We start from the raw sequence: 72,089 nt of genomic DNA, 5'->3' as shown, positions 1-72,089 counted from the left end.
AAGCAAAAAAAAGGACTCTGTCTATATTGGATTTAGATTATAGAGGAATGAAACCGTAGCTTAATAGCGAGAAAATTTTTCTGTAACAAGTGAGAGGTTGAGTTTAAACATTTTTTTTTTTATTTAAATTTTTGAAAAGGGGTTGGGCTCACCCCGATCCAAGGGCAGGGCGAAATCTCCCTTCCTCCTAGGTCATACTAATGTTGGGCAGGGCGAGCCGTCAATTACCCTCAGGCGTTTACCTAGACATCCAGGAGCTAGGATGCCTCCCCAAGCGTTGGGACTGGAACCACAACAAAGTGATACTCCCCAGGAATCGAACACATGCCAACTGGTCATATGTCTCACCCCTTTGCCAGCTGAACCCACGGACGATGGGTTATGGTTTAAACATGTTTGTTACTTCAAGTTATTAACACTTGTCCTTAATTAAAAAAAGACAAATTACATCAATAGGTGATGTTTTTCCTTTTTTCTCAAAAAATTTAATTAAAGATAAAATATCTTTTATAATTATATTACTCCTCCGGTCTTTAATATAAGACCTACTTAACCAATTTGATTATATTAAAAAAGTTAGGTAAGTTAGTTAATTATAAAAAATATGACATATTTTTCCTAAAACACCATAATCATCTTCCTTAATATTCCATTTCCCTTTTCTACTTGATTAGGGTTGAGGGAGTATCTATAAGGGTAATTAAACAAAAATTGATTAATGTGAGAAATAAGTCTTATATTTAGAACTAAAATCAACTCAATAATTAGATTTTATATTAGAAACGAAGGATTATTATATAATTATATATCATAAACGTGCATACATGAATGAATAAAAATATACATCCAGCAGCCTGCTTGTAAATTTTTTGAGTGGTTTAAATTAATATTGAAAAAGGGCGTAGGAGAATAAAAATGAAATGATGAAATCACGCACCCACACCACACATAGTGATATTGATGACTTAGGATGCCATAGTCATTGTTTTGCTGCATAATAAAGGACGTATCATTTGATTGATGCTCTCTTCCAAAAACGCTGTGACCTTTGATTAGTTTATTGTCGTACCAAAAAGAAACAAATAAAAAAAATTAGAAAAAAAAAGGGAACAAAAATGGAATATGCGCTAAAAGAAAAGCCACCGACATCAAAATCTTAGATCACAGTGAAATGGCTTCTGACAAATTCGCCTAAGATTTAACATCAGCATCAGTATCGGGTAGAATATTATACATATTTGCTTTGGGAGCATCCAAACATAATGAAAACAACGTAAAAAGAATGGATTCGTCGTTTTATTTGGTGCTCTTTTGATTTCAACATATTTTCGAGGTTGAAACGACAAGCCCCTGTATACCAATGGCACATAATTAAATATACCTAAATTTATTCCGTCAAGATCAAGGAACAAGGAGCCAGCTACCCAAACATTCATGTAGAACAGATTAGGAAGGTGGGGGGGGGGGGAACAATACTTAAAGTCAAGCTTTTTTATAATCATTATGTGAAGTTTCCTGATCATAATTTCTCATATGTCCTATTTTTTTTTCCTCACATGAGTAATTAAATGATGATGTCAAAAAAACAGGACAATATTGAGAAATTTAACATGATGGCTGTAAAAGATGGTGGTTGTAAGAAACTAGAGGTAAATTTTGTCCTAAAAAATATTAAATATAAAAGAAATCCATTCCATTTTTAACTTATCAAGGTTACGTATACAAAATCTCTATGATTCTAGGACTAAACTCATCAAAAATTAAAAATATGTCCTACAAAGTTTTTTTTTTTTTTCTTTTTTCTTTTTTCTCTCTTTCTTCGGTGAGAATGTCCTATATAAAGCTTTTTTTCCCCCCTCTTATGCAAGTTGCATTAAAGATAAACATGAATAAAGCCAAACTAGGATGATGAGTCCCAATCAGGGATGTTAGCAGTAGCCTCGTTCACCATCTTTACCAGAGTCACCTGCAAACATCATTATCATATAACATAGATTAGCACTGCTTCGTCACCACTAAGGGGAAAAGCATTTTAGATATTCCAACATACATATCATTCATGACCATTTCAAATTACACGTCTAAGCTGTCAAATAAGTGCCTAAAAATAATGTTATTACATTCTAACCTAGTGACACCTGGTTAGAAAAATCTCTTTTGGATAGAAATGTGATCCGAGTAAAGGCCTTTGCACTTAAAAGACATATCCCCCCTCCCCCATCTTGTGATGTTTACACTCGGCTCTCATATGTTCAGAATCACGTTAAGGTTAAAACTACATTAGGATAGGGTTAAAATGGTAAAAGTAACTCTAAACAAGCTGTATTAGATTAGCTTAAAATAAAACACTTTTGTACTTTACAAGACAAAACTTCTCTCCATATATTTATTTTGTGTAGCATAAAATCACTTCTCCAGCAAATCCGAATGGGTAAACCCAACGGTTGCTCTTGCCAAAGCCCAAGTTTTGACCCCTGTCACCTTTGCCACATGACAACCTATTGTGTTTCTTATAGTGAGACCTTCTGACCTACATATTTAGTTCTCATTCAACAGTCCCTCCCATCTCAGTTCTTTTCTTTTTCCTTTTTTCGCCCCCCTGATCCATCAACACATTTGATTTCTAATTCTTATACACACTCCGCCTACCATTAAAATTTAAGGCGTAACTATAGGTTCTTGGTCAAAAAAAAGGCGTAACTATAGGGCAACTTGTCTTATACGTGCCTTGCAGGCAGGGCGAACTTCAAGGCCAAGCAAGCAACTGAGCGCCATGGAAACGAGGGCACGAACCTTGGTGTCGATGGACATTATTATATTATGCATGTTGGGAGTGTAGTGGTACTTGCTGGTGCTCTTGCCCCACTAGCTAATGAGGCTAATATTCATAATGGGCTCCCTACATTTGTTCAAACCAACACCTTAATCTACGGAGGAATGCTTGACCTTACACAATTTTGAATCTCTGTTTTTCTTCTTCTGATTTATTTGTCATTCTCAAAGGAAATAGGCACAAAATGTTTAGAGCCCATCACTCAAGCTGGCCCACAGATTGAAATGAGATTCACCATTTCGGTGAGTCTAACATGTTATGCACTTATCTCTCTTTGATTGAACTGGATGCTAGGGCATGCATATCAGGACACTAATGAGTGCGCTAATTTGATCGCTAGAGTCGCATATGGTATTAAAGGCCGATCTAATGTTTTCAATTGATCCTTCGATAAGCTGTAAGAGAGACTACTGTGTTGACTTAGATAAACAGAGTTCTCAAATTACCCTGTTTTGCTTCTTTTCTTTCTATGGCTTTGCCATAACCTTTCATTTAACAAAACAGAAAACTCAAGTCCCTAGTATCAGAAAACTCAAGAAATATACTCTCCTCTTTATATAATTCCATCAATTCACTAGAGAATGGAGAGGTGGAGAGGGCAAGCAAGAAGGATGAAAGAACATTTCATGCACCATAGAATCCATTAGCAGGGTCCATCTGTCTCCTCCTTCTCCCCACCCGTTCAATAAAGATCTCCTTTCCTTCTCACCAAAGGAACAGCTTGATTTGTACAGAGAACCCTCAATCCCAATGTTTCTAAGGCTCAAAACAAGGGACATCAGATAACTACATGCAGCACTACATGTGCAAGACAAGCAAATGTTCTAACGCGGACAACACTTGCTCGCTTCACAAGCTAGCTCATACATTGGCTGACAATCTTCATCATTGTCTAATAATGTCAGGCAGCATTAAAAAATGGATATTTTTACGGTATTGGTGCTAGTGGCCTATATAGATCAAACCAAGTCTCTAACATATTTATAGTTCTGCCTCTATGCTGCAGTGAAATAATGTCACATGTCAAATCATTCCCTATAGAAACTTCATTTCATACACAATCTTAAAATATGGATCACCAATAGGATAAATAATGTGTTTCTCTACTTTAAAGCAATTAGACATTCAAAGAACTCGACAAAATCATTTGAGATGAATAAGAAGCCAACACTCTGAAGGCTGGAAACTGTGAGGAAGAAAATAACTTCTACAAAATGGAATTCTTTAGTTCCTGATTCAAAATTTTAGATATTTGGGCCTATGCATAAAAATTTTACTGATTTTCTTCTCAGATTCTGTGCAGGAAAGACGAAAATATGCATGTATAGCATAAAGACTCTAATCCGTGACCATGGGTTAAAAATTTAAGAGTATAAAACACTGCAAGTACAGTAAGCACTTCATGCTGGATAAAGTAATTCTTCTAAATAAGGTGCATTGCTTAAAACAATTGGCTTAGGACAGGCATACCACGCTTTCAGGAACCCCAGGTGGGGGTAAAGGCAGATTTTTTGGTATAGGTCCTTGCAAGTATGACCTTTTGTCGAATCTCCACTCACCAATTTTTCCATAGGTCAACTCACCCTGAGAATCATGGAACACGATACAGTACTTAAACTCTTAAAGAAGCAAGAAAATTAAAATGAAAGAAGAGTGCTTTTCCTTCGTGGGGAAAAAAAGTTGATGTCTACTCAAGCAGTATTCCGCAATGTAATATAATGCAAGTCTCAATACCCTGGAGCCGTGCTGATTTAGGAATGATAATCATAATATATTCAAAGATTGAAACTTTTCCATAATACAAGGACAGGGAAAGATTTAAAACACGTTACCTTTAAATTGTAGTCACATCCATAAGTATAATGAAGAATATACTTGTTCTTAGTTTCAAGATCCCATGGAGGCTGAAAAGTTGCATAGAGAAAAACGTGATTACAGAAATAGGAATGACTGCTAAACAAAACCCACTTAAAGCTGATAATGATATAAAATTAAGCCCACGTCCAGAATGATATGATTATGCCAAACCTGCAGCATAAAGTCTTTGCGCAAAATATGCCTCACGCCATGAAGGGCAGATGCTATAGCATAAGCATACCTAAATTCAACAATAACATCAGGAAATATTCCTTCACGAACTAAAATGTAACATACTGCAACATCAATTGTCTATATTTCGGACATACATACATTTCTAGCACCCATCCAAAGGCGTTATCAGTCTCTGGGTCCTCTTTCATCATCAAAGAAACATTCATCCATGTGGGAGCAATCTCTGCAAGCAAATCCTGTAGACAAACAACCAGAAGCAATATCAAAGGCTATCCCAGCCAATCATCATCCAAGACAATGACGATGAACTACAAACAAGCAGGAGCACCAGCAGCAGCAGCAGCAATTGTTATTTAATTAAAAGAATTACTACAATGATGAGAGCATGGCAAATTATGCAATCATGAACAATAATATGGACTCCGTCTACCTTTTTAATAATTACAGGAGAATTTCCAATTGGATCAATATTTGTGACTGGTCCAAACTCTTCAGGATAATACTTCCTTACAATTTTCTCATTCTGATCAGGCTGATGTAAAAAAATGGAAAAGCAGCAGGATGTCCTCCATAAGCCAAATTAGGCAGAGGATTTATAAAAATGTGATCAGGTTCTGCCATCAATACGTACCTGCATCGAAAGTGGAGGTAGTCAAGTTTGTGCGTTATTAACATAAAAGATGGGTCAATCTCAATAAAGATCATACTCTTCCTCTATAGTGGCCTGTTGCAACCACTGAACAAATGCCCATGGTCTATTCAAAACAATATATCCCTACAATTTACAGAAGTAATATGTCAGAAACCCTCGTAAATATTAATTGACAAAAAAAAAAAAGAAAAAAAAAAAACAGAACAGAAGTTCATTCTTCTGCTATAAATTAAGCACAAGCAACTTCCATGCAAGCCATTCAAAACTGAATATTTATGATAACGATGAACGAAAACTGAAACACAGAAATGAAAACTAGTAGATAGGAAAACAAATTTGAAATATGTCAGGTCAATATCATTTTGCTTCAGAGATAAATATATTTCATGGATTATGTAGGCAAATTCTAAATCGTAGGAAAAAATATTACCCAGTAAACATTTGGAGGCTGAAATCTGAATCTTTTGAATATTATTTCTCAAAAGGCAGAAAAGGGGGGAAAAATCCCTTAATATTAATTTCCTAGAATCAGTTTACCACTGAAGAAAGTTAAGACTCTGAACCAGTTCCAAACTGAAATTCTGTAATGATCTTTACTGGTTGATACATATTTCCGGACCCCTACTTTATTCTAAGTCATAAAAGAGATGATATAATCAATCAACTTAGGAAATGAACATACGAAAATTTGCAGCAAGGCTATATACCAAGAACTTCAAAGATGATTAAATTTTTCCACCAGAAGTAATGTCTTTTAATCAGTCAGATAAAATAACAGAGAACAGCTAGTAAAGATAGAAAACCGCTAACAAATAGATTTGAAAACAGTAAGCTCACCCGGTCCAGACCTGGTGGAAGAGGATCAACTACAACAGTTGGAATTTCATCCATCAAGTTGTCAGCCGTTCCTGAATGTAGAACTCGAGTGAATCCTCCCATCTCTGAGCCAGGCAAATTCTTTTTCTGTTTATACCAGTAATACATGATCCGGGACTGCCATTTGCTGTATGGAGCATCAGTTGATGTTAAGGCAACATGAAAGGGTGCTCTAGTTGTCCTCCGATTTTTCATCTTCCTAGGCATCTCAATAATGGGGTCAAACAACAACCCATCATCCATGGAATGAATCGCCAAATTTTGTGAAGAACTGTAGCGCATTATCATAGTTACCACATTATACGTTGCAAAGGAAGAGCCAAGAACCAAAAGAAGCAGAAATAAGAGTGAAGCCCGTCCCATGGTCTCCCTATTATAGAAAGATGTCAAAATATCATGGGTCTGAACTTTCCTCAGTTCTTCCTAGAGCAAGTTCTCTACCCTGTGATCCTCACAATCAAATAGCTCTCAATACAATGTTCATTTCTCAGCTCATCAGCAGAGGACCTTGATTAATTCTCCTCAAGAATGCCCAGTAACCAAACTGCAAGAAGTTGAAGAACAAATTCAAAAGTAGTTTGGAAAAATATATCGAAGTGTTCTTCAGTGACTTCGAAATAAATCCATCAGTTCAAATAACTTTCAAGCACTGTTTTGTTTGGTAGTACTATCAATAATTTGATTCTTTATAAAAATAATTCGCACGCTAAAACTCTCTCCGGTCTCGATATTTTCAACGGTTTCTAACAGTTGATGAAAAGATTATGAACAATATCGATCATAGAGGGGAAGATGATCAAATTTGTAATGTGGGAAGGAAACAAACCGAATCTTTCGAATGGAAACATAAACACAAGAAGTTCGCAATCTTCGCCTCTCGAAAAAATTTTAACAGAGTAAAATTCAGACTCATGTCAAGAAAACACGTGACAAAAATGGAAGGCACATATCTTAAACATCGAAAGGATAATTCGAAACTTGGAAAACACGCAAAAGGTAGAAACCTCCCTATTCAATCAACGTTACATACATTCACACATTGACGTTACAATAGAAAATAGGTGGAAAAACAATATTCCTTTTAAAGCAACAAATCTTGCACCTTCCAATTTTCATTTGAAACGATAACAAAACAAGCATGTCACAATAGAATAATCACTTACTATCATCTAGAGACTCAAATTATCACGTTTCATGAATGTATAATTTCCAGAAATTAGATTAATCACATGTATAACCACACTTAATAACATCAACGATCAATTCACATTTGACTTTGGCACTAATAGCTTGAAATCCCGCGCGAAAATCCAACGACATAACCAGATAAACAGCGTAAATCAACAGAAACAAGAGAGGAGGGGCAGAATGTGCCAAAAAATGTTAAGAAGACAGTCGAACACAGATGACGCAGAGAAAGAAAACGTGATTGCCGATTCAAAAGAGTCGTGTCTATGAATAAAGCTGTGAGCATACGTAGGAAAATAAAAGTGAAAAACGAGAATGGCATTTAAGAGAAGAAAGGGAGAGAGATTCGCACCTTTGCTTGTGATTCGAGAAAAAGGAAGAAAGGCAAAGAGAATCGAGAATGAACGAATTTTGGATCAAAGAGTTCAGGAAAACGATTGAAAAGTGAAGTTGTACTTTGTAGTCTCTTCAACGAAGGCGTCACCACGGTGATGAAGGGCGGACTATATATAAAAGCTAATCACTGTACGTTCGTCTCAATTTTTCTTTCGGCTTTTTATAAATATAGAATTCAATTAATTCTCCTGATTTTTTTTTTAATTTTTTCACCTCATTCACATGCTTTGTCCTAATTAATTATTCTGGATATGCAAGCTAATTTTAAAAGGAAATTAGTAATTCCCATGCATTCTCGTTGGTGTATTTTTGGTTGGCATAATGATATACTAGTACAATAGTCTAACATAGTTTAGTTCGAATTTTGGGAAGCGTATTTACTGAAAGAATCAAAAACTCTTTAGGCTCTACGTTTCAAAAGGAAAAATTCATAATTAAATAAAAAAATAATCTAGCATAATTTTTTTATACACTGATCTAACTTAATTCTAATTACAACATATTATAACAAAATTAGCTAAATCTCATTACATAATTTTGACTATGTAATTCGGATTACAGCCTACTTGAATTAGCGTATGGACATCTATACCTACTATGAATTTACTTATAGACATTTGTATCTTTTATTTTTAATAGTTATTACATAGTTTTTGAGATAAAATATAAATTTCATGATTCTTTGATGACATACCAGACAAAGGTTCTATCATCGTTATTATATACTATTTACATTACATTTCCTATAATTATATTCCCTTATGTTGCCAATAATTCCATGAATTTAACGAGCTATTGTATGCAATGTTTATGAGATGAATCAGGAAAGTTTGATTTCTTTCCTTTTAACTATTTTTTTAATAAGTCATATAAATCAATAATAAATATTTCTAAAATTTATTTATTTATTTGTCACTTTAAACATGTTTCGTTAAAATTAATGAGGACCTTAAACCTTATTATTAAGTATATCTTGAAATTTAACAACTTTTTAATTTTATATTAATTAAATATATTAAATACAATTTTCAAAAAATAACAATTTACACAATAATAAATGAAAAATATATTGCCTTTAGATTAAAAATTTAATAATATAACTTATAATAGGGCTAAAATATTCTCTCCCAAACTTATAAATATGATGAGAGGAAAAGTTCTAAGAAAAAGATAGAGATAATTTGTCATTCATTTTATTAATTTGTTGCTTTTCTTGTTTCTTTATACTACCTCATATCTTTAATATAAAAGGTAGTTGATTAATTTGAGTGGATTAAAAAAATTATTTAAGTTAGTCATTATTTGTAATAAATAGGTGTTATTTTTCTTAAAATATTTTTATTAATCAAGTGTATTAGTTAAAACTATCATTATTACAAGAATTTTATTGGGACTGGATGTAGTATCTAATAAATCTTTTATCAAACAAGACTTCATAAGATGCATTTGGCCTTTGTGATTGGAGAATAGATTATCAAGAAATTAAAATTTAGATTGCATTTTAAAGATAGTAAAAAAAAAAAAACTTGGACTATAGTCGTTTAAAGTTTTAATAAATTGTGCTATGCATATATCATGGCTAATATCTCGATAATGCGGTCCTTTTGTAAACCTTTAAACAATGTATAATTCATGACCTAAAATCAAATAAAAATGAGTGATCCTTTTATTTATTACTCCTGATGATCTTTTTTATTAGAACTTAATATTCGAATTACGTGATTTTAAAAATAATTAAAATTAGTTAAAAATAATAAATATGTAAGAAATGAATTTTTTTTCCAAACATACTTTTATTTATAAAGGGCAAGTATAATAGAAAGAATATGAAAGAAAATGTTACATATCAAGTTGTAAACTTTTTAATTAATGTAATATATAAAATTAGTTAATGCAAAAATTGTTAAAACACATTAAATGTTTAAATTTTTAGACAACCACACTTAGGATTTCATAAAAAGGATCGAGGCAATTTAAATTTTAGGTTTTATAAAAAGGATTAGAGGAGTACTTATTTCTATATTATGTAATTAAATGTTATTATCCATAATGTTGTATGTATACCTTTAATTACTACCTATATTTATCCTTTCAATTAATATACAGAGATCCAATATCATAGAATAATATCCAAAACTCCAGGCACATTCAACTACTCATTATCTTTTCTTTTTATTTTGAAATGTCCTTTGATTGTGATTTTCTCCTCCTCCTTTTTTTTTTCTCTTTTTCAACTTCGGAAAATTTGGACTACCCTTTTTGTTTTTTGTTTCTTTTTTTTTCCTAAAAAAAATTCTATTCCTTAAGATCTTCACTATTGCCATGTGGCATGCATGAAGCTTCGCCCTTTTTTTTTTGTTTTTGTTACTCCTTGAGGATATTGTTCTTAAAATCGCTAACTTTCTTCCCTTCCCACATCCTAATGCTACAGCTATTGATGTAACTACGCTTATGTTGAGTTCGCTGTATAGTGCATCCTCAACTAGTCAACTTATAAGGCTTTAAATGTACAATTTTTTTTTTCACTAAAGATATTATCAAGTACCAAATACAGACATCTCTTTGACGGGGATTAAACTTCAATTCGTCATATTATGAAAAATTAGCTCTTTTTACTAAATCAACCTTATTAAATATACGAAATTGAAATCCGGAATATAATCAATGAAACGTTATTTTTCATTGCCCTGGGCCTCGATGGCTTTAGAGTTTAGACTTTCCTTTAGCTAAATCTGAGAAAGAAACCTCTTACCAATGTGGAACGCATGACGCATCATGTGGCCATGGATGTATCTTGTGGATCAGACATCACAGGCCATATAGTTATGGTTCTGGTCCAAGTAGTTTTAAATCGTGATTTTTTTCTTACCAACAAATATTGATCCAAGTAGAAGAGATTTGTACACCTTAATTTCTCATGTCCTGGGTTTGATCCTTGGGAAGAGGTTCTCGTTACAATGTTTGACATTGTCCTAAGAGATTAGTCTTTTATTGTTTGAGTTGGAGGATACTTTGAGAAACCAAGAAAAAATTATGATTTTTAGTCTTTATAATTTTATAAGAATTTGATCTAAATCAACACTATTAAGTATAGAGACCAAAATCCAAATTCATTATTAAAAGTACAAAACTTGAATGAGTTTTGATTTTGATCCTTATACTTAAAGGTGTTAGCTAAAAAGCCAACATCATTGAATTCGTATCAAGTCCTTTTTAAACTCTTTAAAACCATAGGAATTAAAGTTCAAATTCGATCTCACTATAATGACCACCAACAATGAGAATAAATCTACTCCTTTCTATCCAAAAGACCATAGTCACCACCATCGTGGATCACCAATATCATTGAATGTCATCACTAGTGTCACTAAAAAATTAAAACTACACAACGCGGTTCTTTCAACTTTTAAATTTGCATATATGAACAAGTTTCCTACTTTCCTTTTATGCTTGGTTTTGTATGTGTGCGTATATGTATATCGTCATGGTATGTGGAAAATATAATCAGAATTTGATAATTCCGTATAATTTTTATTTGATAAAAAATGAGAAATTATTTTTATGTTAGTCTGTACTCAATTGAAATAAAAATATTAGAAAGTAAAATTCCTGAAACTAATAAAACATAATAATAGGGGCAAAATTTAGACCATTCAATGCCGTAATAAGAAAGGAGAATCGAAAAAAAAATCTTTTAATTTTAAAATTTCTGTTTGTTATATTTTAATAACAATAGACAATATTTAAAAGATGAATAACAACATATTTTTGTAGTCCTTCTTGATTTCAAATTTTAAAATTTTAAAAATATTCTTTTTGAGATTTTTCCTAATATGAATGGTCCAAATTACTGCTCAAATTTGGCAAAAAATGGATTTTGGAAGTTTGGTCTCAGTCCCCGGCAATGAAAATTTAAATTACAATAAATCAAATTAAGAATTAAATGAAATCATGAATGTCAAATCTATGTAAATAATAAAATATCATCTCCCTTTATTTATAATTTATAAATAAACTCTGATCCGTCACTGTTTAGTGTTTACATATCCGGGATCCCAGGTCCCTACCAACCTGGCTTTATACATGCCCATGCGTTTCACGTGATAGCTCTTATTTCTTTTTTGCTCTTGATAACTATAGCTCTCCTTATTTCTTCGTACTAAATAATATAAATTTTTTTTTTGTTAACGTTTCATTGTATATTACTCCTCAAGTTCTTAATATAATACCTATTTAACTAATTTGATTAGATTAAGAAAGTTAAATAAATTAGTTAATTATAAGAAATATGACTTTTTTTCTTAAAATATCATAATTATCTTTCTTAATATCCTCCTTCTCTCACTTATTTGATTATAATTAAGGGAGTATCTATAGGGATAATTTAAAAAAATTGATAAATATGATAAATAGATCTTATATTTAGAACTAAAATTAACTTAATAATTAGATTCTATATTAAAGATTAGAGGAGCATCATATTATGAATACCTAATGATTTTTATTGGCGTACAATTTATACCTTCTTGTTATTGTGCTATCTCAAAACCTTATTATAAGAGTTGTTTGATTAATTTGAATTATTAAAAATGCCTAATAAATTAATTAAGGTTAATATAATTTTTTATCTCTGAAATTTGAGTCCATTTTGATTTTGGTTCGTCAAATTTCAAACTTGTGGTTTTAGTCCTAGAAATTTTGCTTGTCTTAAAATATTAGTCCTTAACGATGCAACAGTATTAAAATCTGCTGAACTGTCATCGATGATATTAAAAGGGTTGATGTAGACTTACTAGATAATACTTAACTAGATCTTATATGGATAATAGAGTGCAATATAGTGAATAACTTTTGAAAACAAATAGCAATAAAGAAAAAACAAGAGGCTAAAAAGCTACATTTTTAGGATTTGTTCTTTTTTTCCTCTCTCCTGTTATCCATACAAGATCCAGCTAGGTGTCATAAGATGAGTTTACACTATCACTTTAATGCTGTTTATAACATTTTAGTAGATTTTGACATTGTCACACCTCAGGAACTAATGTTTTAACACGGACTAAACTCTAACGACTAAAACCATGAGCTTGAAATTTAAGAAACTAAAACCAAAATAAACCTAAATTTTAGGGACAAAAAATTATATTAACCCAATCTCTATGTATACTGTTAGATCATATATCATTTTATAAGATATGTAAATTAATTTGAGAAAAATAATAAATATGAGAGACAAAAAATTTAAAGTCTTATATTAAAAATCAAATCCAACCCTATAACTGACTTCTACGTTAATCACAAAGTACAACTCATTTTTTTTAACTATGCATAGGTATTTTCAATTGGAGACAGTCTTATCGGCATTAAATATGAGCATTTTTTCTAGCATGGATTTGAACTTTGATTCGTCATGTTGTGAGGGACTAATCATTTTCACTAAATCCAACCCTTATTAGTAGAGTACAATTAATTTAGAAATACATAATTTATAATATATACAAAAATTAGTTGTAATAATTATTGTAATTTATAATTTATGATAAAACTTAGTTACAATTTATAATATATACAAAATATATATATATATATATATATATATATATATATAAAGACACAGTCTTATTTGAGGTAGTGTACCCCCTCTTCTCTAATATAGCCTATAATAATTATTGGGGGTTGGATTTATTTTTAAATATAAAATTTCAATTATTTTTTTATATTTATAATTTTTTTCTAAATATTTTACACTGTTTATAATTAACTAATTTATTTTAATTTTTTAAATCTATCAAAGTTGTTTACGTCAAGAAAGACGGAGTATTCTTTTTTTTTTTTAATATATATTTTGGGTAATGTTAGACCCAAATAGAGGTCAAACACAGTCTTGAAAATTTTTAAGGAATTACTTAAATAACAAGGATATTTTAGGAATGACAACACTTATTTATTATAAATAACCAACTTAACTTACTTCCTTAATTTCTCCAAATAAGTCAATTGGGTCTTATAATTAGGACCGGAGGAGTAGTATACTATGTTCACCTAAAAATTTTAAATTTAATTCAATAGCAGCCAACCTGTCATGAGCACTAATAATCAATTTTAAGAACAAAAACAATATTATTAACAGTGCCAAGGCAGCCGCAGCCCCCGTTTGTTAGTATAAAACTTTGGTGCGTCCCTGGCTCTGACCTCATATGCCAGTCCCTTTCTACGTTCCTTGTTTTTGTAGTCTCGAGTTATTTACTTTTTTTTTTTTCTTCGATCTGGTTATACTATGTAGTAATTTTACGGAAAAAAAAATGAACTAAAAAGATAAGCATGTGAGAAATTAGAAATTAGAATGGTGGCCGGCTGGAGGATAAGAAACGACTAGTTTCATGTGAATTAGAGTTATTTTTTAATGAGAACTATTTACAAGCGATAAAGATATTTTAAGAAAAAAATTATAAATTTACAAAGCAAAGTAAATTAGAACATTATATTTAAAATTAAAATAAACTTTTTAATTATATTTAGAGTTGGAAGAGGTATTTTTAAATTTGCTTAGGTTTAGTCGCATAATTAGTTATTCATTTGCAAAAATAATAATAAACATATAAAATAGATTTTATATTTAAAATTAATATTAATTTTTTTGTGTATCTTTTTCCAGATCTGTACAAAAATGAAATAAACCCTGAACCGTCACTGCTTACGCAACCACGAGCCCAGGTCCCCACCCACTTCCACTTACCCCTATATGGGCTAGCTGGATGCTCGTACTATAAATAATATACTCCGTCCTGTTTTAAATATAAAAATAAAATAGTTCTTCTATTTAGATATATTTGTAATCTTTCTTCTTCTTCTTTTTTTCTGGTGAATTTTTTACATAGGAATATCGGCTAGATCCAATCACTTATCACATCCCATTTACTGCCTGAAGGATCGTATTATTTGTAATCTTTTCATTGCATATTAATATACCCCCGAGTAGAGAGAAATTTTTTTCGTATAATTTTAATTCTTATTTATTATTTTATTGATTTTATTTTAGAGGATATAATATATATTAAACAGGAATGAAGTTAGAAAATTATTAAATTTTAATAAAGAATTAATAAAGTAAAGATTTTCTTTTAATTTGTTTGAAATATATTATAAATGACTTATAAAAAGTACGAATTAAAAAATATATTATGATTTTCATTGATATACAATTTATGCTTTCATGTTAATTTAACAAATCTATAATACAACCTAATAATGGGCAAGGGATGATATATGCAAAATACCATGATTTAATTAATAATCCACATCCTACGCAACATAATGTATTACTATCTCCGGTTTTTACTATAAAATCTAGTTTCCTATTTACAAACTTTTTTTTACCAGCGTTGTTTATTTAGAAAATAAATCTTATATTAAGAATGTGAAATAGTTTTTTTTTTTTTAAATTTTTTTGGTCAAGTTGAATACTAAAGTAAAAGTCTAATCTAATCTTGTTTGACCTAAGGAATATATATTATTCCTTTCGCTTCAAAATATAAGTATAAATTTTTTAAAGGAATTTGTTCTTTATAGGCTATAATGTGAATTAATCTAATTATTTAATATATTTTTTATTTTTATTCTCCCACTTACTACCTCTTCATAAATAAGAGTGTTTTAGAAAAATAAGTTATATTTTTACATACTATTATTTTTAATCAATTTTAACTACCTTCATGAGTTCCATAATTTAATCATTGGATACTTATATTTTGAATCGAGGGATTATTATAAATTTTTTCAGAGCATTAATTGATTTTATGAGAATACTTTTATTGGTACATCTTAATGGATAAAATTTTTATTATTATGAAAATTTTAAGAAATTAATATTTTATTTTTAATTAAGATGTTAAATTGATTTCTTAACTTGAGACTATATAATAATAAGGCTTAATTATTGAGTTTTATAATTTTAAAGAATGTTATATTTTTATCTTGATATTATTTTTAAGGGAATACTATATCTTAGACGGAAGTTATTATATATTTGTTACTACCTCTTGTCCTATGTATAAGAGCCAGTTGACTAATTTGAAGAGATTAAGAAAATAATTTAAGTTAGTTATTTGTAATAGATATATATTATTTTTTAAAAAAAATATCTTTACTAATCAAATGTATTAGCTAGAGTTATCATTGTTAGAAAGATTATCTTGAAAAAAATATAAATATGATAGACAAAGTGAATTGAGGTCTTATATTTAGGATACAAATAAAAGCTAAATAATGTCTTATATTAAAAATCAGAAGTAGTAATAAATAAGCTAGTTTTTATTGTTTATAATTTTTTAATAATTTGTTTGGAAATAAGGCAAAAACCTTAGTCTTACATGATCATGCGAAGTTTTGGTTCAAATGCATGAAGATTGAGCAACCCGTTTGTGGTCAACTCAATCATTGTTTGGTCTTTGTACGTTCCTATATTAAAAAAAACACAACGTATGAACATAACTTAAGTTTAGAAAACCAGCCGTTTCGTCCCACATAATAGGCAACTTAAACTTTTTTTTTTTTTTTTTTGTGGGGGAGGGGCGGGGGATTAAACAAAGTTAGTACATTGAGCCAGGTAAGGCGAGTTTGGTTTGAGTGATCAGCGTGGCGATCAACGTCAAGATATTTCTTCTTGTAGTGAGATATACATAGTTTTTAATATAAGACTTTTTTAGATGAAACAAAAGTATTTTTAAATCATACTCCTCCGATCCTTAATATCTGACCCAATTGTTAAGTTGATTTTAGTCTTAAATATAAGACTCATTTATCATATTTATCAGTTTTCTCTAAATTATTTCTGTGAATACTCCCTCAACCATAATCAAGTAGAAGAAGGAGAGGGGGTATTAAGAAAGATGATTATGATGTTTAGAAAAAATATGTCACATTTCTTATAATTAACTAATTTATCTAACTTTCTTAATTTAATCAAATTTAGTTAAATAAGTTTTATATTAAGGATCGGATAAGTATTAGACTTGAAACTAATTTTTTTGAGCTAGGAGCGGTTAAAAAATAACCCTCTCAACAAATATGTTGTCTAAAATTTAAACTTATGTTCTCTTTTTCAAGTGAGACGGCTACTGTTTTAATTACAAATTGCATTATAAAATTGCAAAGGAGAGCGCCCGCCTAATATTATATCCTTCTGGGGAGGCCATCACTAAACCATGCACCATCATCCTTTTGCTATTTAAGTGTCTATTGATTTCTTCATTCTCTTCATTCTTCATACCGTCGTTGACTCAAGAGGCTCATCACGCTTTAGAAGAAAGCATGGCACTCACGGCGGCGGCTCCGGTGAAGGTGGTGGCTATCTGTGGTTCACTGCGTAAAGACTCATACAACAGAGGCCTCATTCGAGCTGGTTAATCCGTCAACTACTGCTCTCATCGTTCTCTCTATCTCTCTCTGTTCTGTTTGATTTTGATTGTTAGGTTAATATATGGTTCTGATTTGGGGATTTGGATCTGTGATGCAGCGATCGAGTTAAGCAAAGGAGACATTGAAGGTCTCCAGATTGAGGACGTTGACATTGCTGCTCTGCCGATGCTGAATACGGATCTTGAAGAAGATGGGAGGTTTCCGGTGGAAGTGGAAGCGTTTCGCCGGAAGATTCTGGAAGCCGATTGTGTTCTCTTCGCTTCTCCTGAGTATAATTATTCCGTCACTGGTAATTTGCTTTAGTCTGTTTCTCAGAAAACATTTTTCCAAAAATTTGTCTGCAGTTTTTTTTTTTTTTAAAAAGAAGCAACTTCGTTTTCATTTCAATTTTTTTTAAAAAAAAGTCCTGTGAATGATTTTGCTGATATTGTCCTTTCTATTTTGTCACTCACGTTTGCTTTTTCTTTTTAAAAAAACTTTTTTCCTTTTATTAATCGTTTTGTTAAAATGCTGCATTACTAATTTTGAATTTTTGATATCATTTAAATTATTTGATTATTTAACTTGGTATTTTTATTTAAATGATATTACAATCCTTTTATCATTTATTAAATGGGAAAAACTTAGCTCAATTATCTTAAGTTTTTCAATCACACATATAGTCATGTATCCTTTTTTGTTTAATATGAATTTATAATTAAATATTATTAAATTTTAATATTTTAAAAATAAGACACATGTATATGTACGATTGAAAAACTTGATATAATAGATATAAAAAACTTGATATAATTAAGTATGCCCTTATTAACTTATAGTTACCGATTAATTAAATGAAATAATAAAAGCAAAGTGGAAATTTCAACAAAAAATGTAAACCGGAGAGAGTAATAAAAGTTAGGGATAATTAATATATAAGTCCTTATAGTTTCAATTGGTTTTTAATCAGGTTCCTATAATTTTTTTTCTTTTTATCAGGTCCTTATACTTTCATATATTTTTAATCAAGTCCTTATAATTTTTTTTCTTTTTATCAGGTCCTTATTGTTTTACTTTGTTTTTAATTAGGTCCTTGTAGTTTTTATTCCTTATTTTACAAATAATAACATTTTAAAAATAATAAATTATTGTAACAATCTTATGTTAATATTCTTTTAAATTTTTAGTTAAACAAATATATTATTTATTTTCAATTCGAATTTTTATAATTATAAAATTCAAATTATAATAATAAATTTTTCTAAAATTAAAATATGATTATAAATAATTTATACTTAAGTATAATTATTATTCTGATTATTAATTAATTACTAAATGATTATATTAATTAGTTTGTCCAATTATATAATTATTAATTTAAAATGAAATTAATTTTAAAGAATAAAGTTAATAAATAATTTTTCAAAAACTACAAAGCACCTAATTAAAAAATAAGTGAAACTATAAGGACCTGATAAAAAGAAAAAAAAAATAGAAGGACCTAATTAAAAACAAACGAAAGTAAAAGGATCTGATAAAAAGAAAAAATTTTATAAGGACCCAATTAAAAATCAGATGAAACTATAAGGACCTGGAGATTAATTATCCCTAAAAGTTATATACTCTTTGTTGGCAAAAGGGAAAAAGTTACACTCTTTGTAGTAATTACTAATAATTACTTATTAGAAGAGAGAATTACAATAATATCCGAGATAAAAAAAAATTACTTGAAGTTCTAATAATAAGAGAACAATTGTTGTTTATAATCTTAAAACTTGTTATTGCAGGTTGCTTTATGATTTTTAGGACTTTTTAGTAATCATATTTTTTATTTGGGGCTTCATTGTCATGCTCCCCGATTAAAAAGTGATCTTCATAAACAACATTGAAAAAAATCAATGAAATTCTTTTAAAAATCATTTTTAAGGGGGGAAAAAGTCCCCACACAAAAATTACTTACAAAACTCATTTTCGTCAAAATCAATATTGAAAAGTCATGTTACTCAGAATCTCGATTGTCCACAACCCCCACTAAAATTCTTATTTAATCAATCCAATTATAATTAAAATAATATAAATCTAACAAAAATAAACAAAAATATTTATGCATAATCTAGAAAACAGTAATATTTTAAAGTACCAATTAATAAGTAAGTAGAACATTCATGTGTATAATTCAACAAAACAAAGCTACCAAAGCAGCAATTTGAAGGGCTGCTATTTTTTTAAATAAAATTTGTAAACTCAAAATGGTGTCATTTTAAATTTAGCAAGAAAAGGAAACAAATATAAAATCCCACTTGATCGACCCCATCAAAAACTCTTAATCAGATCGGTTGGTGAAATAGTTCATCGGTTGACTAGTCAGATCAAGCAACCTGACTTGAATTTTAATACTTGATGAGATGCACAACTCGTCTTATTTTTGTAAATTAGAGTATGTTAATTCATGTTGCATAATTAACAGCACCAATGAAGAATGCACTAGACTGGGCATCTAGGCCTCCCAACATGTGGGGAGGCAAAGCTGCGGCCATTGTAAGTGCAGCAGGGCTGTTTGGTGGTGCAAAAGGCCAATCCCATCTTCGAGACATTGGAGTCTTTCTTGATCTTCATTTCGTCAACAAACCTGAGTTCGTCCTCGACATCATCCACCCGCCTCCAAAGCTTGATGCTCATGGCCACTTTCCTGATGAACATACTTTGCTTAGGTTGAAGCAAATCCTTCTCTCTTTGAAAGCTTTCTCCCTCCAGCTCCGATCTAACAATAACAACTGATTATTATTGATGCTTAATCCACTTCAGTTTCCAGAATAATTTCTGTTATGTGTGTTTAGAAATCTGTTGGTTTTTGACCAAAATTATAATCGGAGGGTAACTTTGATTAGTTTTGGGAATCTGGTTTTGTCATGTATGGATGGATGACTGTAGTTGGCAGCATTCAGTTATGTTGGGGTTTAAAATTGAAATGGATAAATGTATTTGAGCATTCAGTTTTTCTTCATGTAGTATATATTGTGAGCTGTGTGCATGTTTCTATAAAAGAGTTTCAAAAAATAATATACTACTTTTGATCCTAATTATAAAATCTTATTTTTTATAATTAAGATCGGAGGTAGTATTATCCAAATTTATCAGCACAATGTTAATCAAGGCGCTAAAACTCAAAACCAGCCCATAATAAACTAATTGAGATGTTGAGTTAATAGTCAATGGATCATATTGAAGTTAACCTGAAGTTAGACTGCTTATATAAAAATAATACTCCTTCGGTCCTTAATATAAGACCCAATTCTTGAGTTGGTTTTGGTCCTAAATATAAGACCCATTTTTCATATTTATCAATTTTCTCTAAATTACCCCTATAGATACTCTCTCACCTATAATCAAGTAGAAGAGGGAGAGGGGGTATTAAGAAAGATGATTATGGTATTTTGGGAAAAATGTGTCACTTTTCTTATAATTAACTAACTTACCTAACTTCCTTAATCTAATTAAATTAGTTAAATGGGTCTTATATTAAGGACCGGAAGAGTATAACTTAACTGATAATAGCAAACTACAACAATATTGATAATCACCAATAATAAATATAAAAAAAATATAATAATAGTTTAATTGTAACAATAACAAAATATATTAATATTGATAATATTCTTTTATAATCCTTTAATAACTAAAATTAAGAACAAAATGATGTCATTTGCTTCTTTTGTACCCAAATACCAGCCAATCTACCGAACTTGCGCGGGTTGATCATGTTATGACTAGTTCAGTTTAGGTCATATTAGGTTGAACTTCCATCAGTTCATGCACTAAATCATATCAGACCAATGATCCATTCAGCGGCTTTTTTTTTTTTTTTAATATATGAATTAACTGGTTCAGTTTGATTTTTTTAAACCATGATCTTAATTGAGACTTGAGATGACTTAATTAGGCGGTTTATACTTTTATTTTTGAAATTAGACAGCTTATTTATCATCATAAACCATTGCTCAACTTGAATCTGAAATTACTCGTTGCTTGAAAGTGCGTTTAGCATTTTGAAATGTTTTTTTCAAGTGCATCTAACATTTTAAAATATTTTATAATGTATTAAGTACCTGAAGTATTTTTTTCATGCGCATTTTGTCACACCTCAGTTTATTACCCAATTTTATATTAAGTAGGAGTAGTTGGAACCATTTTACAAGTATTAAGTTAGAAAAATTTGAATTTTTAAATTTAATTTCTTGGGTTACTATTCATGGTAACTCTAACTTTTGTCAAACTTTGAAAAGTCATAATTAATTCTAAAAAAATCAAAATAATATGGTTCTAAATCCTACTTGAAGCTTGAAAGGAGCTCTTTAAAAGAAAAATGTATCCAGAGTATGAACTTAGCTTATGTGTGCTCAGTTTCAATGACAAAGTGCATTGTTTATTTAGTAACTTTTTCAATTTTTCAGAATTTGCGCCTAACTTTAGAGAGATATAACTTTTTGTACAAGTTTTAAATTTCATAAAATACTACTCATTTTAAAGCTAAAAATAATGAACTATTAAAATGTTGAGTTTCAAATCCAAACTCTTTCAATTGCTCAAAATTTTCCACGGTCAAATTTTGCCCCTAATTAGGTCATCTTTCATCTCTTTTATGCATAACTTGTCAAATTAAAACCATAAGCACTCAAACATGATTCACCCACATATCATATTATATAACAAGTAATTTCACATAATTTGTAATCTCTAAAAGTCATCCAAGTATCAATCCACAAATATTACAAAACTTATACATAAAGTTTATTATAATTTCAATAACATTTTTTTCATAGAGACACCACTTGCTTGCCCTTGGCCACACCACTTGTCTGCCCTATTGGTGGTATTTAAACATAGAAAGCAATGAGATTTCATAGAAATTTCAGTAGCAAAGGATTTACAACAATAATATTAAACATGCAAAATATATTACAATCAATTCTACAAAGCATCTCTTTACTCTATGCCATGTAAAAATCATATCAATTCATTCTAAATTAGTACATCGATGCATCTTGCCAAGGCATACCATACAAACAAATCAAGTACATTACCATCAACAATTTCAAGTATCACATGGCATAAATTCAAAGTAGTATATAATGTACTCCCTTCGTTCCTTATTATAAGAGACATTTGATGCTTATGGCATGTTCCCATATATAAGAGACACTTAAAAGTTGTCTCTATTTTTTTGTATTGATTTCCTATTTTACCCCTATTTATTTTGTCTCCAACTCATACTCTCTCTCCTTCTCACTTCTCTTTCTTTTAATAATTTAATTATTCTCTCTCATACTCTCTCTCCTTATTAATGGGGGTATTGTTGAAAAAAATATTATACTTTTTACACATTAATTGTCCTCAACTAATTTTAACTGATTTTTTTATCAACGTAATTTGGTTATTTGTCTCTTATAATAAGGAACGGAGGGAGTAATAATCAAACAAGTTAATATTAAAATTATAAATTCCATGTTACCTCTTCGAGTTTAATCACACGACTACCTTCCTTAGTTCTTGGGCCTCCAATTACTCACTAAAATAACCTAACAAACAATAAGAATAATAGCATTCCAAATCAATTATATCATTCATTACATAAATTCTTCCTAAAACTTGACCCCTTTTTCCATTAATTTAGGGTTTTAGTATCACCAATATTTCCATAACTCCTATAGGTGTTTCCTACACAATTTTTCGTGTAGAATCTATTTTTGAACCTTAAATTCATCAATCCAATTCTCCTATCACTTCTTCTTTTGGCCGAATGGGGTACCTTAGAGTTTAAAATTTTATTTTCAATTTTAATGCTTTGAAATGCATGTTCTCCTTATATCTCTATAAAAAATCACCTTCTAAATCTATTGGAAGCATCAAAACAAAAAAAATCAAACCCTAGAATATCCATCTTTACTTTGCTGAACAGTCCCCTCTTTATACATAATTTGATATCTCTCAAATAACAAGGTTTAACAACTACCTAACAATCATTTCCAATCCTTTAAACCATATAACAACTTAATATCAATCATAATCTATCAAAATAATTTCATGCAGCACCTCTCTCTTAGGGTTTCAATCACCAAACTCCATCAAAACTAAGTCTAAAACCATCAAACCATATAGAATCAAGTACTAGATAGGACAGTAAAGCTTTTACCTTGATTAAACACTTGATTCACTTTGGTTTTGGCTTGTTCTTTCTCTCCTCTTCTTCCTCCTCAAATGACAAATGCTCTCTCCCTGTAAAGTTCCAAATAGGCCAAAAGAAAGGTGAAAGAAATGGAGAGGAAGTGATATATATATATATATATATATATATATAGACCTTGAATTAGCTTACCATGTGTTACAATCTTACCCTTGATTTTTATCGCATAACACATGACAATTCTCCTTCATCCTCCCTTGATTTTCCACCACATGTGAGCTGAAGTTTCGTCCACATTTAATGCAGACTACCACCTCATAAGATACCTAATCATCCACATGTGAAAATTTGACATGTTTTATTTAAAAATCTATTCTTCCAACTCTAACCTTAAACAAACTATATGATTCTATTTAGGTCCCCAATCCTCATAGATGGCACCATTCAAGGCAGAAAAATGGAAAAAAATTTGGCCCCACCAAGCTTAACGTTACCACACTGTGTAATTTTACATAATTGGTTGAATTTTTCTCGGATCCTATTAAATTCAATGCCTCCTAAAATTTTTTTACTTACACCAACAGCAACCTTTTAATGAAAAATGATTCTCCAAATTTTCTCATATTTTGTTTTGGTCTACAACTCCTCCAATTGAATTTTCTCTGAAATCAACCCTTTACCGATAAAATTTTCAGCTTTAAATAATTTAAAACTAACCTTTATATCTCTAGAGGTTGAAAATAATTTTAAAATTCACAATAATATTTAAAATAATTTTTCTAATTTTTTCATGAATTATTGAGGCCCCTATATATTTTAAATAATTCAATTTAGCCAATATTTCTTTAATTAGCCAAAATTCTAGAAACATATAGAAAATTCTAAAATAAATTATTTTCATCCCATTTTTATCTTCCAGACCTCAAATACTATGTTTTACCTTCTATTATATTTTTCATAGTTTTTGAGAAATTTTTTAGAATTTTCAATCCATATTCTTATTCTGTTCAATATTGACTGGATATTCCAAAAATAATATTTTGGTCCCGATCTGGTCTTCCATCTCTCTGTTAACTACCCTACTTAACCCATGACCTAATTTATATTCATCATTTTTAGGGTTAAAATTAATAGAATATGACATATTCAATATCTGAAAGAATACTTCAACGAATGCATCAAAATATACTTCAGGATGTTAAACGCATTAAAAAATATTTTAAATAAAATAAATTAAAATTTTATATTTAAAATTAAATAAAATTCCCCGATTAATTTTCACATTAAATTAAAAGTAGTATTTCCTAATATCACGGTAGGCAGGATTATTCACATGCTGGAAACAATGTGTCTGTCCATTGGGGCGGCCGCAGCCCCCTTTTAATATAAACTTTGGTCTGTCCCCCTGTCCTTAGTACCCGAATTCAAAGAACCCAACCCAAAGCTAACCATTTCGTGTTTGTATATACACATATGTATGTACGTGCGTGTATAATATATATACATATAAGTCCCGTTTGCTATAAAATATTAAAAATGAGAGATATAGACTGTAATTATAATTAAAAAAATAATTAAAGAAACATTTAGCATAAATAATTGTTTGTTTTATAGAATTAAGCAAACCTATAAAGGTGATATTAGGAAATACTACTTTTTCTCATGATACTTCCTAATATCACATGCTCCTTTGGTTCTTAATATATGACTCAATTTTTAAGTTAGTTTTAGTTCTAAATATAAGACTTATTTCTCATATTTATAAATTTTCTCTAAATTACCCCTATGGGTACTTTTTTAACCATAATCAAGTAAAAGAGGGAAATGGGGTATGAAAAAAAGATGATTATGGTGTTTTAGAAAAAATGTGTTACTTTTTTTATAATTAAATAACTTACCTAACTTAATATAATCAAATTAGTTAAATAGGTCTTATATTAAGGACCGGAGGAGTATATAGATTTATCTGATCCCATGTAACAATCAATCTTTCATACTAAATACCTTTGTAATAGATTTTTTTAATATTAATTTTTATCTTTCATTTTCAATGCTCTCTATCTGCGGGGGTATTTGGATAAAATCAAACCATGGTTAGGAGAATAACTTATAGGGAAAATTTATTTTTGAGAATAGATTTTGAAAAAATAGATTTTGTGAAAAAGTGATTCTGATAAAGTGAGAGTATTTAGATAGTTGTTGTCAAAAGCACTTTTTATATATACAAATTACTAAAAAAGATATAAGTTAATATAATAATTACATAAGAGATAGATTTTAGAAATATTTTTATTTGACGTAATAAATTTGTTAATAATATATTTTTTGCCAACATAATAAATAATATAAAAAAATGTAATTAATAAATAATTAATATATGTATATGTATTTATAAAATATAAGATTAAATATGTTTTTAGAAAAATGATTTTTTTTGCCAACAAAAAATTATTTTGCTTTAAAGATTTTAAACATGAAATCCTATGGCATTTCTTCACAACTAAATTTTTTAATAACATACGATCTTTGATTTTTAATACAAGAGCTATTTTGATATTCAATTTGGTTTTAAATACAAAACTTCAATATATTTTGTTTCTCATATTTATCTATTTTTTAAAATAGTCTTTGTAGTAGTTGTACATATTAAATTTTCCATCAAATAATACTTCTAACTAATATACATGATTAGAAGAGTATTTTAGGAAAGATAAAACTTATTTATTACATATAATTAATTTAATTAATTTTCTTAATATATTTAAATTAATTAATTAGTTCTTATATTAAAAACCAAAGATAATATTACAATGTAGAAAAAAGGATCACATTTTTTTAAAAACAACATTCCTTTTGTTTTTCATGAAATTATAATTTAGATAGGTCAAATCATAATTTTAGAACTAAATTATGATTTTATAGAACTGTGAGGTGTTTGAGAATTTTTTATGCCAAATCATAGTTTGGTTTCCCAAAGTTATTTTGGCAAGAGTGCCAAAATAAAGCAATAGCACTCACTAACCCCACATGCTGTCTTGGGAAAAATAATAAACAACCAAAAGGAATGCACACTCATTATACAACCTCACTCCTTTTCCGCTCTATTTATTCTGTCAATTTTTCGATCTCTTTAGTCCTGAAAGTGTTCATTGATCTCATCACACTTTGAAGGAAGCATGGCACTCGCAGGGTCTGTCGGTGCGGCGGTGCCGGTGAAGGTTGCGGCTGTCTGCGGTTCACTTCGTAAAGCCTCATACAACAGAGGCCTCCTTCGAGCTGGTTAATTACTCCATTATTACCGTTTTCCATTTGCGTTATTAGGATTCTTTCCAGAACTTGGCGCATTATATATCTCATGCTGTTCTGTCTGTTATAATCAAAATACTCTCTGAAGAATGAATCAAATGCTTCTTCTGATCTGTTTGCACACACTGTCTCTGTTTCTTTGCTTGTTCGGTTGTACGGATCTGATTTGTGGAATTTGGATCAATGTTAGCGATCGAGCTAAGCAAGGGAGCCATTGAACGTCTCCAGATTGAGCACGTCGAGATCGCTGCTCTGCCGATGCTGAATACCGATCTTGAAGAAGAAGGGAGGTTTCCGGCGGAAGTTGAAGCATTTCGCCAGAAGATTCTAGAAGCCGATTGTTTTCTTTTCGCTTCTCCTGAGTATAATTTCTCAGTGTCTGGTAAATCCTCCCTTCTGTTTCTTTCCAGAAGCTGCTTTTCTCTGCCATGGACGGTTCTGTTGACACTTCATTTTGGTTCCTCGTAACCCTCTTCGCCCCTTACAAAATTACTTGAAGTATTTATTCTAATTTTTATATATTACTTTTTTTACACTATAAAATAGGTCTTATACTACCTCTGGTTCTTAATATAAGACCCTGTTTGACTTTTATTTTGGTCCTAAATATAAGACTCCAATCTACTTTATCTCTTATATTTATACATTTTTTTCAAAGTAGCCCTTCTAAGAATGATAGTTCTAGTTAATACACTTGATTGGCAAGGATATTTTAGGAAAGACAAACATCTATTTAGGACAAATAACTAACTCAACTTACTTCCTTGATTTCATCAAATTAGTCAACTGGCTCTTATAATTAGAACCGGAGGTAGTATTTAGGACTGAAAAAATATTTTTTTTTAATAAATTCGTGTTATTAGTTGATTGATTTGAGTAGATTAAAAAAGTTTGTTAAAGTTAATTATTTGTATCAAGCATGAGTTGGATTCTTTATAATCCTCTTGATAATCATGTATATTAATTAGAAATACTAATCGATAGAATATTTAATATGTGTAACTATTACAAGAATTACTTAAAAAAATAGATAAATATAATAAATAAAATGGATTGTAATCTTGTATTTAGAACAAACTGAAAGTTAAACTAGCTCTTATATTAAAGATTGGTGATGGTATTATTAACACTTATTGATTTTTTTGCTTTAATTAATTGGACGGGAGTGTATTAAGGTTATCCTAATATTATCCCCCCAAACAATTTGTTTTGTTTTAGAAATATCTTTTATAATTAGATTAATATGAAAAAATATTCAGACATCAAATTATAAGAAGTTATCTTTTAACAATTTAAATCAATGACTATTTAAATTAAAAGTTGTAATCATGGAGGACAACCTAGCTGCTTAAAATGCACAGTTATTGGTTTTGCTTTTTTGGCCATTACCATTATTTATATTTAGGAGATAGTTGGATCCGACGGATGTGAGGATTATTTGTTAATGAACTAAGGTTATGTTTGGTATGCAGCAATGAATTTGAGGGTTTGGGATTGGTAATAAGACAGGGAATGGGACTGGGAATGTGATTGGAAATGATGCTATAGGCTTACGTTTGGTACAAGGTAATATTTGAAGGGATTGGCTTGATTAATTTTTATTTTAAAATCATATCCAAGCTATGGAAACACAATAATGCCCCTTCCAATAAGTGAGAGAGTGAGGAGAGGGAAAGCGAGCTGCAAGTTCAGAACAATAAAAGGAGAAGATAAACTAGGACGAAAGTGAGAAGGTTAAACTTGTCTGAAAATTATTATAAATGAGGATGTTTTTGTCCTAAAAATATTCAATCCCAAGATTGAAAATGCAATACCAGGGGGAGCGCAGGCTTGTCCAATCCCACCCATGTGGCACTGTGCAATCCCAGGCCTTGCTCAATGCCACTTACCAAACACCATAAATTGTCTCATTCCCTGATCCAGTCCCTGTCCCTCGCTCCCAATGCCGCGTACCAAACGTGGCCTAAATGAACACATCCGTTCCCACAAAAATTAAAAAAGACATATAATTTACTTTTGGTAGTTATACTCCATATATAGAACCAGTTTATGATTATTTGGTTACATGATTAAACCCTTAATTACTACTTATACCTTATTCCACCTTTGCAATAACGTGATGTAGTTTGCTTTAATTTAAAAGAAATTTGTGTAAATTCCAAAATAATTTGTCACCCTTTGAATAAAATTCAAAATAGTGATCTACATGAATCATCAATATTTTATAATAAAATTGTAGATTTGATTTTTAACTTCATGCAAAATTTCATTTTTTCCCTTAATTTTATAAAGTAGTTTTTTTTTAGTCATCTAATTCTGACACTATCAGTTTCATTAACAAAAAAAAAAAGTCACTACTGAAATTTTAGCCGCTAACAAAACATTCTGAAATGTTAGGTTTAATTTTTTAAAATAATAATTATTAGCATATTCAACCTAAAAAATATTAGGGTTAAGATCCAAATGACACCTTATAAAATTAAATTGAAGGACTAAGCTGAAATTTTATCTAATATTAGAGGATCAAAAATAAAACTTTTATCTTTTATAAAAACATAAAATTGTTTATAAATTACGCTAGCAATAAAGGCAAGGAAGCGCACTAATAAACCAATCTCTCTTCTTTTACTTTTGCTTTTCTTTTTTTGATTCCTTCCACGCACAACCACTCACTCACTCAACATTAAATCTGTTACTTTTAGTGAACATGGGTATTTTATTATTGTAATAGCACCAATGAAGAATGCGCTTGACTGGGCATCAAGACCTCCCAATGTGTGGGGAGGCAAAGCTGCGGCCATTGTTAGTGCAGGAGGGAGCTTAGGTGGTGGAAGAGGCCAATTTCATCTTCGTCACATTGGAGTCTTTCTTGATCTTCACTTCATCAACAAGCCTGAGTTCTTCCTCAATGCATTTCAGCCTCCTCCTAAGTTCAATCCTCATACTGGCGACTTGATTGATGAAGATGCTAAGCTCCGATTGAAAGAGGTCCTCCTCTCCTTGAAGGCTTTCTCTCTCCAACTTCAACCTAGAACCTGAATCATCATCATCATCATCTCAATCCACGATATAGCGGCTTTGATTTTCTTTTACTTCTTCTGCAAATCAGCTTCTGTTATTCAGACAAATGTTCTTGATCATAGCATGCATTGAGCTCAAACTGAGACATGTATAAAATTGGAAGATGTATTTGTGCTTTTTTTTAACTATGTTTTTCTTCATGTTCCTCGAAGGTTGTTCAATAATTTGTTGTGGGTTTACAATCTGAATAAGAGGGTTTTGATTATCAATTAATGCGTTACCTTATGTCCTTGTCTATACCATATGATCCTGTTCTGTTCCTACATTTTGTTTTTTGGGATATTCGTTAGTGAGGCAGTTTATTAATGGTAAGCAAATATATATTTATTTCATATGGCTCTTGTATATACTGGTGTATTATGTCGTTGGAAAAATTATAATCCTAAGAGGTTTTTTTTTTTTGGGTACACATAATTCGAAGAGCTCGTAATGAGAGTTGTTTGCATATTTTGGGCTTTAAAATTTGTTGTTGGGCTTGATTTCGTTCCAATTTCCAATGGCCACATGTTATTGTCATAGCAATGGCAATACCATGTTGAGGGTAACAGCAAGGTAGAATTATATAGTTCATCTGTTACGTAAGGCCACAAATTAAAACAGTGCGGATGCGGATAAAAAAAATTACGCTGGTCGAATTTCTTCATTGACATTAGTTAAATTTGATTTGATAGTGATAATACACACACACACACACACACACACATATAGCCATAGGAAAAGGAAAGGTAAAGTAATATGATTACATTGAATGGGACTCTGGAATGGTCAAAAACAGCATATTTTACATATTAATCCTCCAAATAATATACAAAAAAGTGGTATTTGGGAGTTATCAGGAAATGATAGCTATATTATCCTATCTTTAAGATTGAGTTACCATTATCTACTTTCAGATCTTAAATGTTGCTTTGCATATTGCTCCATCTTTCCCAAAAATTATAATGTACACAAGAATATCATAATCCAATTATGGATGGCTGATGGCTTGGTATATCCTACTCATAAAAATATGAGGCTTGAAGAAGTGGGTGATGAAATTTTCAATGATGTAGAGTCTAGGTCATTTCTTTTTTTTTTTTTTTTTTGAGTCATCAAGAATAGGTGGTATTACTTTCATCATGCATGATCTTTTCAGGGATTTAGCAAAATCTGTGGCAAGAGATTTTTTGGTGCAGTTAGAAATGGATCAAGCACAAGACATGTCAAGCAAGACATGCTACTTTTCATATATAAACAACAAAAATGCAAATCTTGAGATTTTTGACAAGGTTCTCAAATGCCATCGATTAAGACTCGGTTTCCTCTGATTGGGTGTAGAATTCCGGTACAGTTTTGCTATAGATGGTGATATAGCGTTCAGAATTTCTCATCTCAAGCACTTGCGAGTACTATCTTTGAGGGGATCTTGGGATATCAAAAAGTTGACAGATGGTATTAGCAATTTGAAGTACTTGTATTATCTGGATCTTTCTTGGACTCCAATTAAGAAATTACTAAATTCAATGTGCCATCAAATTACAAATGTTGAAATTAAGTTGTTGGCATAACTTGACTAAGTTGCCATCAAATTTCTACATACAAAAAATGCCAAGATATATGGGAACGTTAAATCAGCTCCAAACAATGAATCGATTTGCTGTGGCAAAAAAGAGAGGATCAAATTTAAAAGAACTAAGTGCCCTAAAGCAACTTACATGTTCACTAACCATCTTAAATATGGGGTATATAAGTGAAGCTACGGATTTGAGAGAGGCCAATTTGAAAGAAAAGCAGTTGGATATATTGAAGTTACTGTATGATCAGAATACATTGGAGTTGATGTATGGGCAAGGTGCATTGAAGTATAAGTACAGTCCTGAAGAGACACAACACCAAGAGCACGTATCGGAGGCACTTGAGCCAAATCGTAGTGTAAAAGAACTCAGTGTTGAAGTATACAGAGGTACTAAATTTTCAAGGTGGCTTGGTGATTCACATGTTTTACGCAATTGAGTGTCCTTATCTTTTCTCAGTTGTACCAACATTGTAAGCTTACCGCAACTTGGGCAACTACCTTCCCTCCAGAAACTCAAGATTATCAGACTTGATGGAATAAAGGCTATGAGAAAGAGTTTTATGGGAATGACTCAATAATTGCTCCACTTCCTTCCCTTTCTTTTTTAAAATTTTATAGGATGAGAGAATGGGAAGAATGGGATATATTTTATTAAGGTGAAAGTTTCTAATCTTTTTCTATCCTTTAATCCCTAGGCCACTATTAAGTTACATATGACATTTTGGGCAACAAGATATCGTAGGGTTTTTAGCCATTTTTTTCCACCAAAATTAAATCCAAATCAATCACTAATCATGGCAATTAGACCCTTAATGGAAGCTTGAATTTAGCTTGGAGTATTACTTGAACTTGGTTTGATTCTTTTCCTCTTCTTTTATTGGCTGAAAATGAGGGCTTGGGAGGGGGCATTTATAGGTAATTTTTGGCCCTTAATTTTCTCACTTTGCCTTTATGAAACATTAGAATTCTAATGGCCATTTGTTCCCTTTATCAAGCCATTTTTTACATGATCATGCCAAGTATTTTATCAAATTTGCTATGTGTTCCCTTGCATCATGTTCCTTACATAATCTCCTTTGCATCATTAGTTACGTGGTGCAATTTTGGAAGAAGAAGAAAGAAGGGAAAAACTAAATTGAACTCATGAACATTTTTTCTTTTTACCAAGTGTCTTTAGGATATTTAGTATATGATAGAAGACAATTATTTTAATCTTTTTTTTTTTAATTATCTCCCTTAACAAATGGTATAATTCCAACCCTGTCCTTTTCCTCATAAAAATGGCACCAAAATGCTTGAAAAATGAGAGAGAAAAATTATCCCACTAAACTTTAGGCTATTTCAAGGTATAATTTTATTATATCGGTTAAATTTTTTTTGGATCCTGTTTAGTCCAGTAGCTCTAAAAATTTATTTATCTGTGCCAATAATTCTCTTTTTATTGAGAGGGAATTCACTCATTTTTTTTAGGTCAAAATTTGACCTGTAACTCATTCGATTTAAATTTTCTTAAAATTGGCCTTTTATCAACATAATTCAGCTTTAAATATTTTTAAGGCTAATCTTCTTACCTTTAAGGGTTGAAAATAATTTTACAATCTTCAATAAACTCCCAATTAATTTTTTCTCATGTCTATTTCAAAAATTGAGGCCTTTATTTATTTATAATTATTTGCTTTAACTAATTTTTTCTATTTAGCCTAAAATACCTATAATTATGACAAATCCTCTGATAAGTAATTCTCATTATGTTTTTACCTTTTAGGCCTTAAATACTGTTCTAAACACTTCTGTTTATTTTTCATAAATTTTTGAAAATTTTCAGGAATTTCGGCCATTGATTTTAATGCTGCCATTTTTTTTTATTGAAACCTTTCAAAATGAGTTTGGGTTTCACTTTGAAAGTTATTCTATCTTTGTCTCTATTATTTTATTTGACCTACAGTTAGTTCTGAATTCCCATCCTGTAGGTTAAAATGTGGTAGATTTCTTAGTGAGGTAGTTTATTGCTCGTAAGCAAATATACACTTATTTAATAGGGAAAATTGTAAAAAAAAAAACTGTTAAAATAAAAAAAATTGCACATAAGGACCGTTTATAAAAATTATTGTCAAAACCTACCCTCATCTTGTTATGAGTCCCAATTTACAATTTTTCTATTTCGGTGGTTTTTTTGTTGTTGCTATTTTTGCTATTTAATATGGCTTGCATATGTATTGGTGTATTACGTCATTAGAAAAATTATAATTCTAATATTTTTTTGGATACAAATAATGTAAGAGTTTTTTTTTTACCAATAAAATTTAGATGAGTTGGATCATGGGACTCACTAAGCCTAGGGCGTGCCTTTAGGCTTAAAGAGCGCTTACAAAAATACTTACAGATCATCCACTAACAAAATTCTCATATTGACAGCAAAATTCAAACTCACGAACTTGTAGGTTATGAATCGACTATTTACAAACTAAACCAAGTCTTGTTTGGTAAATAACGTAAGAGTTTGAAACGAGAATAGCTATTTACATATTTTGAGCTTTAAAATTTGCTGTTGGGCTTGAATTAGTTCCAATTTCCAAAGGCCACATTTTATTGCCATAACTATCGCAGTACCATGTTGGGGGTAACAGCAGGGAAGAATTATATGTGGTTCATCTGTTACGTCAGGTCATGAATTCAAACATTGCGGATAAAAAATTTACGCTGCTCGAGTTTCTTCATTTGGCATGATTTAAATTTGATTTGATATATATTCCTCCTGCCCTGAATATAAGACTATTTTTGTAATATAAATATAAGACTTATTTTGTAATGTAATTTATACCACAACAAGAGTCTTATATTTAGGATCGGAAGAGTGTGTATATATATATATATATATATAGCCATCAGAAAAGGAAAGGCAAAGTAATATTATTACATAGCAATCCTTCAAATAATTATACCAAACAATATGGGAACGAATATGAACAGGGAAATTTTTCCAAACGTACTTGAAAAATACTCTCTCCGTTCAAAATATTAATTTCAAATGCTTAAATTACACAACTTAAAAAGTGGTTAAAATTGATTAAATATAATAAATATGTAAAGAATGCAATTTATTTTTATTAAAACACCTCTAACTGTGGAGAAGGTAAGTGAAAAAAAGAATAAGTGGAAAAAAAAAAGATAAGAGAGAATAAGGTAAAAAAAAAAAAGACATATAGTTAATTAAAGATAAAATCGAAACTTATAAACAACAAATCATACCCTTACAATGATTCAAAACTTATATCTTGAACTGGGGCAGGCAAGTAAAGATGAAGTTAAAAAGCCGCAGTTACAAGGAAAGAAGATGAAACGCACACATATATTTAATTTCTTTCATGAAACTAATTGTTTGATATTATTATTATTTTTAATGCTTTTCATGATCTTAATATAAGATCTAATCTATATTAAGCACTGTTTATAGTATTATTTTTTATTATCATCATGACTATTTTACAAATTCCAATGAAGTTGCCAAAGGCTTTTGGCCCCATTAATCCCTGTAGTGGCTTGCGATAAAATAACATTACTAGAATTAAAATTCTCTATCCTCGCTTGTGCTTCCTATCGTTTTTCAGAGTACAGACAAGAAAAGGAGAATTATTAGAGGTGGATAAAATACAAAAAACAAGCACATTGAATTTGGGTAAGTGGTTCAAAATTGAAAAATGTAGCTGTGCAAGTTTTTATTTCATTATGCTCTGGTTTTTCCAAGTTTATTAATTATTATTTTTATACAATTATTTACTATTAATTTTTTGGGTAAGTGGTTTAATATTTCTAAAATAAAGCTGAAAATTAATGTATTAGCCTGATCAATTAAAAAAAAAAGATTTTGTGTTTTCGACCAAAAACACAATTGCTAGTGGACGTGCGATTAACTTACAAGAACTAAATAATCAGAAAAAACATAGTGTTGGTGTATTATTAATTTAAAATATCACTTCTCAAGAAATAATAAATAAATGCTTGAAATAACGTTGATTTCATATAATATAGTTAAAAATCTGGTCCTTGCCAAAAATTAAAAAAAAAACGACAATCACGTTGACTATTAATTATTGTTTGACCCTTTGACTGTCAAGCAGCACAATCCAAATAATTCGGCAAAAAAAAAAAGCAACAAATAAAGAAAGAAAGAAACAACAATTCAAAGGAGAACATCATGCATACCTCACTCCTACTTGTCAACTCTCCATCAGTTGCCCAGAAATCTCAGATTTCCAAGTAGCAAAATGCAAAAGGAGTACGTTTTCGAATCAATTCAATATAGTTGTGCTCTCGTCAATTCAATCATCTTGAATTTTCAGCAATCCCAGATTCCTACAAGAATGGCCACCAGCTGGAGTAAATCTCTTCGTATCACAGCATTCACCAGATTTCCGATTCGGATCACATAGAGCAAAATCAAATGGCTGTTTCGATGGTGACGCGTGCCACAGCGGCTGTGAAAGTGGCGGCGATTTGTGGATCGCTTCGGAAAGGATCGTACAACAGAGGGCTCATTCGATCTGGTATAGTTTTACGGTTTCGCATTATTTTTGTTCGTCTTGATCTTTCTTCTCTGTTGGTCGTTGTGATTTGTTGATTCGATTGATCTCAGCGATCGAGTTAAGCAAGGAAGCCGTTGAAGGCGTTGAAATCGAAGAAGTTGAGATTGCTTCTCTGCCGATGCTTAACACCGATCTTGAAAAACAGGGGACATTCCCCGCCGAAGTCGAAGCTTTCCGCCGGAAAATTCTCAAAGCCGATAGCGTTCTGTTCGCTTCTCCGGAGTATAATTTCTCTGTCACAGGTATGATCCTTCTTGACAATTTTGACTTGAATCCATTTAGCTTTCCGTAATCTAAACTTCGGCGGTTTCATTTACGTAATACTACCTCCGGTCCTAATTATAAGACCCAGTTGACTTATTTGAGGAGATTAAGAAAGTAAGTTAAGTTAGTTATTTGTAATAAATAAGTGTTGTTATTTCTAAAATATCTTTACTAATTAAGTGTATTGACTAGAACTATCATTATTAGAAGGATTATTTTGGAAAAAAATGCATAAATATAAGAGACAAAATGGATTGGGATCTTATAATTAGGACCAAACAAAAAGTCAAACGGGGTCTTATAATAAGGACCGGAGGTAGTATGAAATACACATCGTATAATTAGGGATTAAATAATTTTTTAATATAAAGAATTCAATAATTGGGCTATTATAAAGTAATGGATCGTTTCACTTTCATACTTGTTGGATTCAGATGAGCACCCGGTCCACTCTTCTACCGTCCAATTAGGGATTAAAAAAAATAAGTTTTTTAAAAAATGAAGTATGGATTGTACGGAAGTCATGCCAAATCCTATGCAATGGATGATGCATGAGAGCTTTCCCTCTCTAATTTGCCCTCTCGTTCTCTTTTTTTTTTGGGACTATCGCAGACCTTAAAGAATTAGTTGTAGTAATACCTCGTGTAATTAATATAAGAATACGTTTGACTTTTATTTGGTTTTAAATATAAGATTCCAATCCACTTTATCTCTCATATTTATCTATTTTTTTATAAGATAGTTTTTTTAATAATGGTAGTTCTAACCAACAAATTTGATTAGTAAGAATATTTTAGGAAAGACAACATATATTTATTATAAATAACTAACTTAACTTTTCTTTTAATCTACTCAAATTAATTAATTAGCTCTTATATTTAAAACCGGAAGTAGTATCAATTAATTACCAACAGGGTTAGGTATTGTGAAAGGAGCTAATTTCTCATGCCATGGTGAACTAAAGTTTGAATTATCATTGGGAGATATATCTATATTTAGTACATGATAATGTCTCAAATAAAATTGTTTCTAATAGAAGAATAGAGACACGTGTAGTTAAAAAAAAAAAGAATTATATGTAAGATTTCTGGATGTATTATTAATATTATTGTGACGTACAGCACCTTTGAAGAACGCAATAGACTGGGCATCAAGGTCACCCAATATGTGGGGAGGTAAAGCAGCGGCCATTGTAAGTGCAGGAGGGCAGCTCGGAGGAGCAACAGCACAGTATCATCTTCGCCAAATAGGAATATGCATTGATCTTCACTTCATCAACAAGCCTTTCTTCTTCCTCAATGCCTTTCAGCCTCCTCCCAAGTTCAATTCTGAGAATGGGGACTTAATTGATGAGGATGCCAAGCTCAGATTGAAAGATATCCTTCTCTCCTTGAAATCTTTCTCCCTCCAACTTCATCAAAACAAGTGATGAATTCGACTTAAATTCACCAAATAGTTTGAGTTTATCCTTCATTACCTATTCATTTCTTTAGTTAAACTACATTATATTGCTTGTTATATATTCCATATTTTAGATTAATCGTTGTTTATTTATGGGAGTATTATGGCCAGAATAGTAATTCTCAAATTTATTCAAGCTAAATAAACGGTGTCTTAATTAATAATTTTGCCCCTGTAATTAGTGGATTAATAAAGGCATAAAGACACAAAAATACTCCCTAAATTTGCTAAGCCTAATTCAAGGTCTCAAAATGGTTTGGTTATTGTGAATCTTCTAAAAACTAGTTTGGGATTATAGTTTCGTACTAAAATTAACTAAATATCCTTAATTTAAAAAAAAGCAAAATAACAATAATAACAGTTTATATAAAAAAAAAAGGGATAATTAATCTCCAGGTCCTTATAATTTCATTTGATTTTTAATTGGGTCCTTATAAGTTTTTTTCTTTTTATCAGGTTCTTTTACTTTTGTGTGTTTTTAATTAGGTCCTATTTTTTTTTCTTTTTATCAAGTCCTTATAGTTTCATTTATTTTTTAATTAGGTCCTTTGTAGTTTTTAAAAAAATTATTTATTAACTTTATTTTTAAAAATTAATTTTATTTTTAAATTAATAATTACATAATTAGACAAAATAATTAATATAATCATTTAGTAATTAATAAATAATCAGAATAATAATTGTACTTAAATATAAATTATTTATAATTATATTTTAATTTTAGAAAAATTTATTATTGTAATTTGAATCTTATAATTATAAAAATTAGAATTGAAAATAAATAATATATTTGTTTGACTAAAAATTTAAAAGAATATTAACATAAGATTGTTACAATAATTTATTATTTTTAAAATTTTATTATTTAAAATAAAGAATAAAAACTACAAGGACCTAATTAAAGACAAAGTAAAACAATAAGGACCTGATAAAAAGAAAAAATATTATAAGGACCTGATTAAAAATATGTGAAAGTATAAGGATCTGATAAAAAGAAAAAAATTATAGGGACTTGATTAAAAACCAGTTGAAACTATAAGGACTTGAATGTTAATTATTCCTATAAAAAATAACAATAGCAGTTCAACAAGTGACAGTTTTAACTTATCAAATGATAACAACATTTAAGACACCGACAACTATTTCTGTAAAAATTTCCTATTGAATATCAATAACAACAGTTCAATAAATACTTTTATGTTCAAAATATAATCAACTTTTAACTACCTTACCAAAACTAAAGAAGAGTGATTATTTGGTCTTAAATTAATTTTTTTAAACTTTGTTTAGTTGTCCTTATATTCAAATATGTCTCACCTCACTAGGATCTGTCTGTGATGGTGTTTAAAAGCACTCATAAGCACATTTTACATAAGTCAAGATAAAACTCCTTTTACATACTTACTTCGTATTTTGTAAATTATGATTAGAAAGTTATTTATAAATTATTTTAAATGGGGCCATAGGTAAAATATATTATAAACAAACAGTTTTTTATAAAAGGTACAGCGAGTTTTAGATTGAGTAACAACTTTAACTTATCAATTGACAACAACATATAAAAAAGCAATAATTAATAATTAAATCACTTATAAGTCATTTCAGAACTTAAAAAACTTAATATCATATTTTGAGAGTCTTATACTTTAATAATATATATCTCTCTCTTATTAAATAGGAAAAAGATAAGCCATCATTCTGCAAAAGTAAAATGGAGTCCAAGTGGTTTTTCAAATTAGGACAGAGAAGTAATCAGAGAATAGGTGGCGGGACAAGGACAATTGCCTTGTTTGTATGGTTTTTGCCTTGTCTTCAAGTTGAAGCATTAATGGAGGGAGTGGAGTAAATAAGGATAGATAGCATTAGACAAAAGCCATAATTATTAGTGTGACGGAAGCAACCTCATCAATGTGGGAGGCCACATCCTAATGTTGTTAACATCAAACATTAGTTTGGGAGTTCAATCGGTCCAGTGCCATCCCTATCACCCTACTCTTTGCCTCAATGCATTCTCCTTTTATAATCTTAAAACATATGCCCTTTTTATCTTGTTTTAAACACATGTATTTTCTTATTAAACAATTCTGTTTGAAAACTATCTAATACTAAATGTAAATATTTCTCTTAATAGAAATTCAAAACTTGGTTTATAAAGACTAGTCCGTCCCACTAAAGTACTAACCCTTTTATGTTTTTCCCTCGCAAATATGAAGTTAGTTGACAGTATTTGGAATGAATGAATACCCACTTTATAATTTACTGACATTTCGACTGACAGTTTATAAAATGTTAATGTTAATGTTAACCCCATTGGTGAAGGAAGGCAGTATTCGATCCAAGGATTGAAAGACAAAACTAAAAATCAGGAGTATTGAATGCTAAGAATAGGACAGACAGCTTCCCACATCATTCATGCCTCTCGTTCATTCTTCAACGTTGCTCATTTCTGCTTCTTCCAGTTGTCTGGTCTGCTATTGCTTTGAGGAGCCAAATTCGGAATCAGTAGGATGTTGAATCTCTTTGGTCCATACTCAGCTGCACAAAACAAATAAAAATAATAATAATAATAATTATGTAATGGAATAAATAAAAAAAATGTGAGGGGAAAAAAATGAATTTTCTATCATGATAGGAAATAACATCTAAAAACTAGCAACCATTTTCCGATCAACTTGTTTTTTCGTCGCCCAATGTAATAGACTAACAGCAGCGTTTCCTTTGAAAATCTGAACACAACCGATCCTGCCGAAGCAGTAACGGAATTCAGTGGATTTTTCCTCTTGTAATTCTAGACATTGAGTTTGGAAATGGATTCAAAATCCCTCCTTTTTTCTTTCTTCTGTGTCATGTTACAGAGATGGTTACATAGACGCCACATCTAAAGCACCAACCTTGCAGATATATCTCATCTGGGTATTGATGGATGAAGGCGAATAATAGGCTATAAGAAGATTGAGCCAAGAACTGGACGGCATTGGCAAGGCTTGGGAAGCAACGGTTAACAAACAGAGTGTTCGGTTAGGGAGAGGGGGAATAACGTAATCGCGCCAATGTCTGCGGATAATGGCGATGAAGATCATCGGCCGGGAGAAATCCATCACGTCGAGAAGATTCTCTCCAATGGCGATTTCTATACTGGCCAATGGTGCGATCATCTTCCTCAAGGTCAAGGAAAGTACTTGTGGATTGACGGGTGTATGTATGTGGGTGAGTGGGAAAAAGGCAAAACCAACGGTAATGGAATGTTCAGTTGGCCAAGCGGGGCCACATACGAAGGTGAATTCAAAAATGGGTATATGGATGGTGTAGGTACTTACATAGGTTCATCTGGAGATACCTATAGAGGTTCTTGGGTGATGAACATGAAACATGGGAAAGGGACAAAAAGCTACCCAAATGGTGACTGCTACGATGGAGAATGGAGGAAGGAGTTTCAGGATGGTCATGGGAGGTATCAATGGAGGAAAGGTAATTATTATATAGGACAATGGAAGAATGGGAAGTTCAATGGGAATGGTTCAATGATGTGGACAGATGGGAATAGGTATGATGGTTGCTGGGAAGATGGTTTGCCTAAAGGGAATGGAACATTCAGATGGGCTGATGGGAGTTTCTATGTTGGGGTTTGGAGTAAAGATTCAAGGGAGCAAAGTGGGACTTATTACCCTGCGGGTTCTACTTCTTCTGGTCATAAAGATTGGGATCCTCAAGAGGTGTTTTCTGCTGTTTTGAATGATTGTGTAGTGTACCCGTGTGAGGATGTACCAATTTATCCTTCAGAGAAGAGGCTAAACTTGCCTGAGATGATGGCTATGTTGCAGTCAGTTTCCAAGAAGGGAAATGATGGTGGGAGGACTAGGTGGATGTCTGCGGATGCAAGGCTTAGTAGTTATGGTAGTGAAGAATTCCGTCGTAATTCTGATGTAGATAGGAGATCAAGTCATGGGTTTGAAAGTACAGGGACTTTTCAGTTTGAAGATTCTGTTTCAAGAGGAAATAAACCGCCACATTTAAGAATAAAGCCTGCCAAGAGACAGGGGGTGACCATATCCAAAGGGCATAAGAACTATGACCTCATGCTTAATCTGCAGTTAGGAATCAGGTACTGATGATAGCTTTTGATTCCTGTATTTTTATACGGCATTTTAGGTTCAGCTAAACTTTCAATCTTCATCTTTTCTCATAACTTTTGGTACAACAACATGGTGTGATTTAAATGAATCTTTCCTCGTATGATTCTGGTATTCACTACAAGGTTATTAATCTTTTGCGCCATAGCACAGACATGCTGTAGGAAGACCTGCTCCAAGTGCATCCCTTGATTTGAAGCCTTCCGCATTTGATCCCAATGAAAAAGTGTGGACCAAGTTTCCACCAGAAGGATCGAAGCACACACCACCTCACTCATCTTGTGAGTTTAGATGGAAAGATTACTGCCCAGTAGTGTTCAGGTCAGGCTTCAGACATAAAATGTTCAGGTTGAATAGACTTTATTTTACGCAGAAAACGTGTTAGTTAGGTGAACTGTTTCTTTTGCAGTATAAACTGCTGAGTGCTAACTTGTTGAGAATGCTCTTGAAAATGTATAACCTTTTATCTGGAGGCACAAAGAGGTTGGTGATATGCTCTTGAGAGGAATATGGCTGTAATACAAATGCTGGGAATACGTGGAAACACTCCTAGCTATATTGTTTCATAGTCGCCATATTAGCATTACTTCTAGCGTTTAACTTTTGTCAGAATAACCTTTTTTTTTTTTTCCTGTAAATATGTGAAAATGGTTCATTGCTTTTTATATTTTCAGGGCTCTTAGAAAATTGTTCAAAGTAGATCCAGCTGATTACATGCTATCCATATGTGGGAATGATGCCCTTCGGGAGCTCTCATCCCCTGGAAAAAGTGGAAGCTTTTTCTATTTGACCCATGATGACCGATACATGATAAAGACAATGAAGAAGTCTGAAGGGAAAGTGAGTTACCTTGAAATTCGCTGGATCTGATATAAGCCACGAGTTCTTTGAATTTCTGCAACAATCTATAAATATAATCATTACCATGGCCATCAAGAATTATGAAGTTTCGCTACTTATGTTGCATGTATCTAAATTCATAGAATCAATGCCAAGACATTGAAGGTCAATACATATTGGTTACATTTTGTGAACTTGGCTATCCTTTTGTTTGTAAACTACTTTAAAAGCTACTTCAAATTTATTAATGGTTGCCATCACACCTATCGTTGATGTGATTCTATTGTTGCCTGAATTGCAAGGTTATTTATTTGCTAGATAAAACTCAACTTTATAATGTGACTGTAGGTCCTCTTGCGTATGCTTCCTGCATATTACAATCATGTTCGAGCTTTCGAAAATACTCTAGTGACCAAGTTCTATGGTCTTCATTGTGTTAAACTAACAGGTGCACAGAAGAAGGTAATTCATAGGTGTGAAAAAACTTGTACTTTAAATTAAACTTTTACTTTTTAATGCATTATAAATTTCAGGTACGATTTGTCATCATGGGAAATCTATTCTGTTCCGAATATGCCATTCATAGGCGCTTTGACTTAAAGGGCTCTACCTTTGGTCGTACAACCGATAAACCTGAGGCAGAAATAGATGCAACGACCACCCTTAAAGACCTTGACCTAAATTATCTTTTCCGGTTGCAGAAGGACTGGTTTGAGGAATTTTGCTCGTAATTTTCTTGCCTACTACTTTGGTTCCTTCGTTTTTGTTTGTTTGTGTGCATGAGCATGCGTGCATGAGTATTATGTGCTATGGATCATGATGGTATTGTTTGTCTCATACTTATTAGCTGCTTATGGGTAACAATTTAGTCTTTTGAAGCCAAACTTTAATGAAAATGGTAAGGAGATCAGTGGTCTACAAATAACGGATTGACTATAAATTGTAGCCCACACAAAAAGTCCTCTATTCGTTTCTTTAAATTTAAGATGAAAGGATCATGCCCATTACATGTCATATGCTGAAATGGTGGCACTGTTGCATAAACTTTTCACTCTTACATTTGTGCACTTAACATGGTGTCACCGACTTGAAATATATGGAATCTTTGGAAGGTAGATTGTTTTATTATCTCAGCATGCCTTCATGCAGGCAAGTGGATAGGGACTGTGACTTACTTGAACAGGAAAGGATAATGGATTATAGTATGTTGGTTGGTCTTCACTTCCAAGAAAAGCAAACTAATAAAGATTCTCTTACGCCTACCCGTACTTCAGGAGGTTTCACTCCTAAAGGTTATAATTTGTAACCCCCCCCCCCTTTTTAAAGTTATGTTTAATATGAATCTTTGCTAAATATATGAACATATCTTGCGGCAGATGGACACTTTGACAATGGTGGAACTCCTCGCCTTTCAATAGCAGATAGGGATAAGCTTCTCATAAGTCCTAGTCGGTATGGTCATTCTACACATGCTGCTAGAAGTTCAAGTTATTTAATAACTTTAATTTTGATGGCTAAAGTGTTGAGTCAAATCATCAGGAACCTAACCAGGCCTACTATTGTTTATTAGTTACTTTTCTATTTTAAGGAGGAAAAAAATTCTACAGTTTCTTAGCTCGTTGCTGTGAGCTTTTTTTAATCCGTTAATGAAATTATTACCAGCAGAATAACTTTTACAAGGAGTCACCGTTGTGATGTTGAGAATGTACGTATGTTATATGTTTACTTTGTTTAGTCGTGCTTTCTTTCTTCTTCTTCTTCCCCCCCCCCCCCCCAAAAAAAAAACCTCAACCAACCTCAGTAACTATACTAAACTTTGCTCCTTTACTAATTCTAATTCAACAAGCACATGTTAGCCCTGTTCAGCTAAGAAAGATGTAACTGTCTAATTTCCACCTATTTTTGCTTTGCTTCTTCTGAAATTAATGTTGATACTTCATCTGTTCTTCACCTCTTCTTAATTTTTCCATAGGTCCGCGTAAATTCAGGTCTTTCATTGTCTTATTTAGACTTCTCACTATCATTCGTTGATTCTCTACAGCCAAGAATTTTTCTTTTTCCTCTAATTGTAAAGCAGTGATTCTGATAAGGAAGAAACTTAGTCGCATACTGCCATTATTAGGTTTACGATCAGGTTCACCTATAAGATTATAACCTGTGGGAGAGCTTTATTGGGGAAGTTGATAGCAAATACTGAAGAAGTTGATTTAATCATGTCCTGATAATCAATGGCAATAACATTTTTTCATAAAATAAGCATTGTATTTCCTGTTGTAGGTTGCCGTCCATTCAACTAGGTATAAACATGCCAGCAAGGGCTGAACGGACTGTGAGAAGAAATGAGGGTGAAACTCCTCAGCTGGTTGGAGAACCAACAGGGGAAATATATGAAATTATAATCTTTTTTGGCATCATAGACATATTACAAGACTATGATATCAGTAAAAAGCTTGAGCATGCTTACAAAGCAATGCAGTATGATGCCACTACAATCTCTGCTGTTGATCCTGGGCTATACTCGAAACGCTTTCGTGATTTCATCTTCAAAGTTTTTGTTGAAGACACTTAAAAAGTTAAAGTTTTGATACTAAACATTCAACTTACAGCCAGAGGCCATCAGAGCGAGGCATTTACGGCAATGAGTTCACTAATTAGCTCATTCATTCCCATTTTGGCCCCAGCTATGCTGATTTTGGGGGTGTTTTATGAGTGCCAGAGGATATAGACCACATCTGAATGGACAAAACTTAGGTCTAATTATTTTCAGCAGTTGCACCAGGTTCCTTAACAGAAACATAAGAAATGAAGGAGATTTTCTAAAATAATATATGATGAGGAGAAGTTTTTTGTTCACTATATGCATGTGCATGCAATGGTCCAAATTTAGCCTAAAAATTTGGATCCTGCGTCACATTTTGCAGACTCAATCTGAGTTTTCGCATGTACATACATGTAGTAAAGATAAACAAGAATTTATCCAATGTTAGAAAACATCATAGCAAATGCTGGAGAAAAGCACTTAGATTTTTTTTTTTTTTTGCTCGTGAAATTTGTGCATTCCCTCTCATCATCACATGTTTCACATTTGTGAAAGTCATCATAATCATAGGGACAGGAAAAATGTTTGTTGTATTTAATGTCGTTGAGAGAGCCACCCTACCATTTCGCAATTTGTAAATGAATACACCCTAGAAGGGTCAAAGCAGAATTAGAAATCATTCTTTTTAGCGGCCATTTGTTCCCAGGGGAGCCTCGGGTTTTGGCACTGAATAAAATTGTACAGAAGGAAGGTGATGAAGAGATGGTTAGTTTGTATGTATAGAATATTTAGATCAATCATTTTATATCACTTGGAACAGGATTTGGTGTATTCGCATTTTTCATTCAGTAAAATAGCTTATTCTTTTCTCTAGTGATGCCTCCTCTTTTACGTTATGGTTTAGTCTCTATTTGTTTATGAACGGGGAGGCTTGAAGAACTTTTGTAATGACTGGAGTTAGTGGAACTGAACAATGTTTTTTTTTTCCTATATAAATTACACGGACATTCTTCTGAATTTTATTGGGATTCTATAAACATTTTGTGTTTAAAATATAGAGATCTCTCTTGAAACAGAATGTTATCTTTTCCTCTGGTCAATTTTATAATTTTTTAGCTGAAGTATTCTCAGCTTAAATGCATAATTTTAAGACTAAAAAGAATTAACCGAAGGGTATTTTGGTGAATAATTTAAACTTAGACAGAAATGCGAAATAGTTTTTACCTTTAATGAAAATGTTTCTGAATATTTTAAAAACATGATACAGATTAATGTAATTTAATGCAATTCAAATAAAGAAAACATTTATTTTTGAGAAAATTGCGCTATTTCATTGGACTAATCCTAAGATAAAGCAATTAAAAACCCAATTAATGTCAACAATGTAAATACACTGTAGTAGTTTGATTATGTCTGAAGTGCTTTTAGCAATCTGCAAATTACTGCCTTCAAAAGTGCTTGAAATTTGCAACGTGCAATGTTTTTCAGCCAATTGCAATAGAAAATATTAAGACTTGTATCAACAGGCAAAAGAGAGTAGTAACGTCCATTTCCAATTGTTATGCTAAACAATTTATTCTTGAATATTGTTTGAGAGGACCATTTTGGGGTGGAATGGAACCACATTCAAGAAGACCCACTTGAGTCTGCCAGGATCATTATTATCACGAGTACAGGAATGCAAAAAACGAAACATGACCTATATCACAACTAGAGCACACTTATTATTAACCAAGGTGTACAATATTCACAAGCCATAACATGACAGTAAAGGAAGCCATTAAGATCGGTCTTTTTCCATATGGCATTGAGGCACCAGCTTGAATGGATGCACAAGAATGAGATTATGTTCTTGTTTTGAGAGTTCTCCAGCTATGATCCCCAGTAAGAAACTACTCCCTCATCAGAATACCTCAAAAGTTTTGCTGGGATTTGTAAATCTCGTGATCGGAGGTGGCAGAAGTTACCGGACACAACCTAACAGAAAAGGAGTATGGTATGGCAGGAACAAAGTATTGCTCGTGTACACATGGGGACCAGCTATCATCTCCACCCAAACCCATGTGCTTGTGGTCAAGATGAACCTGAAATATCATAAAACGAGACAACTTGAACAGATAACACAACTTACAAATGGGAAAGTAATTACGAAAGCAGAGATGCTGATGCAAGCAGATTACCTCAATGTTATCTCCTTCAACGAGTTCTTCATTGTGTGTTGCCCGGTCAAGCTCAGAAGTGCTATAATAGCTTGCACTCATTTGCATGGGTGGAGAGCCCCCATACTTTGAAGCATATATTCCAAAACCATCTTTGTTTCTGAATGTCACCCATCTAACATCTGCCCTACCTGAACATTCCCCAGGAACGATGTAGGGAACATGCAAGTCACAAACACTCTCCTCGTAGACCCCCACATGTGCAGCTTCCTTCCTATCTGGATAACACTCGAATGGACCTCTTCCATACCATCTTACTTGATCCAATGTCTTTTCCAAATTGAATTCAATTCCCACACGTGGCAATGGAGGAAGATCTGAATTTGGTTCCACATCACATTCTACAGTGACGTCCCCAGAAGCATAAATGGTATAGGCCATATTGATTTTAATTAAAACCTTTGATTTATTGTGCTTGGAAACACCATGAAAAACCACCAGTATTTTAACCAAGTTCTTCGCTGTGTTCTGTACGGAACAGCTTTCAGTAATAAAGTGGAGGCTATCAAGTTGAGCATCTTTCCACTTGGTGAGATAACTATGGGGCCCTCCTCCTTTGTCATTATCAGTAGGAGCTCGCCAGAAACTTGGTAGTACGCCCTTATTCATCAGATGAACTCCTCCAACCTAGAATATCAGAATAAGATTAAAATCTTTATTTATTCAACAATTAAAATGACTCTAAGTCAGAAAGAAATAAAATGAGTAATTCTATCTTCTCAATATTCGTATTACCTTCCAGCTTTCAACTGTGCCTGTTTTGATGTTGAAGGTTATGTCCCATGTATCTTGATGGCTAACTTTGATGATATCTCCTTGAGTAGCAGTGTGTAGAGTGGCACTGCTAATATTGATGGCCTGGACAAAATATTCAGCCATGAAATAGTAAATACCACAAATAACCAATGCCTGGAATGGTGCCAAATTACTAGGCCTACAGGCATAATTTCTAATTCAAGTTAATGTGCAAGTGAAACATTACATGAGGAGCAATTTCTCTCCTGGCAGGCAGATGAACTTGTGTTGATGAAATGACATGACCAGCTTCAACCCAACGGGTGGAGTTCAAAAGCTTAGCATTTATTGTCAGAAATATTTCTTCTGCAACAGATGAACACCATAGAGAATACCATGGACCCGACTGCCAATCCATGGAATAACTACTTTGAGGTTTTAAAGGGGCGACACTTAAAATTCCGGACCCAAGGCTGCATCCATCTGCATGGGCACTCCAGCTGAACTCCAATCCTTGTGTCGTTTCAAAGAAATGAGCATTTGTGATCTACAAGACAAAATTTAAGGGAGATATCAAGAAAAACTGTGACCCAGGCAAATGGAAGTCCCAATAAAATATGTACCTCTAGTTTTCCTTCCCGTAGTGTCACCTTGATTGGTTGGTATAAATACTTAACTTCTGAAACAATGAAAGCCATGAATAGTAGTACAAATTAGTGAACATTGAAATACAAGAAGATGGAGTGCAAGGATGATATATTATATCAGCTCACCATGTAATGCAGGATGAGGAGTTCGGTCAGGCCATATGAGGCCATTTAAACAAAAATTTAAGTCATTAGGAACATCCCCAAAGTCACCTCCATATGCCCAATGCTTTCTACCATCTATTCCATCCTTCAACAGGCCCTATGAGCAAACAGAAAGGTCTTTCAATCCAATAAAATGATTTCCTAATGCAGACAATTGCATATGCTCAATGTCATAACTTCCATTTGTGAAGCTACTTGAAGAACTCTCAAGTAAGATATAATACATGCATACATATATATGTGCCCCCTATAATTTGATGTATAAAAATGTTGATCTAGAGACCATGAAAATCATATATCATGGATGTAAATAAGGCATCACCCATCCAATTAGCATGCTCAAGGCATACGTTGAGGAATTCAACAAGACATTTAAGTGGGATGATTTTAGTCAAATCTGACATCAGCACAGAGGTAAACGTTAAAAAATGAAAAACCTATTTCCAAAAGGGTTAAGAAATGAAGTATCAAGGAATAACAGATACTAATAAGATGATTCAATGGTTATAGTGTCTTCTTAAACAGGGAAGTTATGATTAAGTCATAGTTACTTATTTATAGTCTGCAAGGAATAAGGAATGAGTACACTGCATACATAAATGCAATGAGAATTACAATAATAATTCCAGGAAAGTCAATTGCGAAGTTAAAAAGGTTTCCATCATTTTTCTCTTTAAAAATTGAATAATTTTGTACATTGGGAAACAACAATAGCTTTGCAAAGGCATTGAGGCAGTGCCAACTGCATAGCATTGTTTTTGGATATTTGGCCATGCATCCCTCTTGGTTGTTAGAACGAATAAGTGAGCCACTGCAATGACTTTGTGATATTCAAACCACCCGTGTTTGTACCCAAAAAAATTGCCAGTGCCAATCTTCAGGTTCCAGGGTGAAATGTTCTGCTCTTACACATGATACTGGCGCCATCAATTTGCTATTAACTCAGTGAACACTCACCTGGTCAACCCAATCCCAAATAAAGCCTCCTTGAAGTCCAAAAGTGCTGTCAATTGCTTCCCAATATGAATGTATATTTCCATTACTGTTCCCCATAGCATGAGAATACCTGTCATTTATGCATTAAGATATCAAAAGGCCGTAATCATTACTGGGAATAGGAGACACTTGGAGGGGGCATTGTAGCTATTGATGTCAAACTCAAATATAGAAGGGTCCTTGGAGTTCAAAACATACTCGCATAGTATTAGAGGACGGGTTTCAGTTGGATCATTTGCAATTTTCACGATGTCCCAAACACGCATATACATGGGACACACAATATCTGTACTTGACGTTCTAGATCCTCCCCCCTCGTAGTGTAATAGCCTTGTAGAATCTCTTCCACGAATCCAACCTATTCACATCCGAATTAATGACAAAATAAGCAAAAGATCAGGAAAAAGGGTGGGGGGGAAGGATATGAAGGAAAAAAGTGGATAGGGTTTGACAGAGGAAACTTTCCTGGTGTTCTCATATACAATATAACTCTATGTAGATTGTGCTTCTGTGCTTTGCAAGGAATCTAAAATTCATGACTCATAAATATTGCGTCTTCCTATATATGTTATGTTACATATAGACATATAGATGTGCTGAATTACACCTTTCAGTCTTTACACATTTATCTTCTTAAGCAAGTAACCATTCACTTGCCCCTCTCCCGTGTATCATTCTGTTCAGGATGCAAAGTCCAAAATTTCGAGCCTTTTCCTAAAGATAATTTAAATTTCAGATCATTTTTATCCCCCTTGAATTACTCTAAATATTTCATCTTTTACCTCAATCTTGATAACCAACAAAGTGATTTAACTGTCAACGCTATGTGTCCCATGAGTGACATTAGTAGAACTACAAAAATAGTGCATGAATAAGCTTTTTCAATTTTCATCAAGAACAAAGGCTTTTCTATGAAATCAATGCATTAGCAGATTTACCTCCAATCAGTTAGAAAATTTTAATTTATTTTTTTTTGGCCTGAAAAGCATAATAGATAAATGAGATAATGATATGCTAATTAGCATAACTTAAGTTTAGTACCAGCTAAAGCAGAATGATTTGGTCCATATCCAGATTCATTCCCCAAAGACCAAGAAATAATGCATGCATGGTTTTTGTCTCTTTCAACCATGCCAATCACACGATCCAACATTGCGGCTGCCCAACTTGGTTCCAAAGTAGGATGCTTGAGATGTTGAGAATAGTCAAAACCATGTGTCTCAATGTTGGCTTCATCTATCATATACATGCCGAACAGATCACAAAGCTCATACCAGCGGGGATGTTGGGGATAATGGCTATTCCTCACAGCATTAATATTGTTTTGCTTCATTAAGACTAAATCCTGCATGCACAGCCATCATTAGTTTCTAAACTCATTCAGCTGAGGTAAAATGGATGTCAAAGACACTATAACATGGAAAGAAAATACAAGCAATACCTTGACCATGCAGGATTCGATGTTTGTCTTCCCCACACGTGGATGATGTTCATGCCTGTTCACCCCTCTTATTATGATTGCATGCCCATTAACAAGCAGCTGTTTGTGGGCTTTAGATACTTTTCTGAAGCCTACTGGACATGATTCACAATCAACAAGGCGGCCAGATTGATCTTTGAGGATGATAACCAGGGTATAGAGGTGAGGCTGTAAGAAAATGCAGAGTCAATCATAGACTAATTGTCAATAATTGAATGAGTGATGGCAAACAACTCAGACAGTTGTAAAATATTATCTGTAAGAGTAAGCATAAGACAAAGTTGGATTATTTCATCATTGCTTGACAACATGGACTTTACTCCATTCTAAGCCCAATTAAGTCAAAGACAGCAATGGTACTGGCAAGATCTTCTAAAAATCAACAACTAATACTTGAAATTTCAGTTCAAAGTTCTGGTTCTCAATTCATTATTTTCATCAAAGTTCCAACCAAGCAGAAAACCTAAATCATTATGATTTCTTACTTGCTCTGCAGACCAAAGCTTTGGTGATTGAATTTTCCCCACAAGCACAAAATCATGAAATCCTAAGGCTGCGCCTGAAGGTTGGAGCTTTACGTCTGCCACATGAGATGAAAGGAGATCCGGGCATCCATCAGAAGCAAACCAGTTTCCAGAATCATAGAGTGCTCCCTCTACGTTATAGTTTGTAAGAACACTTTCCTTTGATGCTTCTTGTGAGTTATCTAATTTAACTTCAACCTAGATAATATGCACATAACATTGGTAACACACAAGGCGCCTCAAAGATAACAAAATTTCAACATAAATACTATCTTTTTCAAATAATATCAAGACAACTTTGAGACAATCAGAAGAGATAGAAGGAAGTAAAGATAAAATATATCTTGTAAAATCATAACGGTCAATACATGTGCAGCCAGAGATAAAAATATCAAAATGAATTTTATAACATCAGAAAAGCATAGATTACAAATATTTCAACAATTAGATTATGGCAACATCTGCTAAACAGGGTAGTAACATATATAAATATGCACGTGTTATTATCTAACGTTAACATCACCATAATAGATGCTTACCAGTATCTCTGCATAAGAAAAATCTTCAGCAAGGTTTGATTTGAAAAAATAGTCTGCAATAAATACCTACACATCAAATATGTTGACACATATCAGCATTGTAATAACAACAAGTCTTATTCCATTACATGGGATCAGCGACATGGATTGCACAATGCCACTGTACTTTATAAGTACATTAACTAGGACAAAATAGGCAGATGCTGGACAGATCAAACTTTCTGCTTGCTCAAAACCTCAAACCAACGTTTAAATAAGAAGATACATATAAATACTTCTCAACCTTTAGGAGCAAGTCAAGATATGCAAACTGTAAATGAGGTGCATATAAGAAAGTTGGCAATGAATGATTCTTTTCTAACTCAGTATAATTTACAATGTCATCAATACTCGGGAGAAAAAATAAGTTCCACATGGATATCTGTTGGACCCGAGCCCAAATATACTTATATGAAAAGAAGACCTGGGCCCAAGATGTGAGGAATGGGTGACTGCTGTTAACAGGGGTATTGAGGTAAATTGTAATAGTGACGGTTAGGCATTAAGGGGGTATATGACAGAGTTGGTTAGAGGGGGAGAGGTGTGGAAAATACTGGTGAGTTGTGAGGAGAGTGGAGTGCTTCTGTTTTCCATTCCGAGGATTGATTCCTTGAATTGAATCCTACGACCTTGGAGTTAAATCCAACAATATCACATTTAAAAGTTTCAGCTCTTTTTTGTCCATTTGTGCATGAAGATTGAAATGACAAAAAAACCAAACAAAAAAAAGAAAACTTTTCACTTTATTACTCCTTCCATATGATATGACTTGGATAGATTTCTCTTGGGGCGGAACATGAACTCTGTGAATCATGATTTTTCCCTGCTTATTACGCATTTTCGGAATTTCAATGAGCAAAATGCCCATATATTGAGACACAATAAGGGCACGTGAGAAGTTACAGAGAAAATTAAACCTTAGGCTTTGCTAGAAGAAGCACATCACGGTGGATGCCAGATAACCACCAATGGTCCTGATCTTCAAGATAAGAGCCATCGCTCCATCTAAATACTTGAACAGCTAGAACATTCTTAAGATCTGAACCGCAAGGATGACAAAAATCAGTAATTTCAAATTCTGCAGGTAGCCTGCTGTCCTGACTGTCCTTGCAAAACATTTAAGTATTTTGTCAATGGATGGATCCAAAAGTTGGTTAATGTCAAAGGCTTCATCCATAGAATCTCTTTGCGTCATATAATAATCCAAATAACATTAGCCATAAAAGTAATGCCCCTTTTATTTTTAGAATATGAACACCCATGTCCTACTGTTATGCATGGATATATTCCGAAGAAGTTAGTCAACCACAAGTCATTGTTCAAGTGAAGCTCTATTTCTGATGTACAAAGAAAATGGACAGCTCTTGTACGTGAATCAGCTCCATAGAAACTTTTTGCTTTTGTACCTTAGTATTTTCTGATTTATTGCATCTTTAAAGAGAAAAAATTGTTTTTTCATCCCAATATAATATGCAAAGGATGCTAACCTTCACATGAAAGTGAGAATGCATAAAATCATCAAATAAGTTTCACCGAATACCTATATCCCACAGGGGACCCATTTATCCAAGCACAGAAAGCAGAATCAACACCTTCAAAATGCAATAAAATTCTTCTACCTGTCAAAAGTCAATAAAAAATGCATTTGAGTATTTTAAGGTTAAGTGCAATAGTCCATAAAAGGAAAAGAACAGATAATGTCTTAGGTAAATAAGGATAACAGAATGAGAGAACTTTTGCAACACACCAAGTCAAACTATCTTTTCACACCATGCAAAAAGTCAACACAACCAATCGCATAAAAGAAAAGAACAGAGGAAATTTCAAATTATTCACGCAATCAGAGATTACAAGTAACATGCACCATAACTAAAATTTAAAAAATAAAAAAGACAGGAAGAAAGAAGGACTGATAAAACCAAATTCCTCAAAAGTTTATATCGATCAACCAAAAATATAGACCCAATGTGATAACATTCCAAGAAAATTGAATAGAACATACCCTCCCACTCTTGAGGAATGTGGAACTCAATCCTGTAGCAACCTGTAGGATTCTCTGTAGGAACAAAAGGAGGATCCATTGGAAATGGATAATCTATATTTGTATATATAGGGCGGTCAAACCCATGCAGCTGCCAATTTGAAGGAACTGTCCAATTTAGAGGAAAGAACCCAAAAATAGATGAAAGATTAGCCCTTGGATCATATAAAACATATTAGATGATGACGACAATGATGATAAAGATGATAAATGTAAAAAAAGTAATTGCTGTCTCATCTATCAAATACAGTGAATTCACAAAGCAAATTTAAAATCCCGCAAGGCCAATAGAACCAAAATTAGGGGCTAATAAAGCAAAATTATAATGCCTTAGAGGGGTCTACACGACCATTATTGTTTGCTACATCCGTCAAGAGACATTTTTCTTGTCCTTATTTACTGTAGTTCTTTTGTCAACTTAGAACTAAAGAAAGGTAATGTGCTTCTTAGCATGATAAGAAAATAGTTTCCATAATGATATGATGCCCTTTATAATAAAATGAAAGGCTTGCTTGATTTTGTGGAAGTTCATAAATGCAATAGAAAATAGAAATGAGGAAGAAACTGCACAAAAGAACGTGACTATAAAGCATATGGGTACTGACATGAAAACTAACCAGGCAAAGTGGTCCACTCTGAGTCCTGGAAATCACTTTCATAAAATTTTATCGGGACACTAGTAGGACTCGAGGCCAAGTAAAACTTCCAATATCCAGACATTGACTTAACAAAGGGCAAGCCCTTGACCCAAAATGCAGCACAATCAAGAGCTCCAAGAACAGCATCATCATTCCAAGTAGCAGACTTGGAAACCAGGAAGTCCACTTTGCTGCGATCATACCAGTACCTAAGTGATCCTAATCATATCACAGAATGTCAGAAAACCTTAAAAGGGGAAAAAAAAAATTAAATGAGATATACCATAAACAAATTGAAAAGTAAGTGTCCCTTACATGAAACAAAAACAATATTACAAAAGCTTTAAGAGTTAAAATTATCAATCCAATTTCACATAGTTGCTTCAATTTTATGTCTCACGACATAAATTAAACCAATTTGTTCTTAACAACTCGTTTTGAGGGAGTGGATGCAGGGGGAATATGAGAGTACACAAAGCCATGCTATCTTGGATTCAAAGGATGAAAAGAACCATAGTTAACAGAACACTTAACTCCACGCCAGTTCACAGCAAGGAAATCAAAAACTGCATCTTTACTCCGAGATTGGAAAACAATGCCACACAACCAACTCTCGACAAGCGAAATCAGCATGGGAGGTTATTTATGTCAATTTGGTTATTTCAACAGTGAAATTATTGTATTGTTACCAATAGTTTATCATTAATTCATTCCCCCACGAGTTCCTAAAAACAATTAAATTAAAATTCAAGATGAAACATGTGAAAAAAATTTCCCTTTTCTAACCCCAATTTTTCATCCTTTTGTCTGATCAACTGATGAACAATCCAGTGATAACTGAGGTTCCAAAAGGCACAGTCATTAATTTCCATGTGATTCAGAGGATCGCCAAATTTCAAACCTCAAGACTTTTTAACGACGGTAAAGCAATTAATGTAAAACCCAAGATATGTTAGTTCATCATCGAGCCTCACCTTCAATTGAATCATGGCAATGCAAAGTCACGTGGGGGTCTCTTTTTCTCCACTTGATGAAAGATGGATCCTCCCACACTCTGTAACCATGAACATCGGGAGGAAATACGATTTGCCCAATTAAATTAGATGCCATCAGCAAAAGCTCTCTCTGCTAGTACACGAAGAGAAGAGAGTAAGAGAAGGAGTGAGTGAGGAAGAGGATGAAGAGGCTCGTAGTCAGTCAATGCACTACGTTAGTGGATCTGCTGTTTTATTGGATTGGATTGCGACGAAATCAGATGAGCCATTTGTTGCCGTTTTATGCACAGTTTCGAATGGCCCAGGTATCCGACATGTCGTTTTAGTTCATGCTGAAATATAACAGCAGGAATTTCCACTGTAAAGAATACCCCAATTATGGTGGGGTTTTTTTCCTGCATTTTAAAGAATAGCATTTGAAGCTGAGGAACGTGCTTATATTTTTCAAATATAAAATTATATGGTTTTTTTAAAATTTTTTTAGTTAAAATATAGTTATCATGGTTTTAAAACCCAAAGTGAATTAATCCATGGCAGGTGTAGTAAAAAATTTTGGGGGGAGGTCAATTAGGATAGATTTTAAAATTCTTTCTTACTAAATTTGAAATGATGTTATTTTGAGTTTTAAAAAATATAGCATTCCATCATATTTACGCTTTAATAATTTTATTTTGTTGAATTATGTATAATTCATTTAAATAGTACTCTTTTAAAATCATATAAAAATATTTTTATATATTTATTTGAATTATGTTATTTTAATCGAGATTGATTATACTTAAGAATTATATATTTATTACTGTATTTTTCACACAGTTGAGTTTTCTAGTTTAATTTCATAATTTAAGATAGTAATTGAGTAATTGAATCATTTAAGTTTTATCCATCGTGAATCATTCTGGATAGAATTTAAATGATTCTATTTATAAAGTAAAAATACAATGTTTGGCATTTTCATTAAAATAATATAAACAGTGAAAATATTTATCCAAATGGTATGTCATAAGAATTATTTAGTGAAATACTATATTTTGACAAACTTGTTCCTACTGTGCTGAGTTTTCACTTTGATATTTAGTATATATTTAATCTTTTAATTTTATACAAAATTTTAATTTGATCTTTTAATTTTAAAAAGCATATATTTGGTACTTTAATCCTAAAATTATTAGGTATAAGTGATAACTTTTTGTAACAATTATGGTTATTTTTAAAATTAAAATTAGTATGTTAGTATTTGAAAATATTTTATCAATATTTAAGATCTTAATGTCATTATTTTTTTACTAACAATTTTAGAATTAAAAAAACTAAAAAGTATACTTTTTTTAAAGTTAGAAGGCGAAATTAAAACTAATGTATACTATAATCTTTTTTAAATAAAAATAAAAAGGAATTCGTTCAGACAGTAACGCTATGTTTGGCTCGACGGAAGGAAGGGGAGGGGAGGGATTTTAATCAAGAGAAGGAGAGGGGAGGAAAGGGGAGGGTAACTACAAAGGGGAGGGGAGGGAGGGGAAAGGGAGGGGAGGGATTTTAATGATCTCCTGTTTGGATTGATTGGAGGGAAGGGGAGGGAGCAATTTTAATAATACCTTATTTTGTTCTAATAAAAAATTGACTATTTTAGCCTCATAAAATTTAAATGAATTTTCTCACTTTTTATTTTGTTAAGATATAACTATATATATATATATAATACAATTCACTAATTTTGATTTACAAGATACAGTCACACACTTATAGAATATCAAGACAAAAACTCACAAGTGATAGATTTCAATCAAAGAAAAGACCTTGAAGGTGAAAGAAAATACCAACGGCCTCTTAGAATTAGAAGAAGAGAAAAAAAGTTTACAAATACTCACTAATTTTGGAGATAATTATCTTAATAACCTCTTATTAGATGTTCAAAAGAACTCTCTTATGTAGAAATGTTTATGACTGATTAGAGGTTAACAAATCGAAAGGGCATATAAGGAATTAAAATATCATCTTTCGCCTCCCCTCCAAAAAACCCCACTTTTGGAGGGGAGGCTAGAAGGGAAGGGGAGGGGAGAAGAACCCCTCCCCTCTTTAAAAAACATCTTAACTAAACGAGGGGAGGGGAGGAGCTCCCCTCCCCTTCTAAAAAATTATACCAGCCAAACAAGGGGAGGGGAGCAACTCCCCTCCTCTCCCCTCCGAAAACCCCGTACCAAACATAGCGTAAGTCAACGAGTTCACCTCTTTCATTTTCATTTTCGAAGCAAATTATAAATAAATGCCCCATCTTATTTTAATTTTTGGATAAAATTATAATTAATATCCCATTCCTATAACCACCTCTTCCTTTATTCTATATCTCCTTCTAAATAGAAAAAAATGCATACAAATCTTGTAAAAAAAATTGCTTTTCCTCTTAATACTTATATTTAAAAAATAGATAAATAAATTAAATTCTCATAAAATATTGATAAATCTTCCCTAGTATATCCAAATCTGCACTTATTTAATTATGAAACATATGCTTATTAATTTTTATTCTTATCATAATTACTCAATAATATTTAAAGCAGGGTATTGTACGAGAAACAAACTTAATAGCTTCATATATTTTATGAAATAGCTTAGTGTTTAGCCTTGAAAGAAGTCTTGATGTCATGTGATAGCAGGTTTGAAGGATAGAAGATTTGTATTGAAGTTGACTGTAAGGAACTACATGGGTGAGACCCAAATTTGCAGCATCACCACTCTTGCAGAAGATTCTTTTGTCTGATTCAATTGGAAGGAGAACTAAAGAAGTTGCTGGCTATGTTGCAGAACCTCCTATTGTAAATTTGTGGAACAGAGATTGTTGTTATTGTTTTTCTTGAAACTGGTTTCTGTTTTTGCTTTATTGTTGCTTCTTTTGGTAAGTTTTTTGTGTGTTAGGTTGCATTTTTAGGATTTTTCGTAGATTTTTTTTTTTTTGCCTTTGGCTATTAATGTGTGTAACTTTTTTGTTTGGTGATTAATAAAATAGACTTGTTTTTGACAAAAAAAATATTAAAAACTTTAAGTGCGCAAAATCAATTAAAAGAATTTTGATTATTAGTTTCTTAAGTGATATTTCTTAATTTTAATTCTTAGTCATTATTTTAGCTACATAAAAATAAAAGTTACTTCGCTTATTTTTCATTTACCTATTTTACTTGCATTCTCCATATTCTTAGGGACAATATTTTTTCAAAGATTATTAGTATTATTGTTTTTATATTTGTTACAATATATCCAAGATGATGAATAAACTATCTATAAATCTTATATTTAATGTCTCTAATAGTAATTAATAATTAAAATAAAATGATGACTAGCTAATTTTATAAAAGCCACTTAAGGTGTGTTTGGATTAGCGGTGACAGAAATGGCTTTTTTCTCATCTGACTTCTGCAAATTGAAGTTGAAATAAAAGTAAGATAATATAATATGATTTATATTTGGATTGATTTTTGTAAAAAAACTAAAAAAGTCAGTCTCACAAACTAAAACTTACTTGGATGATTAATGAAAAAGTAAATTTAGATATAAAATTACTAACATGAATTCTATTAAGTAATACATATTTAATATTATATATATATATATAATGTGACAATTGTTAAAAAAGTATTGAAAATAAAATTATTAAGAATAAAAAATTAATTTATTACTGGAAAGAAATTGAAAAATACTAAAATATTTAATTAAATATATTTTATGTGTTGATATATAATCAAATATATAATAGTCGAAGAATCAACAATTTGTATTATATACCTTCTATATTAGCAAAGCCAATAAGGAAAAAAAGGTGTGCTGAACCCAACATTCATTGTATCATTACTTTTTTATCGTGAAAAACAAGATATAGGAGCTTTTTTCCAAAAACTCATTTGAACATAGAAGTCAGATTGTCAAAACGTTAAACCAAACATTACTCTTAACCTAAAATCAGCTTTTGCTAGTTGGAATGCACGTATGGGCTCAAACGTGATTCCAAACACACTCTTATTTTGAAACCTAACTATTTTGAGTGTATTGTAATAAAATCACACACGTGTCTATAAGCTAAGGAAGAAGAAATGATATAATGTGAATGAATATTATTATTGCCATTATATTTATAAAATGACAATTTTATTTATTTATTTATTTATTTTCTATTTAGTTGAAATCAAATACTTATTAATTATTCAGGTTTTGAACAACAACAAAAGTAATTTTGTGGTGGGACACATTCTCCACTTGGATAGCCATGTTGCTTGCAGTAATCATCACAGTTTGGAAAGGCTGCACATGTTCCTGGGCATTGTGGTGGTTCTTGTCCTGCCACTCCTACATTTATCGATATATACATTCATCAATATAAATATAAAAAATAATTAATTAATTTATTAAGAAATAAAAAATTAGTTATTCTTTTTATATAATGCAACTAAACGTATGCATACTTACAAACTTGTAAATGTCGGTTCAAATCTGAGATCTTATTTAAGACAAAAAAATGGTTAAAATAGTTATTTATAAAAGAATTTTGTTTGTTTTTCTAACACTCTTTTGACTGTTTTGTATTAGAAGTTTTTTTCATCCGTATAAACTCCTTTAATATATATAATTAATAAAAATAATATAAGAAAAAAACTATAAATTTAAAAAATAGATTAAAATTTTATATTTAGTATTAGGGATAATTAATATATAAGTCCTTATAGTTTCAACTGGTTTTTAATCAGGTCCCTATAATTTTTCTTCTTTTATCAGGTCCTTATACTTTCATGTATTTTTAATCAAGTCTTTATAATTTTTTTTCTTTTTATCAGGTCCTTATTGTTTTACTTTGTTTTTAATTAGGTCCCTGTAGTTTTTATTCTTTATTTTACAAATAATTACATTTTAAAAATAATAAATTATTGTAACAATCTTATGTTAATATTCTTTTAAATTTTTAGTTAAACAAATATATTATTTATTTTCAATTAGAATTTTATAATTATAAAATTCAAATTATAATAATAAATTTTTCTAAAATTAAAATATGATTATAAATAATTTATATTTAAGTATAATTATTATTCTGATTATTTATTAATTACTAAATGATTATATTAATTATTTTGTCCAATTATATAATTATTAATTTAAAAATGAAATTAATTTAAAGAATAAAGTTAATAAATAACTTTTTAAAAACTACAAAGCACGTAATTAAAAAATAAGTGAAACTATAAGGACCTGATAAAAAGAAAAAAAAATAGAAGGACCTAATTAAAAACACAAGAAAGTAAAAAGATCTGATAAAAAGAAAAAATTTTATAAGGACCTAATTAAAAATCAGATGAATTATAAGGACCTGGAGATTAATTATCCCTTAAAAGAAGTAGTTTCGTTGTATTAGCAACAACAAAACAACAATAATTATAGCCATAATCAATTGGATTAGCCAGAAATCTTGTGTTCTTTCTGACTTACTCTCTTTGGCCTCTGACTGATTTGGGTAAATTAAAGAAAGGGGAGAAAATTAAATCACTAATAAACATACTAATATGAATTAATCATGTCAAAATCTCTTACGTAATTTTCTAATATCATTTAGTTTCAAGAGGCTAATGAAACTGGGTTTTGAAGAAGCCAAATTGAATTATATGCCAAATCACAAACGAATCAAAATCCATTATTCTAACAACAATTTCCTTTATTCAAAACTTTATTAATTTGAACACGAGATCTTATTTCAAGAAACTATGTTATAACGAACCAGTCTTAAACCTAAAATATTATGCATATAATTATAATTAAAAAAAAGTTTTGAACATACCAAATGAAAATAGGAGCATAATCACCGTAGCCGCAAGCAGAAATTTCTTTACCATGGCCGAAGAAAGAGGAAGGGACATTTTTATTAATCTTCAAATATACTTTATGTGTCAAGTTCTATGTGTGTATATTATATTTATATACACATTAATTAATTCTTCACATGGTCACGTACCAATAATATAATGATTTCTCGCACATAATATCTATGTATACTTGTATATAAATGGTAATGTTTTAATTATATGCATGTACATGTACCCCCTCTTATTAATTTACCAAAAGTGATGATTCTGTACATGTTCCCTAATTAATTATGGTATAAAAACTACTAAATATAGAATAATATTTTATTGGCTAAAGTATATATTTGGTCCTTTAGCTTTATATAAGATTTTAATTTGGTTCCTTAACTTTAAAAAGTATACTTTTAGTCCTTTAACCTCAAAATTTTTAGTCTTAAACGATGAGTTTTTGTAACAATCATGGTTGTTTTGAACATTAAACTTAATATGTTAGCATGTGGTAATATTTTATCAGCATCCAAGACCTTAATATCACCCATTTTTTTTAACAGTTTTAGGGTTAGAGAATTAAAAGTTACTTTTTAAAGTTAAGGGACTAAAATGAATCTTATGTAAAGTTAAAAGATTAAAAGGATACTTTAGCCTATTTTATCTATTATAGATAGTAGAGTCATTGCTATAATTATACTCATTATTTACCTACAAATATCAAATTCATAGAATTAACTTTTAGTGAGGTGTTGGATTTATATTGATGTGGTTTTTTGTGCTAGACGCCGGTTAAAGTAGGCTAATTATTTTGGAACCAAAAAAAGCAGGGTAATTATTTTGTTAGAGAAAAGAATTAATGTTTATATGTCCTTCTCTAGTTTAAATATTATCTCTTTTTCAATGTCTTTAAAATTAGGCTAGTAATTAATTACATTCCGTAAAAATATTGGTTTAAGATTAAATTGAAATTAATATATAATCAAATGCTAATTATTAGTTAATATCCTTATTAGACTATTACATTACTTTGATATACTAAATTTAAAACACAATATTATCACAGTGCGGGTCAGATAGATCAAGGCTCTGATTGTTTGGTATGAGAGGAATGGAGCGGAGGGAATAAAAAAATTTAATGTGTTTGATTTATAAAAATTAAAGAAGTGGAGCTAAAAATTTTTAATAATAATTTTTATACTCTTTATCTTAATATTTTTTTTTTATTAAACATTTTAAACCCCACTTCTTGATTTTTTAAATTGAACTCATTAAAAAAATTTCTCCCATTTCTTCTCTTTAATTTTCCTCATACCAAACATAGGATAAAAGTTAATGTTATTTATATGTGTTGTAAATCATAAACACAATTCATTCTTATTGAATTTCTTCTGAAGATGTTTATATTTATCACAATATATTCAATAATACAAAATTTCATTATAAAAAGCTATCTATAAATTTTATATTTGATATTAATAATACTAATTAATACATATTATTATTTTTTATATAGATGATACTGCAATATTCATCATATGAGTCATGAACATCACCATTTATTTCTCAAAACTCCATAAGTATTACCTCTGATCTGATCTTAATATAAGATCTAATTTTTAATATAATTTACACTAGAAAACTAGATATTATATTTAGGACCAGGTAATATATAACTATATATATTATATATATATACCGAAGACACACAAGTCTATTACATAATTTTGCTTTTTCCATGGAGAGAGAAGAAGGTGTGAGATGAAGTTGGACTAACGATGATTATCATCAGCACAGCAACAGAAGTAATTATCAGGTGGAATGCATTCTCCAATGTCGTATCCAAGTTCTACGCAGAAAGTATGCAATTTTTAACGTCAGAAACATGTTGCTGGGCAGTATTGTTCTTGATAACCTGCATCATGATGATGATGATGATGGTTCATTTATCCAATTTGGACTATCATATAATAATACTTTAATTTCATTTTATTAGCAACAATAAAAGCAGTAATTATTATAACCACACTGAGTTTTGATGATGAAGCCAAACTGAACTAATTATGCCAAATCACAAAAGAATCTAAAGCCCTTCTAACAACAATTTTCTTTATTCTTCACAACACTTGAACACGAGATCTTATGTATGGTGTGTGTGTATTAAATCGCTCTTAAACCAATTATTTCTAAAATAATGTTACGCAGTGAAGTAATTATAAATAAAAAGTTTTTGGACGTACCAAATGAAAAGAGGAGCATAGTCACCATAGCCGGAAGCAGAAATTTCTTCGCAATGGTTGAGAACAGAGGAAGGGACATTTTTGTGAATCTTCAATTTACTGTGTCAAGTCCTGTGCGTGTGTATATCTATTTATACGCACATTAGTTATTGGAAGAATTTCAGTAAAGTTCACAGAAGCAATATATAAATACTCCTCCGGTCCTAATTATAAGACCAATTGACTTATTTGAGGAGATTAAGGAAGTAAGTTAAGTTGGTTATTTATAATAAATAAGTGGTTGTCATTCCTAAAATATCCTTGCTAATTAAGTATATGGCTAAAACTATCATTATTAGAAAGATTATCTTGGAAAAAAATGCATAAATATAAGAGACAAAATGGATTGGGGTCTTATAATTAGGACCAAATAAAAAATCAAATGGGGTCTTATAATAAGGACGGAGGAGTGTAAGAATAAAAAAAAAATTTTAAAAGTCAACTACTGCCGAGCCTTGCCAACCGTGGGAGCCACCACCAAGAGTTGCTCACTACAAAAAAAACGTACGTCACTACAAAAAAATTGACTTTCAGCGGCGACAAAAGTCGCCGCTGAAAGTACAAAAGTCGCCGCCGAAAGTTTTTTACGGCGACAAGTCGCCGCTGAAAATTGTTGCCGTAGCAGCCGTGGCTGAAAACTTTCAAGTCAGTGGCGACTAAAAAGGTCGCCGTTAAAAGATACTTTTAGCGGCGACTTTTAGAAGTTTCAGCAGCGACAAAATGTCGCCGCCGAAAACACTTTCGGCGGCGACAAATCACTTTCGGCGGCGACACTCTTGTCGCCGCTGAAAGACTTTCCGCGGCGACATTTTTTTTGCGGCGACTTTCTTGTCGCGCGCTGAAAGTAATGCCTAAGAAGAATTGGCTTTACCAATGCCACGTCATCACCGCCGGTGCCACGTCATCGTCTCCGGCCGCCACGTCAGCGCCGTCGACCTCCACGTCATCGCCATCGGCGGCCACGTCATCACCGCCGACCACCACATCATCACTAGCCACCTCCACGTCATTGCCACTCCACTCCTCCTCGCCACGTCATCGTCTAATATTTTCACCTTAAATGTGTCTTCTTCCAGGTTCGAACTCGTGACCACCTCCCTTCGTGTCCACCTTCTTGCCGCTGAGCCAGATTGATTTGTTTATTAATATTGTAAAATAAATATATATTATTATATTATACTTTCAGTGGCGACAAAAAAAGTCGCCGCTGAAGGTCCATTTTCGGCAATTTGTTTATTAATATTGTAAAATAAAATATATATTATTATATTTACTTTCAGCGGTGACAAAAAAAGTCACCGCTGAAGGTCCACTTTCGGAAGCGACAAAAAAGTCGCCGCTAAAGGTCCATTTTCGGCAGTTTATTAATTTATAAAATAAAATATATATTATTATATTATACTTTCAGCGGCGACAAAAAAAGTCGCCGCTGAAAGTCCACTTTCGGCGGCGAACAAAAAGTCGCCGCTAAAGGTCCACTTTCGGCGGTGACAAAAAAAGTCGCCGCTGAAGGTCCATTTTCGGCAATTTGTTTATTAATATTGTAAATAAAATATATATTATTATATTATACTTTCAGCGGCGACAAAAAAGGTCGCCGCTGAAGGGTCCACTTCGGCGGCGACAAAAAAAGTCGCCGCTAAAGTCCATTTTCGGCAATTTGTTTATTAATATTGTAAAATAAAATATATATTATTATATTATACTTTCAGCGGCGACAAAAAAAAGTCGCCGCTAAAGGTCCTTTCGGCAATTTGTTTATTAATATTGTAAAATAAAAATATATTATTATATTATACTTTCAGCGGCGAAAAAAAAGTCGCCGCTGAAAAGTCCACTTTTGGCGGCGACAGAAAAGTCGCCGCTGAAGGTCACTTTCGGCGGCGACAAAAAAAGTCGCCGCTGAAGGTCCATTTCGGCAATTTGTTATTAATATTGTAAAATTAAAAATATATATTATTATATTATACTTTCAGTGGCGACAAAAAAAAGTCGCCGCTGAAGGTCCACTTTTAGCGGCGACACTTTTGTCGCCGCTGAAAGTCTTGGTTTCAGCGGCGACTTTTTGGTGTCGCCGCCGAAAGTGGACTTTCAGCGGCGACTTTTTTTGTCACCGCCGAAAGTCGTCGCCTAAAGTCATATTTTTGTAGTGCGTGTTTGCAGCAATTACCTTGTAGTGGTTTAAAAAATCAGTACAATTTTAAAGATTTGTAGTGGTTTTAGGCCAAACCGCTTCAAATTTGCAAACACTTTGACCACAAAAAGTTTGTGGCAGCACTCTGCATTGGTAACTTAATCTATAACAATTGTCTGGTAAACCATTACAAAGTGTTTCGTTGGTAACTTAATTTATAGCGGTTGTCAGATGAACTGCTACAAAATGTCATGTTATTCGATAATATCTAAAATTCTTTCTTAATTTCTTTTTTCATAAATATGTGCACATAGCCACGCACCAATGATTTGTCACGCACATAATATCTATATATGTATATAAAATATCTATATATATAAATGGTCATTATGCTTTAATTATACGCAAGTCCTCTTATTAATTTGAAGTGATGTCTTCGGCCAAAAAAATTGCCAAAAGTGATGATTCTGTGTCTTTATTAATTACATGATACAAAAACTACTCAATGTACAACAATACTTTATTTATTTTAGTAGAGTCATTGCTACAAATGTATTAAAAAAAGGAGTCATCACTATAATTACACTCATTAAATACGTACAAATATCAAATTCATAGAATTATTTAGAGAGGTGGTTGGTTGAATTATACTCATCAAATTCAAAGAGTAAAAGTAGGGTAATTATTTTGTTAGAGATAAGAATTATGTGCGTCTTCTCTGGTTTAAAAATTATCTCATTTTTTAATGTTTTTTAAAAATTAGGCTATTAATTAATTCCTTAAAAATTGGTTAAGATCGATTGGTTCAGCTAAATCAGACGAGTGATAAATTACATTAATATGGTTTATATATATAATCTAGAAAAACTTATGAGAATAGAGTTCATACCTTAATATAATCTAGAAAAACTTATATAAAATTCAAACATGATATTTGAAAATAAGTAAGAAATTAAAATTAATATGTGATCGCAAATATTCATTGCGATTGAGCAAACAAAAAAAAATGTTTTCGTCAAGATTAAATTATTTTGTTTTGGTCGCTCATTAAGATTAAATTTATATATAGAATGCCCATTGCATCCGTACTAGAAAACCAGTGCCATCATCACGTCCAAACCCAAAATTATCAATTACATCTCTAAAATTTTTCAATGTTATTTATAATTTGCGTTGTAAATCAAAAAATTCATTAAAAACAATTTATTGCATTACCGAAAAATGTTTATATTTACTACAATATGTTCAATACAGATTATGAATACAAATTTATTATAATTAAAAAGCTATCCATAATTAAATTTCATATTTGGTGTTGACAAATAACTAATAATTAAAAAAATGACTAATTTCATAGATATCATAGATATGTAGAAGGACATGAAATGTAAAGTCATCGCTCAAATCATATTCTCATATGGTAATTCATTGGTTTTTCACATATGGATGATACTGCGCTATTCATCATGAGTCGTTATGGACAATATTATTACGACTTATTTCTCAAACTCCGTTACACACACACCACACACACACAAGCCACACAAGTTTATATTACATGATTTCACGTTCATATAGATCGAGAAGAAGCAGTGAGATGAAGTTGGATTAACGATGATTATCATCAGCACAGCAACAGAAATAAATTATCAGGTGGAATGCATTCTCAATTTCGTACCCAAGTTCTAAGCAGAAAGTATTACAATTCTTAACGTCAGAGCACGTTGCCGGGCAGTACTGTTCTTGACTCATACCTGCATCATCATCATCGTATATAATAATAATAAGGTTAATATCATTATTGATCTTTATAGTTTGATTGAATTTTGGTTTTTATTTCTATAGTTTCAAATTGTAGGTTTGGTTCTTATAGTTTTATAAGAATTTAGTTATTTTTTTTTTTGAGCAAAGAATTTAGTTTTAGTTAATACCTTTAAGTGTAGAGATAAAAACTAGAGCTTTGATTTTGGTTGCTGTACTTTTAACGGATTTTAGCTTGAGAAAATCATAATTAAAGACCTGAAATTTGAAAAATGTAGATAGAGACTCTTGACAACTTCACGCTTTTGAGAATAATAATATGTCATGAAGTTGTCAAAACCCATAGTGAAGTTGTCATGAGTTCTTATCTGTGTTTTTCAAATTATAGGGTCTTTTTTTGCATTTCTCTTTTTAGTTTTAACTCATCTACTTAACTTTTAGTTAATGCCGTTAAAATGTGGATGGAATCCTTATGAAATTATCAGAACGAAAAATTATAATTTAAAATTACGTGGATTAAAACCAAAATTTGATTTATCCAATTTAGACGAGCACATAACAATAGATGATTCTAGGCGTGATTTAATTATCATGAATGTGTCAATAACTATTATATATATAATAATATTTTATTATTTTCAACAAATTTGTTGATATAACTAACCTCATTAATTCCGGCAAGAAAAAACTATCTTCATTAATTACATGTAAACATCAAATGACTCAATATTGATGTAATGATAATGTATATCATAGAATTACTATTTAATAACAGTTTAGATAACTTGATTGAGTTAAGTACAGATTTATTATATCGTTAGTTGTTTATCAAAACCATTTTAAATGAAAATATATACCCAATATCATTAGGAATGTTTGATATTTAATTAATAAGTAGTTTTTCACATACCAAATGATAGCAGAAGCATGATCACCATAGATGCAAGCAAAAATTTCCTTGTTGCAATGGAAGGAAGAACAGCCATTTTTTGGTGAATTTTCTGCAAACGTACCGAGCATTTGTCAAGTTCTATGTGTTTATATATAGACACACACTGAATTAATTCTTCAACTGTGCATGTACCAATTAATTGATTAGGATTTATCACTAATATTTTGGCTATCTATTACTATGTATATAAATATATATATGTGATGGCCCTGTTTGTAATTATTTTATATGCATCCATTCATCAATTTTCCAATTAAAAGAGCGACATTTTAGTTTGATATTTATGTGTTTTGGGGGATAACTTTGGCTTCTTTATTGCTGAGGATAAAGCTGTTGCGTGGGATATGTATTGTCTTCTAAATCATTCTATAATGTCCGCGACCAGCCGTTATTGATTAAGGAAGGCTTTATAAATAAAGATTATGGATGTTTGGTGGATTGTTATTTGAATAAAAAATAAGAATGAAAGGTTATTTTTCGAAGTAGAAATTAAGGATCAGAGAAAATAATAAAGTAAAAAGAAACCATCAGAATTTTTTCAATTATTTTTTCCTCTCTTTTAAAAGCTAAATATACCACATTATGATCAGCAATAATTCATTAATGATATTTGATTCAATTATCATTCCGTGTTTATGTTTAGAAAACTATTCATATTTTGTGTGCATTTTACAGAATTTTAGAAATCAGGTTCGTATAGGCGCATAAATGGTGGAGTTTGTCATGAGGATTAATTATGGGGAGAATCCCAAAAAAATACTCTTGAATTTTTAAATTTCAAATCAGTTCTGTTTATTATACTTGAACAACAATTAATAACATTTGAAAAGTAAATGATAATACATTTTTGCAGTCATTCCTAACTTGAAACTTTAAAATTTTAGAAGTATTCTTTTAGGATTTTCCTAGGTTTATATTATACTACCTGTGGTCCTAATTATAAGACCTCGTTTGTAATATACAAATGAGGTTTTATAATTAAAACCAAAGTAATAAGGTAGTAGTGTAGCACTCGCATCAAAAAGAGACTAGTTACCAATAATCAAATTCGTTTAATTGGATATAAAAAAAAAATACTCCTCCGGTCCTAAATATAAGACCCATTTATAGTGTAAATTTACACTATAAAATGGGTCCTATATTTAGGATTGAAGGAGTATAGTATTATAATACCTCTGGTTCTAATTATAAGACCTTATTTCTAGTCTACAAATATAGTCTTATAATTAGGACCAGGGGTAGTATATAATTAAAATTTATTCGCCTAGTCCTGTAAACTTAATGGAGTCCTAATTTATAAACATAGAATATTCGTGCCAGTTTTATTTAACAGTCTAGTGAAAATTATGTCACCTCCCATCGAGTATAAAAATTATTGTGTGTCTCTGGTATCCATTCAATAGCAATAAGAATTAACTTTGTAAAATTGTGTTTTTAAAAAAGGGGGGAAGTAAGTAAAAACAAAAAAGACAAAGGAATCTTGGCTATCCATACTTTTTAAAAGACCTGTAATATAATTCTTAAATGCATGGCTTGTGCCAGGTACATTACCTTTTTGTTAACATTCACGGCCAAATTTCATTATTGATACCTACATATAATAACCACAAAATATACCATATGGCTAGCAATGTTTGTGTACCTGTCTGTCTATGTGTGGACACACACACATATAATAAACATTAAAATATATACATATACATATACATGTAGTGTGTAGGGTATGATCAAAGACAAACCCCAAAGTTTATTCACATTTTGATGAGTGGTTCCAGAACTTAATTAGCAGAAATGGGTAGCGAGACATGTCCAGTAAAGGGAAATAAGTGTTCAAGTGATCACAAGCCTCTAAAGGTGGCTGGAGTGCTGCCATCTTCATGATATGTATGCTCTCTCTCTCTAACCTCTTGCCACAAATCATATACTTCTTCGATCTTAAATGTAAGACTCATTTTATAGTGTAAATTATATTATAAAATTGGTTAACAATTAGGCCCTAATTAAAAATGTCCAATTTTCATTCTAATTCGAAGTTCAAACTTAATTAATAATAAGAAATACATTGTTATGAGCACAAGTCCAAAAGAAAAACCTAATCCTAAAAGACTGGTCTATTACAAGAAAGAGCCTCTTGAACTTAATTATAAACCACGCGAAATTTGTGAGCCTTGTTAATGTGAGACTCATAATACAAATGCATCTACTATATATGTTTTTGAAGCAAATTTCATATAAATGGTTAATTTTGGTGAACTGCAAGCAGTTGTGGAGATGGCAGAGAGATTTGCATTCTATGGTATAGCTGGAAACTTGATAAGTTATCTCACCAATGTGTGGAAGAGACAACATCGACAGCTGCTAAGAATGTCAACACATGGATTGGTGTCTCCTTCGTCTGTTCTTTGGTTGGAGCCTTCATAGCTGATTCCTACTTCGGTCGTTTCAACATCATCATCGTCTCTTCCATAATCTATTTGCTGGTATATATACCTACTCATTTCTCAATTGCCAAAAAAACTATTACTACTTCAGTCCTTAATATAATACTTTGTTGACTAATTTGAAAAGATTAAGAAAGTTACTAAATTACTTAATTATAGCATATGTTACATGATCCATCTGAAATACTTACATGTATCATTAGAGTATATATCAATTTATAAAAGTAGCAAGTTACTTTGGAGAAAAAAAATAAATATAAATAAATACTTAAGGTAATTTATTAACTTTCTTAATCTCTAAATAAGTCAACTGATTCCTATATTAAGAACCAAAAGTAGTACTTTG

General features: G+C 31.5%; 5 protein-coding genes and 1 pseudogene across 5 annotated transcripts; 4 read left to right on the top strand and 2 right to left on the bottom strand.

Annotated features, from left to right (window-relative positions):
* Nucleotides 1–1,857: 1,857 nt before the first annotated feature.
* Nucleotides 1,858–6,834, bottom strand: LOC114727502 (hydroxyproline O-arabinosyltransferase 3-like; annotated as a pseudogene).
* Nucleotides 6,835–17,224: 10,390 nt separating this feature from the next.
* Nucleotides 17,225–20,401, top strand: LOC114727500 (NADPH:quinone oxidoreductase-like). Its single transcript, XM_028914197.1, has 3 exons — nucleotides 17,225–17,394; nucleotides 17,509–17,700; nucleotides 19,858–20,401. Exons 1-3 carry the CDS (start codon nucleotides 17,304–17,306, stop codon nucleotides 20,166–20,168), a joined length of 594 nt encoding a protein of 197 aa, XP_028770030.1. The 5' UTR covers nucleotides 17,225–17,303; the 3' UTR covers nucleotides 20,169–20,401.
* Nucleotides 20,402–26,717: 6,316 nt separating this feature from the next.
* On the top strand, nucleotides 26,718–30,168 carry LOC114727501 (NADPH:quinone oxidoreductase-like). Its single transcript, XM_028914198.1, has 3 exons — nucleotides 26,718–26,850; nucleotides 27,068–27,259; nucleotides 29,609–30,168. Exons 1-3 carry the CDS (start codon nucleotides 26,748–26,750, stop codon nucleotides 29,914–29,916), a joined length of 603 nt encoding a protein of 200 aa, XP_028770031.1. The 5' UTR covers nucleotides 26,718–26,747; the 3' UTR covers nucleotides 29,917–30,168.
* Nucleotides 30,169–35,955: 5,787 nt separating this feature from the next.
* LOC114727503 (NAD(P)H:quinone oxidoreductase-like) lies at nucleotides 35,956–37,914 on the top strand. The gene is made up of 3 exons (XM_028914199.1): nucleotides 35,956–36,057; nucleotides 36,147–36,338; nucleotides 37,482–37,914. The coding sequence occupies exons 1-3, from the start codon at nucleotides 35,967–35,969 to the stop codon at nucleotides 37,787–37,789; spliced, it is 591 nt and encodes a 196-aa protein (XP_028770032.1). The 5' UTR covers nucleotides 35,956–35,966; the 3' UTR covers nucleotides 37,790–37,914.
* A 2,892-nt stretch (nucleotides 37,915–40,806) lies between these two features.
* LOC114727505 (phosphatidylinositol 4-phosphate 5-kinase 6-like) lies at nucleotides 40,807–45,500 on the top strand. Its single transcript, XM_028914200.1, has 8 exons — nucleotides 40,807–41,923; nucleotides 42,105–42,272; nucleotides 42,626–42,791; nucleotides 43,140–43,253; nucleotides 43,325–43,518; nucleotides 43,941–44,083; nucleotides 44,168–44,243; nucleotides 45,069–45,500. Exons 1-8 carry the CDS (start codon nucleotides 40,872–40,874, stop codon nucleotides 45,358–45,360), a joined length of 2,205 nt encoding a protein of 734 aa, XP_028770033.1. The 5' UTR covers nucleotides 40,807–40,871; the 3' UTR covers nucleotides 45,361–45,500.
* Nucleotides 45,501–46,865: 1,365 nt separating this feature from the next.
* LOC114727499 (beta-galactosidase) lies at nucleotides 46,866–56,523 on the bottom strand. Its single transcript, XM_028914196.1, has 17 exons — nucleotides 56,328–56,523; nucleotides 55,333–55,572; nucleotides 54,677–54,823; nucleotides 54,215–54,293; nucleotides 53,592–53,775; nucleotides 52,636–52,701; nucleotides 52,058–52,294; nucleotides 51,534–51,740; nucleotides 51,134–51,437; nucleotides 50,291–50,450; nucleotides 50,054–50,162; nucleotides 49,058–49,193; nucleotides 48,908–48,963; nucleotides 48,532–48,831; nucleotides 48,285–48,407; nucleotides 47,511–48,176; nucleotides 46,866–47,414 (listed from the first exon to the last, which is right to left on the bottom strand). The coding sequence occupies exons 1-17, from the start codon at nucleotides 56,461–56,463 to the stop codon at nucleotides 47,244–47,246; spliced, it is 3,321 nt and encodes a 1,106-aa protein (XP_028770029.1). The 5' UTR covers nucleotides 56,464–56,523; the 3' UTR covers nucleotides 46,866–47,243.
* Between the last annotated feature and the right edge of the window lie 15,566 nt (nucleotides 56,524–72,089).

This window comes from Neltuma alba, unplaced genomic scaffold (assembly GCF_004799145.2).
Source record: "Neltuma alba isolate B1F8T4 unplaced genomic scaffold, ASM479914v2 tig00012479_pilon, whole genome shotgun sequence".
NCBI lineage: Eukaryota > Viridiplantae > Streptophyta > Magnoliopsida > Fabales > Fabaceae > Neltuma > Neltuma alba.
The sequence above is the reverse complement of the archived record's forward strand: the minus strand, read 5'-3'. Positions and strand labels throughout refer to the sequence as shown.

Bases quoted from the DNA above. Each gene is read 5' to 3' on its own strand.
- LOC114727499 (XM_028914196.1), bottom strand. From the start codon at position 56,463: ATGGCATCTAATTTAATTGGGCAAATCGTATTTCCTCCCGATGTTCAT. The intron at 51,438-51,533 runs GTATTGCTTGTA...CTGTGCATGCAG, and splicing joins TCGAATCCTGCATGGTCAAG to GATTTAGTCTTAATGAAGCA. The intron at 48,177-48,284 runs GTAATACGAATA...CTGATATTCTAG, and splicing joins GCACAGTTGAAAGCTGGAAG to GTTGGAGGAGTTCATCTGAT.
- LOC114727500 (XM_028914197.1), top strand. From the start codon at position 17,304: ATGGCACTCACGGCGGCGGCTCCGGTGAAGGTGGTGGCTATCTGTGGT. The intron at 17,395-17,508 runs GTTAATCCGTCA...TCTGTGATGCAG, and splicing joins CAGAGGCCTCATTCGAGCTG to CGATCGAGTTAAGCAAAGGA. The intron at 17,701-19,857 runs GTAATTTGCTTT...CATAATTAACAG, and splicing joins GTATAATTATTCCGTCACTG to CACCAATGAAGAATGCACTA.
- LOC114727503 (XM_028914199.1), top strand. From the start codon at position 35,967: ATGGTGACGCGTGCCACAGCGGCTGTGAAAGTGGCGGCGATTTGTGGA. The intron at 36,058-36,146 runs GTATAGTTTTAC...GATTGATCTCAG, and splicing joins CAGAGGGCTCATTCGATCTG to CGATCGAGTTAAGCAAGGAA. The intron at 36,339-37,481 runs GTATGATCCTTC...TGTGACGTACAG, and splicing joins GTATAATTTCTCTGTCACAG to CACCTTTGAAGAACGCAATA.
- LOC114727501 (XM_028914198.1), top strand. From the start codon at position 26,748: ATGGCACTCGCAGGGTCTGTCGGTGCGGCGGTGCCGGTGAAGGTTGCG. The intron at 26,851-27,067 runs GTTAATTACTCC...GATCAATGTTAG, and splicing joins CAGAGGCCTCCTTCGAGCTG to CGATCGAGCTAAGCAAGGGA. The intron at 27,260-29,608 runs GTAAATCCTCCC...TTATTGTAATAG, and splicing joins GTATAATTTCTCAGTGTCTG to CACCAATGAAGAATGCGCTT.
- LOC114727505 (XM_028914200.1), top strand. From the start codon at position 40,872: ATGTCTGCGGATAATGGCGATGAAGATCATCGGCCGGGAGAAATCCAT. The intron at 41,924-42,104 runs GTACTGATGATA...GCCATAGCACAG, and splicing joins AATCTGCAGTTAGGAATCAG to ACATGCTGTAGGAAGACCTG. The intron at 43,519-43,940 runs GTAATTTTCTTG...GCCTTCATGCAG, and splicing joins TGGTTTGAGGAATTTTGCTC to GCAAGTGGATAGGGACTGTG.